This window comes from Heloderma suspectum, chromosome 6 (assembly GCF_057233095.1).
Source record: "Heloderma suspectum isolate Gila_16-S chromosome 6, 16-S_ref, whole genome shotgun sequence".
NCBI classification, from domain to species: domain Eukaryota; kingdom Metazoa; phylum Chordata; class Lepidosauria; order Squamata; family Helodermatidae; genus Heloderma; species Heloderma suspectum.
Window position 1 is genome coordinate 110346480 of NC_139463.1, and position 70854 is coordinate 110417333.

General features: G+C 45.4%; 5 protein-coding genes across 5 annotated transcripts in view; 1 reads left to right on the forward strand and 4 right to left on the reverse strand.

Moving 5' to 3' along the window:
* Positions 1-1394: 1394 nt before the first annotated feature.
* LOC146342489 (vomeronasal type-2 receptor 26-like) lies at positions 1395-10971 on the reverse strand. Its single transcript, XM_084807861.1, has 5 exons — positions 10828-10971; positions 8302-8345; positions 4491-4782; positions 1840-2694; positions 1395-1526 (listed from the first exon to the last, which is right to left on the reverse strand). Exons 1-5 carry the CDS (start codon positions 10969-10971, stop codon positions 1395-1397), a joined length of 1467 nt encoding a protein of 488 aa, XP_084663987.1.
* Positions 10972-11001: 30 nt separating this feature from the next.
* Positions 11002-28719, forward strand: LOC146342490 (uncharacterized). Its single transcript, XM_084807863.1, has 6 exons — positions 11002-11029; positions 12384-12485; positions 13869-13976; positions 16129-16312; positions 27123-27222; positions 28433-28719. Exons 1-6 carry the CDS (start codon positions 11002-11004, stop codon positions 28436-28438), a joined length of 528 nt encoding a protein of 175 aa, XP_084663989.1. The 3' UTR covers positions 28439-28719.
* A 122-nt stretch (positions 28720-28841) lies between these two features.
* LOC146342491 (vomeronasal type-2 receptor 26-like) lies at positions 28842-30290 on the reverse strand. The gene is made up of 2 exons (XM_084807864.1): positions 30245-30290; positions 28842-29743 (listed from the first exon to the last, which is right to left on the reverse strand). Exon 2 carries the CDS (start codon positions 29739-29741, stop codon positions 28842-28844), a length of 900 nt encoding a protein of 299 aa, XP_084663990.1. The 5' UTR covers positions 29742-29743; positions 30245-30290.
* Positions 30291-48430: 18140 nt separating this feature from the next.
* Positions 48431-62096, reverse strand: LOC146342492 (vomeronasal type-2 receptor 26-like). Its single transcript, XM_084808569.1, has 6 exons — positions 61819-62096; positions 59937-60114; positions 56989-57840; positions 50665-50892; positions 49849-49975; positions 48431-49332 (listed from the first exon to the last, which is right to left on the reverse strand). Exons 1-6 carry the CDS (start codon positions 62088-62090, stop codon positions 48431-48433), a joined length of 2559 nt encoding a protein of 852 aa, XP_084664695.1. The 5' UTR covers positions 62091-62096.
* A 6302-nt stretch (positions 62097-68398) lies between these two features.
* Positions 68399-70854, reverse strand: part of LOC146342493 (vomeronasal type-2 receptor 26-like) — a 13661-nt gene continuing 11205 nt past the window's right edge. Inside the window, exons 4-6 of the mRNA XM_084808570.1 lie at positions 70633-70854; positions 69817-69943; positions 68399-69300 (exon numbers count right to left, since the gene is read on the reverse strand). The exon at positions 70633-70854 is cut by the window's right edge and continues 6 nt beyond it. Of these exons, the coding sequence (XP_084664696.1) occupies positions 68399-69300; positions 69817-69943; positions 70633-70854 (1251 nt within the window). The remainder of the gene's footprint in view (positions 69301-69816; positions 69944-70632) is intronic.

The window sequence follows — 70854 nt, forward strand, 5'->3', positions numbered from 1 at the left end:
CCACCATCACCACCAACAACAATTTAAAAAAAACACATTAAAAACATTATATGCCATAACAATTAAAGAGGGTGATACCAAAGTCACTCACAGACCTGGGAAAGCCTATGTGAAAATGTGTATTTTTCAAGGGGCATTTCAAGGGGCATTGAAAAAAAATTCTGCCTTAGCCTTTTTGAACTACATGGGACATGTTTGACACACATGGGGGGGGGGCCCACCATGGGGAAGGCCATTTATGTATCTCTAGCTGGTGATATTCCATTTGTCATGGAATGCCCACCAAGGCATTCTCAGATTAAGCACATTCTATTATTACTGCCATGCCTCCACTGGAATCGTCCTCAGAGGAAGATCTTGAACCTTCAGAGCTTGAAGGTTCCAAGGAACAAATGATCTCAGAGGACCCTGGTGATGCTTTCAGATCTGCCTCCTCAGGAAGCAGAGAGAGCTTCTGAGGCAGAGGGGTATCCTAGCACTCAAATATGCCAGTGTCTGAAGATTCAGGATAAGATAGTGGCCAGGTGAAGGAGTGATTGCTTACTGAAGTAGGCCCCCAATGATGATAGGACTAGGTGTGAGTAGTGCCTTCCTTGTGAGAAGGACATCCCATATATGCTCGAACGTGATGCTGCTGAGCCCTGGCTGGAGCTCTGGTAGCTCTATCAGCTCTCAGTTGGAACATCAGAGTTGCTGGAAACAATGTTTTACTACCAGCCCCAGTGCCTTGAACCATTATTCCTCTGACCCTGGTCTGTTACTGAACCTTTGTTTTACTGACCTTTAGTCTGCTTCTTGTCAATCACTAGCTGCAAAGTGATTGACATGACACTGCCTCTGGGACCACATTCCAAAGTAGGAATTGAGCACTTCTGCCTTTTCTTGTCATCTCTTATAATTTTCCCCTCCTTATTTAAAAGTTGAAACACCATTTCTTTCTTCTGTCTTTTACTATGCACGTATCCGAAGAAAGCCTTTTTGTTGCTTTTAGCATCCCTCGCTAACCTCAGCTCGTTCTCAGCTTTGGCGGTCTGATGCCATCCCTGCAATTCTGTGCCAGCTGCCTGCACTCTTTCTTTGTAGCTTGGCCTTCCTTCCAGCTTGTTCACTCAGATGGTGAAAGTGGGGAGGACCAGGAACAGGAGGTGTACTTTGAGGAAGAATAACTGCTCCACAGTCTCAGCACCTATGTTCCTGAAGTGGGATGTTACACTGCCTCCCACCACGAGAAATCCCTTTCACCTGGGGCACTGGTTGGTGGGCAGGACAGCAGCTCTTGGACAACTGTAGCCAGATCCTGATGCAACTGAGTGCGTGCTGCTCAGTACTCTGGTGAGTCAAAGCTGTAATCCTGCGTTCATTTTGCTAGGTAATATGCAACAGCAGTTCGAGCATCATCCTGGTGAATGGGTTGGCCGCTGCCTCTTAATCACACCATGGACTCCAGAGCCCAGGCTGTCCCAGAAGCCCTCTGATCCTCCCGGGCTGCTCTCAGGGAAACTTATCGGAGGAGAGAGGAATGAGAACTGAGAGTGGCACAGGCAGCAGCAGGGGTCTGCAGCCCAACACTGATGAGAAAGTATCCCTGTGAAGTGGCTACAGTACCCACCACCATCTTAATTTACTCAAAATGCTTCTGAGCCTTCCATTGCAGTCTAGATGCATTCTGGGGACATTATGGTAGTGGCAACTGCTTTTCCTAGTATTTTTATTATCTGTGTGGGCCCCTAAAATCTAAACAAAAGAAACAAACTGCTAAAAATCCCCACATCAATCCATGCTGGGTATGGACATTGGACCTGACTGAGCTCTCCTCTCTTTGTCTGTTCAGGACATTACCTGCCATGGCTGTTGATTTGGAGACTGCCATCGTACTCCATCCACCATTGCTCTGTGTTTGGATGCCAATGAACGCATGGATTGTAAAGCATGTGCCACGGCATGGACAGCATTGTAGACACAGTAGCTCTGGCTGGTCATGCTCATTTCAAAAATAGATGTAGGAAGACCCTCCAGCTTCTCTTTTCCAGTGCAGAATTTCTCATTCTCCTCTTCTTCCTCATTGTTTTGGAACAAACAGTTAAATGCCTGTTGCCAGAAGTCCCTGATAAAGCCATCTTCTTTGTCTGAGATAGGGTTTCTCATCTGAAGAAAATTCTGGAATCCCAGCACATCCTTTGAGTGAATTGCAAGGGACAGAGCACCATGGATTATGTCTATGTCTGAACATCTTTGAAAGGGAACTGATGTGAATTCTATCTGGGCCATCATTATCCAGACTTTACCTTTTGTCTTAATTAGTATATCTTCAACTTCTGAAATCTGGGGAAACATTCTCAAAAATATAGTGATAACTTCACCATGTAAGATCACAACATTGGCTGTACTACTCATGGTAACCTGGTATGTTTTCACCCACTGTGCCACCGTTTCAGTAATATCACTGTTAAAATACACGGTTGGTAATCTTTCTATAAAGTCAAAGCAGATACCTTTCCTAGAAAACCTGGGAAGGACCGTCTCTGCAAACGTCTCTCCACTATAGTGTGCAAAAATTACACCAATCCAAGTCCACCGGAAAAGCAGCAGCAGCTGTAGAATCCCTGTGTACTGGTGGTCTTCTTGGGGGAATAATGATTGGAAGAAGCCTCCTTGGCTTTGATCATTCATCACTGGAGCAGAGCCATATCCAAGCTATACAGACAATAATGAATACAAGGGGATAAGAAATGGGAAGAGCTGAATCAAGAACAGCTAGATATATCCCTCTTTAATGACATTCCATAGCTGAAGAAAGGGTGCAGGGATTTATCTGTAGTTCCATATAAACCAAAAAGGAATATTGGGATTTTCTGGGATACGTTTCTTTCTGCAGTGGACGGAGGATATGCTTGGATGCGTTGCTCCTCCTACTCCGATATGGCTGAGGCTGAGATTTATCCACAGCTTTGAAACCAGAGTGCCAGGGACCAGTATAGCTACAGGATTTTCCTCTAGGGAAACCCTCAAGGCTTGGGGGAGAGAGGCAGTCCCCTAAACAGCTCAAACTGCTCCTCTTGTTACAGAGGCTTCAAAGAAAAAAAGAAGGTGTGAATGTTCCCAACTAGGAGGAAACTCACTTGTCTCGACCCTGACAGTGTAGTGTCCATTCCGGCATGGTTTACTTCTTATTGTATTGGGGTACGTCCCCTTCATGTTGTACCAAACATGAGGTATCTTGGACTAATTGTCAGAATTGGTTGTGGTGGTGGTCCTTACAACTCCACAATGTAGAGGGAACACTGGGAGACTTTTCTGAGGGGAGGGTGTATAAAAACTCTCCAGGAAAAAAAAAAGAGGCTATAGAATGTTTTAGTTTCCTTGCCAGGCAGCTCACCCACTGAGGAGGGCATCTATAGTCCCTCAGAAATAAAGTGCTGGGACTCTCTGGGTTCCTCACCAGAGAGTTCACAGTCCATTCTGTTTCTCTGGAGGGGGAGGTCTGGCATGATTAACGTCTTACTGTGTTGAGGAACATCCCCTTCATGTTGCACCAAACATGACTTATCTTTGACTAATTGACAGGATGGTGGGGGGGGGGTCCTTACAACTCCCCAATGGAGAGGGAACAGTGGGAGCTGATGTGTCAGAATGAGGAAAGTATGGGGTGGAGGAATAGATCTTCCATTTTTTCTCCCCATTAGACATGAATCTGGCCCTTCTTCCCTTGCTGCCGAGGGGAGGATGAGGCTTCACAACATTTCCTGGATTTGGCCTCAGGGATGCCTGGCACCTGTTCAAGCCTCTTCACCAGGTCCTTCTAATAATAATCCATGTCCGACGCTTTCCCGCTGATGATGGGAGGTGGAGAGGATCTCAGCCCTTCAGGCATGCCACACTTCTGTTTAATGCCTTCGCCTCCAGATAGACTAGATTGGCACCTGCATGTGATAATTGTTCTGTTACAGTAGGGCTCGGTCTCATATGGGCATGTCACCTGGGACTCGGCCAGCTCCCCTGGAAATGAGGAAGCAGTCACACCACTACCAGGTGAGCTTTTCTCCTTGCGTACTGGGCCCCTGAAGAAATGTGCCCATAGGCAATGATATAGTTTCTCTGCTGCAGCTGAGGGGTCCTTCCCTGAGACCTCTGGGGAGCCTACTCATTGTCTGGCTTGAAAAATTATCCTCAGAAATGTGGATAGAGATCTCAGGATCTTGTCTAAAAACATCTGCCTCAGAGCTATGTAGGAAAGAAATGGGAAGTAAGTCGCTCATCCACTAGAAAGTGCACTTCAAGCAAATTTCCATATCCCTGCTTATTAGTGTGAGTGGGAGGAGCAACCTATCTAAGGCTATGTGCCTCCACTGTGGGGAAAGACATCTGTGTCAGGATTTGTGCTTTAAGGAGCAGGCAAGGTGTGACATTATTGTGCCATTTTCTGTCTCATAAACCCTCATCAAAAAGGCCATTACTGGCTTGAAGTTCTATGATCCATGTGCACATCTTACCTGTGGAATCTTGTAGACACACAGAATGGTTGCCATGAACAGACTCACATCTGAGTTAGGTCCCCCGATGACAGCTACTACATTATCCTGGGCATCACACTTGTAGTTAGGGATGAATCTACCCCATGTGGAGAGAAGTTCCATTGAGGTAAGATAGATCCAGCTGGCAATGAAATGGCTGTCATAGATGTGGAAGCCCAGGGTGAGGTTGGGCAAGCTCTGGAGATTTCCATTGATCTCCTCTACAGCAAACACGAAGGCCAGAGTGTGCTGGTACATCTGAGTCACGAATCTGCAATGTGATTGACATGATACATCAGAGTACCTCTACGCCAAGATATCGAGCCTGCTACATTTTCATTCAATAGATGTTTAGGAAATAGATTGTCCAGAATAGATGATATGGCTCCAGTTCAGGATAGTGTGATGAAACGTTTCATGTTTCTGACCAATGCCACCACATCTTTAGGAGCCATGCATACATTCATGCATGTACAATGGTGAAAATGCACTTGAGATATTTAGTGTCTTATTACTATTGGCCTTCAGTTATCACTTTAGAACCTCTATTGTGTCTGTGCACTGCCCTTGTTGCTGCTGCGGTTGATATTATTAAATCTATGTGTTGCATCTCTCTGCTCAAAGCTATTTCAATGTGACTTACGCACACAAATGTAGATATTTCTGCTTGCAAAACATGCCCTGTTTGCAACCCAGGATGTGAGCGTGAGCAGAAGAATTTGTTCTCGAAAAGTGTTTGCAGATTCTTGAACATGTACTGGCATTTGATTTGATATGCAAGAGAAAAAAAGTTTGAAATGGCACATTTTTAAAACAAATTTGTGAAAAATAAAATGTGCAGTTTCACATTTTGTCTATGGGGACAAATTTGCCCAACTTAGGATTTTGTTATTTTGTTTGTGTATGCAATGTCCTGTTCAATCACAACTGTTTTGCACTAGTTTCCTGTTCATGCAAAATTAACAGCAATTACAAAAGTGAGTGCAAATTGAGGAGACATGACCATCGAGCCAGTGTGGTGTAGTGGCTAGAGTGTTGGACTGGGAGTCAGGAGATTCTAGTCCCCACTCAGCCATGGAAGTTAACTGGGTGACTTTGGGCCAGTCACAGACTCTCATCCCTACCCACCTCATTGGGCTGTTGGGGTGAGAATAAAATGCAGAAGAGGAGGATTACGTATGCCGACTTGGGTTCCTTGAGAGGAAAAAAGGTGGAATATAAATGTAATAAATACGTAGATGAATAAATACAACTCGAGGTGATACTTGGAGAATCTTGATGAACTCAAACATTGCTTGTTCACCCCTTCCTCATTACAGATGGAAGTCAAGAACACTAATTCTAATCCTTGGGTTATTTAGAAGGTAGAACAAAGATCAGACTCAAGATGGGGCTTATTCATTTATTGGCAAGAAGACAGAGGCTACACATGGTAGATGATGATCAACAAACAGAACATTTACTCAAGAGAACCAAAAGAAATAAACTGGCTAGAATTCCTAGCTATGCTAATTCTGGAGTATTACAGCTATATATGTGCATAACATAGACAAGCGTAGACCAAATCCCCCACCTTTTCTCTTTCTCAGGTTAACTGCCTACTCCTTCGCTGACAAGCTGGTGGAGGGGATGCTGTTGCACTCATGTCCTGCACTCATGTGGGTTTCCCACTGACAGCTGGTTGGCCACTGTGTGAATCGAGTGCTGGACTAGACCGACCCTTGGTCTGATCCAGCAGGGCTCTTATGTTCTGATGATCCAACTGGCAGTTGCAACTGGCAATGAGGCTGTGCTCTCTCCCTCTCACCCTGATTCAATCAGGGTGGAGGACCCTCACTCTTGACAGACAGCTCCTCTGGCCCAGGCACCAAACCTTCCAGTTCACTTTGTTACTGCCCTCATCAGAGAAAATTTTTGGAGTTACAATGGTATGTGAGTTGTGTGTCTAAGCTTGAGTACATGTGTGTATATGTTGCAGGCTAGCTGATGGTTCCTGGGGTCATCTGAACATTCCATTTGCTAGTCTGTTGTGACAGTTTGTATATGACCATTAAGCTGAGGTCTTGCTAGCTTGGGGTTAACATTTTCCCTCTCTGTTAGGGCATTGTTGTGTTCATTAGAAAAGCTTTTCTTGTGCGTATTTCAGCTGTGTATTCAATTTACTTGCCAACAGGTTATGAACCCAGCAGGGGCAGTATAGAAAAAGTAGAAGTTCGGATACTAGGTGTAGGAGGAAACAGAGATCATATAGACAATGAATGTGAGTACAGAGCTGTTTTCAAAAGCCTCTGATCTCATGGCTAGTACCTCAGATCTCAGATTTTCTGTAGCAAACCTGAATGGCTGGAACTATTACTGATGGAAATTCTAGCTATTGTCCAAGGATGATATGTGGGGGGCAATCATCACAGAAAGACCAACAAATGCGGCAGAAGTGTGGGAAATCAAACACTGACAGATGAAAGCTACAATGAACCTTCTAGAGGAGGAGGATCAATTAATTCACATTGGAAATGAGAGTACAGCAAAAGGAATGAGGTGTACACTTCAAAGCCTGCAGGAACATGCTAATCTATCTAAATAGCAAGTTGTTTTTTTTTTTTTTCTGAGAATGCTGAACCAAATGAAGCCAGAGAAAGGCTCTGAAAAAATCCTATGGCTCCTGCATCACTTTCCCAGGCACCATGGGATTGATCTGTTAGATTGTTATATGTTAAAACTGTGTTTGTTTTGCATGGTGAAATTGGTGAAGTCATTTATATGGAACAACTACCTGGTTTTGGAAAACCAGAGAATCCGGATCTTGTCTGAAACTTCAAAAACATTTCTATGGGTTAAAACAAGCTGCTGGGCCATGGAAAGAAAAAATAAATACCATACTAATAATGGAAAGATTCACGTGGAGTAACGCAGACCTGTGTTCATATTCCACAAAACAAGATGGATATATATTCTGATATATGTAGATGTTATAATAATTTGTTTTGAGAAAGAAGGGGATATTGAGAAAATAATATGTAAAATGGGTCAAATTTCTGAGGTAAAACAAAAAAATAGGTAACATTAGGCATTATTTTGGTATTCAAATAGAGAAAGGATGGCAGTTATCTTCTTAATCAGAAACATAACATTACTGAAATGTTAGAGCATTTTGGAGTGAACAATGCAGAGTAGGTAAAACACACTATGGATGTTAACTGCGTGAAGAATAGTAATGAGGAGAATTTCCTGGTAAATAATGATCAATACAGAAAAAGCAATTGCAAAAATTGTTATATATTGCTACTGAAAAAAGGACGGATTTTGCATCAGCAGTACGGATTTTGTGTAGGAAAATCGAGAAACCAAGTCAGAATTATTGTAATGCAGGAAAAAGGCTGATGTATTATTTAAAGGGAACAATTCACACACACACACACACCCGGTGATTTCTATTACTCTCAAATCCAAAGTGGGTTGGGTTGTGTGGATGCTGATTGTTCTATCAACAAGTGGGTATTTCTTTTAATATTGGAGAGGAAGTATATATTGGTCCAGTGGAAAACAAACTTCTGCAACACACTCATCTTTTGAAGCTTGCTGCACAAGCATTTCAAGAAGTTTTATAGATTCATGAAGTGTTACTGATCTCAGGCTGGATGTTCTGGAACCTACAACAATCTTTGAAGATAATCAAGGATGCATAAAACTGTCCCGCACTGAAGAGATTAATCTTCAAGTGAAATATATTGATGTAAAATCTCATTTGATAAAGGACATGCGAGAACAGGGAATGATTAATCTGCAGTACTGTTCTTCAGAGGAAATGATTGCAACCTCTACCTGGGGGCGATACTGCAATGTACAAACAAAAAGGAGTGGTGAAGATTCTGTGTCAGAAGGGTGTTGGATTGCAAGAGTATGTGAGTTTTATATACAAGCCTGAGTACATTTTTGTGTATATTGCAGACTAGCTGGTGGTCCCTGAGGTTATCTGAACATGCAACCTGCTGGTTTTGTTGTGATCATTCGTTTATGACAGTTAAGTCAGTGACTTTCTAACATGGGGTTTATCTTTTCCCTTCTCTGTTAAGACATTCTTGTGTTCATTAGAAAAGCTTTTCTTGTGCATATTTCAGCTGTGTGTACAAGTTACTTGCCAGCAAAAAGCAGGTCACTGTAAATGCAATAAATTGATGGTTTTATCACTGCAACAGCAGATGTCATAAATGCTACCAATTAGGATCAAAAACATGAACCAAAGGTCGAAGTGATATGAACTTGTAAAACTCCTAAATATCAAATATAGACCTGACTGAGTTCTTGTGAATGGCAAAGGTAATCTGTACTGTGAGACATACTCAAAGGGTACATAAGCACAGTGGAATTACTTCTGAGTTGAAATGTATAGCATTGCACTACACAAGAGTAAATCATAATTTACATGAGACCAGAAGTTGTTCAGGAGGACAAAATAAACTGGAACACCTGCTTTAATAGATGTTACCATATCCCTCACACATGACAGTATAAAAGCAGAGAATAAATGTCTATGGGTGTAATCCTATGGCAATGACCGGAAGCCTCGAAACTCGGAGGTTTATGGTCATCCTATGTAGGGCAGGAGGAGTGGCAGACGTGATCTTTACTGCCACTGGTTATCCCAACCTGTATTTTTGCTAGATGGGCTTTTTGCCAATCTGGCAAAAGTGTCTTGGTGCTGGTGGGAAGGAGGCTAGGGAAGACTCAGGACAGCTCATAATCTGGTCCCTCCCACAGAAATGCACCCTTCCTTCATCCTCGGAGGTTGAATTCCTGACCTCACAGAGCAGTCAGCATGGTTCTTTCTGCACTGGATGTGAGGGGGAGGGCGGGACTGAACTCCAATTCTCCGCTCCTATGTCAGAGCACTATCTCTGACCTCAGATCTGGGAATCTTTACTAACCTATGGCCCCTCCAATGCTGTCTAGGGGCCACAGGATCATTTCCTGAATAAATAAACCCCCAATCTACCAGGTGTGTCTTGAAAATCACAACAATTCATATGGTACTCATTTCAGTACTACCCCCATGATTTATTCCAAATAACGTAAAGCAAAACATAGAGAGAATACAGGTGCCGTTCCCCTCATCAATACAAGGCAATGCAAAGAGTTGTCATTCTGCATGTCTGACATATTATGGGAAATACATAAACAGTGAGTGGCAGTCACAAAGTGATGCTTGTGATGTAAGCACAGGGACAATGGATGAACAACAACAACAACAACAAGGCACAGGGAGGGTTAGGCTGCCTTTCTAAAATGAAAGAAAAAGAGTTGCAGTCCCAGTCATTCCCAAACCACTGAGATTAAAGCCAAATAGATCACCCTTTATGGCAATGTTATCTGGACAGATATATGATATGATTAAAACAATAAGGAGTCTAGAGTTGACTTGCTCAGACCCAAACTCTGATCTACAAAAGCTTTTCCCATAATAACTCTGCAAGTCTTTAATGTGCAAAAAAACCCCTCTTCATTGATTTGGTTGAACAGACCAGCATGTCTTACCCCTCTGGAAAGTGATATGGTTAAGAAACCTTACATGAGTTCATCAAGGAATTCATGAGAGGGATGTGATCGGAAGGTTACAGGGTTGGAAAATATGTAGATCTGAGAAATAATGCCAGCAACGTTGAAGTCTCCTGAATGATAATACTTGTGTTTTATTGGAAGAGGGTCACTGATACTACAGTTATCAAGCAGAACGTCCCATGCTCTCTGAGGCAGCAGCACTAATACCAAGACCGTGATCAACAGCATCTTGTATGAATATTTTCTTTCCAGACCCCAATTCACCTGTTCTTTCATTGTCATCCAAGTGTCCCTGAGTAGCTTGAATGACTACTCAGTCGATATATTCAGAGGTAGGATTGTACAGCATAATGGTTCAACAATCAGACTGACTGAGTCCTTTCTGTCTTAATCCCCTGCTCTGAATGACACAGGGTTTCTTAATAGCTTTGTTCTGTATCAGTTCATTGTTTTGTTATTGGCAGCTGGAACTCCCTTGAGACATAGAGAAGAACACGCAATCATTGTCAATGTGATAATTACAGAGGAGGTAATCACCTATTCAGAATTACTGGTTCTTTGCAACACTGCAGAAGAAAAAAGTTTATCACACTTCTCAGCAGAGGTTTCCTCTGGCCCTCTTCACTGAGAAGGCAACAGATTTGTAATGAGAAAATTAGGAGAAGGGCTGTAGGTCAGTGCATTTGTGCACATTTGCAGCCAGCCAATGCAAGCATGGCAGAACTGGTGTTATATGCTCAGACCTTCTGGTCTATCTTACCTGTGGAATCTTGTAGACATACAGAATGGTTGCCATGAACAGACTCACATCTGAGTCAGGTCCCCCGATGACAGCTACTACATTATCTTTGGCATCACACTTGTAGCTAGGGATGAATCTGCCCCATGTGGAGAGAAGTTCCATTGAGGCAAGATAGATCCAGCATGCAACAAAATGGCTGTTATGGATGTGGAAGCCGAGGGTGAGGTTGGGTAAGCTCTGGAGGTTTTCATTGATCTCCTCCACAGCAAACACGAAGGCCAGAGTGTGCTGATACATCTGAGTCACGAAGCTGCAAAGTGATTGACATGATGCATCAGAGTGCCTCTGCTTCAAAATATGGAGACTGCTACATTTTCATTGAAAAGATTTTTAGGAAATAGATTGTCCAGAATAGATGATATAGCTCCAGTTCAGGACATGGTGATGAAACGTTTCATGTTTCTGACCAATGCCACCACATCTTTAGGAGCTATGCATACACTCACACACGTATGATGTTCAAAATGAAGATGTTTCATGTCGTATCGCTATCGGCCTTCAGTTATCACTTTAGATCCTCTCTTGTTGCTGCTGCTGCTGTTGATATTATTAAATTTATGTGTTGCACCCCACTGCGACAGGCTGTTTCAAAGTGTCTTACACATACAAGTACAGAGATTTCTGCTTGCAGAAAATGCCCTGTTTGCAACCCAGAACGTGAGTGCGAGCAGGAGAACTTGTTCTCCAGAAACATTCACAACTTCTCTAACATGCGCTCGCATTTGATAAATATGCAGATTTTGCCAAGACAAAAGTTTGAAACTGCACTTTAAAAAAAAACAAACACAATTTTGCCTTTAACTCTATAGGGGCAAATTTGCCCGACTTTGGATTTGTGTTTGTTTGCATGTGTGTGTGTGTGCAATGTTCTTGTTCAATCACAATACTTTTGCACAATTTTCTTCTGCACACAAAATGTGCAGCAATTGCAAAACAGGACAGATGAGCATCTAGGTGATGTCTGGGAAATCTTGATGAACTCAAACATTGCTTGTTCACTCATCCCTAATTACAGATGGAAGACAACTACACTAATTCTAATCCTTGGGTTATTTAGAGGGTAGAACAAAGATCAGACTCAAGGTGGGGCTTATTCATTCATTGGCAAGCAGAGGGAGGCTACACATGGAAGATGATGATCAACAAACAGAACACTTAGTCAAGAGAACTAAAAGAAAATAACTGGTTACAGCTCCTACCAACGCCAATTCTAGAGTACTACGACTATATATGTGTGCGACAAGCATAGACCAAATCTCCCACCTTTTCTCTTTCTCAGGTTAACTGCCTACTCCTTCACTGACAAGTTGGGGGTGGTGGTGCTGCTGTTGCACTCATGTCCTGCACTCATGTGGGTTTCCCATTGACAGCTGAATGGCCACTGTGTGCATAGAATGCTGGACTAGATGGACCCTTGGTCTGATCCAGCAGGGCTCTTATGTTCTGATGATCCAACTGGCAGTTGCAACTGGCAATGAGGCTGTGCTCTCTCCCTCTCCCCCTGATTCAATCAGGGTGGAGGACCCTCACTCTTGACAGACAGCTCCTCCGGCCCAGGCACCAAACCACTTTGTTACTGACCTCATCTGAGAACATTTTTGGAGTTACAATGATATGTGAGTTGTGTGTCTAAACTTGAGTACATGTGTGTATATGTTGTAGGCTAGCTGGTGGTTCCTGGGATCATCTGAACATTTCATTTGCTAGTCTGTTGTGACAGTTTGTATATGACAGTTCAGGTGATGTCTTGCAAGCTTGGAGTGATCTTTTTCCCTCTCTGTTAAGACATTAGAAAAGGTTTTTCTGTGCATACTTCACCTGTGTATTCAATATACTTGCAAACAGGTTAAGGGCCCAGCAGGGGCAGTATAGAAAAAGAAGTTTGAACAGAACAGAAGTTTGGACAAAAGAAGTTCTGTTGGAGGAGGAAACAGAGTTCATATAGACAATGAATGTGAGTATAGGGCAGTTTTTAAAAAACTGATCTCATACCTAGTAGCTCAGATCTCAAATTTTCTGTAGCCAACTCGAAAGGTGGGAACTATGACCTACAGAAATTCTAGCTAGAAATAATATTGTCCAAGGATGATGGGGGGAGGGGGTCGATAATCACAGAAAGACCAACAAATGATGCAGAAGTGTGGGAAAACAAAAACTGACAGATGAGAGCTACAATGAACCTTCTAGAGGAGGTTCAATGAACCTTCTAGAGAAGGAGGATCAATTAATTCATATTGGAAATGGAAATACAGCAAAAGGACTGCATGAACATGATAACCTATCAAAACATTCCTTTGGTTTTCTGTGGTACTTTTAAACTTTTAAAAGTTTGATATTATGTCTTGTCAAGTTGTATTTTGTATTTTATGAACTGCCCAGAGAGCCTCAGCTATTGGGTGGTATAAAGATGTATTAAATAAAAATAGCAAGGTTTTTTTTCCTGAGAAAGCTGAACTGAATGAAGCTAGAAAAAGACACTAACAAAAATCCTATGGTCCCTGGATCACTCTCCCAGGGACCATTGGATTGATCTGTTAATATGTTAAACCTGTGTTTTTTTGTTTGTTGGTTTTGCATGGTGAAATTATTGAAGACTTTTACTATGGAACAACTACCTAATTTTGTGAAACCAGAGAAAACAGATCTCATCTGAAATTTCAGGAAAGTATGTATTGGTTAAGGCAACCTGCTAGAGCATGGAAAGAAAAAGTAAACACCATACCACCAAAAGAAGGATTTACATGCAATAAAGGAGATCTGTGTTTATATTCCACAAAACAAGATGGATATATATTCTGATATATGTAGACAATATAATAATTTGCTTTGAGGAAGAAATGCCCTACCCGACACCAGCTTGTCTGGCAGAAAGGGGGGGCCATTGCGGGCGGGTGGGGTGACAAGACGTAGGGGCCTCTGATTGGTGCATCCCAGTGGCACCACCATGCAAGGAGGGGCAGGCTGAGTTGCCTTACACTCAGCCCTCCTCCCAATCTCAGTTCTCTGGCTCAACGCAGCTAGAGAGAACTACAGGTTTGCTGAGAAACAACGAAGGACACCTGCCTGCTGGAGACCGGCTTCTTCGCCTTCCCAGCCACATGAACTCGGTGTGCAATCTGCGTGCCCAAAGCCTCGCTGACGTTGAGGCCTAACCAGTGCTGAGTAGAGGGGAACTAGTACTTCGTGGCGGGGCGCGCATGCTCCTGCGTGGCTTTACCATGGCCGGCGCCTCCCCTGCTGGCAGAGGCGCCGGCGTCGGTGACGGAGCACGTTCGGGCACTGTGCCTACGGGCCTCGTCGGTTCAGGCTGCAGCGCGCCTGCCCCTCCCTCCTTCCCGGCCGGCGCTCGCCGCCCCGGTCGGAGCGCCTGCGGCTGTGCCAGCACGTGTCTTGGAGCGGCGCCGTCGTTCCTCACTTCTGCAGGGGTGGAGGCTGAGCGCCCTCCCCTCCCTCTCCCCGGCCGCGGCGTGCCTGCGCCGCCGCGGCCCCAGGATTGCAGGCCCTCGCGGCAGGGCGCTTGTGTGTGTGCGCCGCCACCCCCCAACCGGCGCTTGCCGCCTGGGCTGGCACGCCGGCGGCTGTACAGGCGCGTGCCCAGGTGCCGCGCCGTCCTTCCCTCCCCTGCTGGGGCGTCGGCGCTTGCGGAGGCCGAGCGCCTGCCCCTCCCTTGCCGGCTGCAGCGTGCCTGCGCCGCCGCGGCCCCAAGATTGCTGGCCCTCATGGCGGAGCGCTTGTACGGGGGCGCCGGCCCCCGCAGCTGGCGCTTGCCGCCCTGGCGGGAGCGTGGGCAGCTGTGCCGGCGCGCGCTCGGGTGCGGCGCCGGTTGGCCTGTTCCCCCACGTGGCACCAGCGATTGCGGCGGCTGGGTGCCCCCCCTTACCACGGCCCCGGTCTCCAGCGCTCTCGGGGGGTGTGTGTCTCCGTGCGTTGGGCCGGTGTGAGCGCCACGCGGCACAAGCGTGCACGCGGTGCTGGTGGCTGCCAGCGCTTTCCGGCCTTGTGGGGGTGCCGGTGTTTTGAGCGGCGGCGTGCTTGCCCCGCTTCCTTTCTTGCGAGCACTCATCCGCCCCCCCCACCACCACCACCAAAAAAAAAAAAAACCATGGCCCCCCCCACATAATTAAAATAAAATAATAATATTTTTTAAAAAAAATGAAAAGGAAAGGAAAGAAAATAAAAGAAGAATAAATAAATAGTTATTAAAAATAATGATGATGATGATGATGATGATAATAATAATAATAATAAATAAAAATAATAGAATGATTAGAAAACTCACACAGACACCCCCAGCAGCTGCTGCTCCTCGTTGCATGCCCACCGTGACTTCTGGGTCGCAGGAGCTTTGGCATGGGGCGCCTGTGCCCAGGCGCGGCTTCCATGGCCATCGGCCCTGGCCGCGCCTCTTGGGCGCCGGGCTTGCAGCAGGCGGCAACCCTTTAAAGCCACTGTGGCCTAGTGGCTGCAGTGTTGAACCGGGGCTTGAGAGACCCTTGTTCTAGTCTCCTTTTCGGGGGTTTAGTTCATTGCTAGTCCCCTGCTGGACATGTAGAAGGTGCCAGGTCCTGTCCCTGGCATCTCCAGGTAGGGCAAAAAAAAAAAACCCTACCTGAACCCCTGGCAGAGTCATTGGGGGGGCCACAGATTCTTCACGCCTGCCCTATAAATGAATAAAAGTTAAGGGCTAGACACACGATGTCTTAAATGTTAACACACAGAGCCATACAGGAAGAGGATGAACGTTGTGCGCTCACCTATCTAACCGTTGCCGGACGCGGAGGGTCCCCCTCCTGTCTAGCGGTAATGGAGGCGCTGCTGCCTGTTGTCCTGGGTGACCTGCGAGTAGCCCCCTGGAACCTCCTGCTGGGTGCTCCGACCCCTGCCACTTTACTGTTAAGGGTGATGGTTTGAGGGTTGGACTGGGTCTAGGGAACCGGGCCCTTCCTTTTTTCTTGCCAATATCGTGCCAACCTTATCTCACTTTGTACTGCATGCCCCCCCCAAGAATGGCCAAGGTTGAAGGAACAGGAAGGGTAGGGCTCTTCCTCCCCTCCCCAATAGATTGCGGCCTAGGCCGGAGCCCGAGTCTGATGATGAAGCAGACCTGGTAGAGGCGTCAATTCTTCTCGTTTGGAAACTGCTGAGCATTCTCCAGGGATCCCTTCCCCCTCCCCCGGCCAGGCCTAAGAAACCCTCAGTGGTCCAGTTTAAGTGATCGCGACAGCCGACCCAACGCTCGCTACTTATTTCTATTTACAGCTCGTCTGGACCCTGTTGAAGCCTCCATCTCCTCTTCCTCGGCTTCCGAATGGCTCACCACCTCCGGTGGAGCTCCTCCATTCTTCGGCCTCCCCTTCCCCGAGTGCACAAGCAACATCCGTTTTCCAGTCGGGGTTCAGAGCACGGCCACAATGGATTCAGTCCCGCCTGCTCGGGCATCCGCGTAAGTGGCATATCAGATCCCTACGCTAATCGGGCGAGTTGCGAGGCCACTGGCACTACTCCTTCTTGTAATGGCTTTCACTTGAGGAGGTGTGCGGCTGGCATATGTCGAGGCCTTCCATAGGAGGGCCGCCATTGACCCTTCTCTGCGCAGGGACCTGATGGACCTGGACTTTTCGCTCCAATTTGACTCCTCCCCGGCCGTGTTTCGGCGACAGATCTGACAGTGGCCACATTCCCCAGGCTGTCTCCCACACTGGCCCTCGGCCTATAGCAGGTCCGCTGCTTCAGCACCGCTGTCTGTAATGGGAATACAGTCCCCGGGCACATACTCCCAGAACCTGTGCCCTTTTGTCATGAGTGCTGCCTTGTTGCAGTCAGCACTCGTGCACCTCTTGTCCAATGCCTGGGGACTGTAGGGTCCCCCTTGGAAAGGCCGAGGCAGTAGAAAGCCGGGGGGGCAGGCTACAGCTCCCTCCGGTGGGCCCAGGCCTGGTTAGGTTGGCCCCGCTACTCCGGCTTTAAGATGCTACCCCAACTAGGGGAACACGTTTAACTTGGAACACGATTTCATTCTAGGTTTTAGGACCCCTCCCCCTTTTTTCTAGGTCAATATAAGCCATCCTTACTTAGTACGCAACATTTCCCCTCGCCAGGTGTCGACATGTTTGTGAGAGGTTTTAAGGCAATACTGGCAGAAGGGTTATAGCCCCCCCCTTTTTTCCACACCCCAATATCTACGCTAGGGATTTCCCTTCTCCAAACGGTGCTCAGGAAATCCTCTAAGGGGTTTATCCTGATTTGTACCTTATCTTCCCTGAGGGCCAGTCTGTTAAGCACAAGATCCCGCATCATCTGTGTTCAGTGCGATACACCTCGTCGATGCGGCAGTTGTCTTGGTTTGGGATCCCGGCCACGGGTTCCTGTTGGCATATGCTACATGGAGTCCAAAGATGGTGGTCAATGTTCTGACCTAATGCAAACATTGCTTCCCCTTCCTTGTACCTCGGGGTCCCTTAACTCACAAAAGGTTGAGGGCCCATCTCCCACATCAACATTCAGTGAAGCCAATCTGATACCCTGAGGCATTATTCTCGCCTCCCTCAGGACAACATTCAGGTCTTTTGGGCACAGCTGCAAGCAGTTATACATCTTCCTAGGGTTTCCTGTGGTGGGCCATGAAAGATACAGTTGGGCATCTTCTTTTCACAGTTAGAGTGGCAGCCCCTGGCCGTGCCTTCTCGTGCCGGCTCAGTTTGGGCAGTGCTGGGACTGCGGCTGCCGCATCATTGACCCAGGGTCACTTCTGCTGTGCGCACGTATCCATGGGCAGGGATTCAACTTAATATGGCTTCAATGGCTACCTCCTTCCGGAGGCGTGAGCTGCCCCTCAAAGCCGGCCTGCGGATTCACAGGGTTCCACCACTACTCCGGTGGGGGGGGGGTTCAGACTCATGGGACAGGTCCGATCGTGCTGTGGGTATTGCCCTGTAGAGTGGAGGTGGCCGCCACCAAGCACATTCTGATTTGACCTCATAGCCAAATCAGTAACCCCCCCCCCTTTGGTATGACAACGTGATGACATTATTCATTCCCCGTCCTCCTGAAATCAGAGGGTCATGTCAGTCGTCAGTATGTTCGCGCTCCAGTGTCGGTGTTACAACATCTGGTTCTGGGTCCTCCATGTGCTGGGTTAGATAAACCCAATTGTCGATACTTTGTCACGAAATTAGGTCAACGACTTCTAGGCCTTAGCCCCACTGGTGCGTACATTCCCAGATCCCATACTACAGTACTATGGGAGACTGGGATACCGAAGCCAAGCATGCCATCCTGCATTCCATGGCTCTCAGTACATGAGCCGCCTGCGACAGAGCAGGTATGGCGTGCTGCGCAATAGGAAAAGCTTCGGCAACAGGAATCATGGCCCTTACCTATAGTTCATTGGCCGCAATTTCGCGCCTCCTTAAGGAACAACAGAATATCTGTTTGGGACCATAAGTCGCAAGATGGCCATTTAGCCTTCTGGCCCACAACGCTGGGAATTACTGTCTCCCATGTCAGATTTAGGGTTCGGAGTGCAATAGGGTTGGGCACAGTTGTCGCCTGTTTTAGTGAATTTAGCCACCCTATCTCCCCGGATACCTCCCTTTTGGGCTCCGGGGGTAATGGCCCTCCATTTGTCCTGTTCAGTAAGACGTTTCCCTGTTCCACACAGCAACCTTAATGGCTGTCTACAAGCCCCCCCCCCCCCCCCAGGAATTCAGGGTTGGACTGGGATCTCAAGTCCGATTTGTTCCGGAGGGCCTTGAGATACTTCACGATCTCAAGTCCGATTTGTTCCGGAGGGCCTTGAGATACTTCACAGTACAGGTCTGGCCCAATGTAACCCACTTACGTATTTGGTGATCAAACTGTTCGGCATGGCAAGGGCACGGCAGGGGCCCACGGCCAAGCAGAAGTCAATGGGTTATTCCACTGGAGGTTTCTCTCACAGGCACGTTATGGCAGTTTGAAAATGGGGCTTCACAGCGTTCTGGCCTGCGTTCGTGAGTTATCCGCTTCGTCCTGACACGATTCTCGCTTTGCTTGCCCTAATGTGTTTACTCCTTAGACTAGCAGACTTGTCGTACGCCGGAACGGGTGCTCTTACATGGGCACGTTATGATGTCTTGAGCTGCATGAAGGGCTTGTAGGTCGTCTTCGGACTTCAGCTTCTGTCACTCCGACACATTGGGATCCAGTGGCTTCTCAGACGAGGCATACGGTGGGAGTCCCGTCCTCACTGTGTTCCACCAAAGTTTGTTAAGTCTTCCTCCGCAGGTACAGGTGCTGCACATTGAGAGGAATGACTTCGGCTGTAAGCCAGGCAAGGACCTGATCGAACAGGCCTTGGTTGAGATGCAGGTGGTCTGGCATACCTGGCTGGAAGTAGCCTATTGCAGTCCTCACCGCTCCCATGGATCAATGGGAAGGCATGGAATGACGTTGCCAGTGGCAGGGCACGTTGGAAAGCGCATAGAGAAATGGCTTATGGCCTATGCGAATGTGGCGATGGACACACCATCTGCCAGGAAATTCTGTGGACATGGAGGGAGCATTACAGGTAGGACGGTGTCCGCCTGTCTCATGTAGTAAATAACATATTTCTGTCTGATCTGCAAAGGGGCCTGTGGGAAGTTCCTCTGCGCAGGTGGGGGGAGTTTCACAAGCTCTAGGCTTGTGACTCCTGTGGCGGCTAGGACTGGCAAAACAGGAAAGTAGGGATGGTGTGCATGCAGAGGCACCTTATGGTGACAGGTGACGCCTGAGGCCCCCCGAACGGGTTGTGCGGCTCGGCGGGGGCATAAGGGTTGCCTGGGAGACCAACCCTACTCACTCACCCAGGTGTTGTGCGGCACCGGGTTGGGGGTGACACTGGAAGGTCTACCTCCCCCAGAAGGGGCAGTCCGGAGGGATGGCGAGATCACCTCCACCCCTCAGGCTGGGTGTGTTTTCGCCCAAGAAGTGCCAGCTAGCTACAGTCACAGTTAGATGCCCGTCCTAGTTACCCCTTTGCAAGTATTTCAATAAAATGTGGCCCAGTTTTCAACCCAAGCTTGTTGTCTGCGTCTTCTTTAACCCATCTCCGCTCGCAAATGCCCTACCCGACACCAGCTTGTCTGGCAGAAAGGGGGGGCCATTGAGGGCGGGTGGGGTGACAAGACGTAGGGGCCTCTGATTGATGCATCCCAGTGGCACCACCATGCAAGGAGGGGCAGGCTGAGTTGCCTTAAACTCAGCCCTCCTCCCAATCTCAGTTCTCTGGCTCAACGCAGCTCCCTCCCACCCTCCCCTAAGCAGTGTGGGTTTCTTGCTGGCTGCCCTTTAGGAGCCACGTAGGAATTTTTTGGCTCACAGTTCAATTGGCCTATTACTGTGAGTCTTTTTTGCCTACGTCACACTGTTTTGTGCGGGTCGAGTGTGTCCTGTAAGGGAATACAGTCTATATCATCGGTCACATTCCAGTTGGCGGCTAGGACGGGCAAAACAGGAAAGTAGGGATGGTGTGCATGCAGAGGCACCTTATGGTGACAGGTGACGCCTGAGGCCCCCCAAAGGGGTTGTGCGGCTTGGCGGGGGGGGATAAGGGTTGCCTGGGAGACCAACCCTACTCACTCACCCAGGTGTTGTGCGGCACCAGGTTGGGGGTGACACCGGAAGGTCTACCTCCCCCAGAAGGGGCAGTCCGGAGGGATGGCGAGATCACCGCCACCCCTCAGGCTGGGTGTGTTTTCGCCCAAGAAGTGCCAGCTAGCTGCTGTCACAGTTAGATGCCCATCCTAGTTACCCCTTTGCAAGTATTTCAATAAAATGTGGCCCAATTTTCAACCCAAGCTTGTTGTCTGCGTCTTCTTTAACCCATCTCCGCTTGCAAAGCAATATTGAGAAAATAATATGTAAAATGGGTCAAATTTTTGAGGTAAAACATCTATGTAATATTAGTCATTATTTTGGCATTCAAAAAGGGAAAGAATGGCAGTTACTGTCTTAATCAGAAACATAAACTTACTGAAAAGTTACGTTTTCGTATGAAGAATGCACAGTAGGTAAAACCTGCTACAGATGTTAATTGTGTGAAGAATAGTTATGAGAATAGTCCTAGTAAATAATGATCAATTCAGAAAAAGCTATTGGAAAATCGTTATATACTGCTACTTTAAAAAGGCATCAGCAGTAGGGATTTTGTGTAGGAAAATTGAGAAACCAAATCAGAATTATTGGAATGCAGGAAAAAGGGGGATGTGTTATTTAAAGGGAACAATACACAAATCCAAAGTGGGTTGTGTGGATGCTGGTTGTGCTATCAACAAGTGGACATTTCTTTTAATATGGGAGAGGAAGTATATATTGGTCCAGTAGAAAACAAATATCTCTAACACTTTCACCTTCTGAAGTGGAATATATAGATGCTGCACAAGCATATCAAGAAGTTATATAGATTCATGAAGTGTTGTCAGATCTCAGATTGGATGTTGTGGAACCTACAACTATATCTGAAGACATTCAAGGATGCATAAAACTGGCCCACACTGAACAGATTAATCCTCAAGTGAAACATAATGATGTAAAATCTCATTTGTTAAAGGACATGCGAGAACAGGGAATGATTAATCTGCAGTACTGTCCTTCAGAGGAAATGATTGCAACCTCTACCCGGGGGCGATACTGCAATGTACAAACAAAAAGGAGTGGTGAAGATTAAGTCACATTCTGTGTAGGGAAGGTGTTGGATTGCAACAGCATGTGAGTTTTATATACAAGCTTGAGTACATTTTTGTGTTTATTACAAACTAGCTGGTGGTCCCTGAGGTTATCTGAATATGCAACCTGCTGGTCTTGTTGTGATCATTCATTTATGACAGTTAAGTCAGTGTCTTTCCAGCATGGGGTTTATCTTTTCCCTTCTCTGTTAAGACATTCTTGTGTTCATTAGAAAAGCTTTTCTTGTGCATACTTCAGCTGAGTGTACAAGTTACTTGCCAGCAAAAATCAGGTCACTGTAAATGCAATAAATTGATGGTTTTATCACTGCAACAGCAGATGTCATAAATGCTACCAATGAGGATCAAAAACATGAACCAAAGGTTGAAGTGATACGAACTTGTAAAAAAAATCAACCTTAATTAGAAATGATAGAGCATGCGTGGAAGCATTTCCTACCTCATTCATGTCTAACAGAAATAGATTGCAAAAATCATTGACTCCCAAAAGAATATGCAATGCCAACAATCAGTTCAGAAAGAACTCCTAAATGTCAAATACAGAGCTGACTGCATTCTTGTTAATGGCGAGGGTTGTCTTTACTGTGACACTTACTCAACGTGTACATAAATACAATTACTTCTGAGTAGAAATGTATAGGATTGCACTATGAATAATTAAATCATAATTTACAATAGACCAGAAATTCTTCAGGGTGACCAAAGAAAATAAAACATTTGCTGTAATAGATCTTACAATATCTCTCACACACGGCATTATAAAAGCAGAGAATAAATGGTGAAGGGCACAACCCTATGGTGATGACCAGAAGCCTCCAAAGTTGGAGGTTTATGGTTGTCCTGGGGAGGGCAGGAGAAGTGGCAGATCTTTGCCTCCATTGGTCGTCCCATCTTGCATTTTTTGCTAGAAGGGCTTTTTTTCCCATTCAATGAAAGTGTCTTGGAGGGGGAGGGAAGGAGTCTAGAGAGGACTCAGGGTAGCTCATATCCTGGCCTCTCCAGTCTCCTCCCCTCCCTACCCACAGAAATGCACCCTTCCTTCATCCCCGGAGGTTGAGTTCCCGACCTCGGAGAGCAGTCGACATGGTTCTTTCTGCACTGGCTGTGATGGGGAGGGAGGGGTCTGAGCACCAGTTCTCAGCTCCAGTGTCAGAGCACTGTCTCCGACCTCAGGTCTAGGAATCCAAGCTATCCTATGGCCCCTCCGATGCTGTCTAGGGGCCATAGGATGGTTCCCTTAATAAATATACTTCAGCATCTACCTATAAATATGAAGTGTGTCTGGAACTCACAACAATTCATATGTTACTCATTTCAATATTAACCCCATGATTTATTTCAAATCACTTAAAGCAAAACATAGAGAGAATACAGGTGCCATTCTCCCTCATCCATGCAAGACAATGCAAAAAGTTGTCATTCTGACATTATAGACGATAGTCATAAACAATGAGTGGCAGTCACAAAACAACACTTGGGATATAAGCTCTGGGTCAATGGAGGGTGAATAATAATAATAAGAATAAGAATAAGAAGAATAATGGCGGCACAGGGAGGGTTAGGCTGCCTTTCTAAAATGAAAGAATACGTCAGACAACCTCTGACTTAGCATGGAAAACATGCAATCATCACCTCCGTTAAACTCTGTTTCCTGTTCAGTATGGGAAGGAACCTCAAAGTTGCTTCATAGATGGTACCTTATTCAGGTGAAATTGGGTTTTATGAACCCTTCTTTATACCCTAATTGTTGTAGTGGATGCACAGAAGGTGGGTCCTTCTTTCACATGGCGTGACTTTGCCCACAGGTATCAGATTTTTGGGATCACGTTTTTAATCAGATTTCTATTATTACTAAACAATTAGTTCTCAAGACCCCAGTACTTGCACCCCTTTTCCAATTTATAGGTACAAAACTATTACATAAGGAACACACGCACACACACACACACACACACACACACATCTTTTAACAGCAGCTTGTCTTAAAATAGCAGGGGAGTGGAAAACTTCAGACTTTATTTTAGAGGTTTGGTATAGTCGTGTATGGGATCTTGCCTTGATGGAAAACAACTTATGCATGTCAAAGAGGTATTCTAATTCTGAGGCATATGATACTACTTGGCTTTCTTTTGTCACCCATGTATCTGAAATCTCTTAAAAAAGAAAAAGAAAAGAAAAAAGAGGTACAATCCCAATCATTCCCAAACCACTGAAATTAAAGCCAAATAGATCACCCTTTATGGCAATGTTATCTGGACAGATATATGATATGATTAAAACAATAAGGAGTCTAGAGTTGACTTGCTCAGACCCGAACTCTGATCTACAAAAGCTTTTCCCATAATAACTCTGCAAGTCTTTAATGTGCAAAACCCCCTCTTCATTGATTTGGTTGAACAGACCAGCATGTCTTACCCCTCTGGAAAGTGATATGGTTAAGAAACCTTACATGAGGTCATCAAGGAATTCATTAGAGGGATTTGATTGGAAGCTTACAGGGTTGGAAAATGTGTAGATCTGAGAAATAATGCCAGCAATGTTGAAGTCTCCTGAATGATACTTGTGTTTTATTAGAAGAGGGTCAATGATACTACAGTTACGAAGCAGAACATTCCACGCTCTCTGAGGCAGCAGCGCTAATTAGGGTTGGCGGAGAATTTCTCCCCGAAACTTCGGGGGACCGAGCACCAACGTATTCGGCCCCCCAAACAAGTTTCGGGGAGAAATTCTCCACACACCCCCACCGCCTGCACCCCCCCCAGGACGGGACTTACCTTTGCCGAATGTCCCTCCCGGCGGCGGGTCCTGGCGGCGGTTCGTCGGGTCTTCGTCAGGGGCAGGGGCGGCAGCCGATCTTTCGACCGGCTGCCACCGCCGCCATTCCAATAAAACTAAAAAAAAAAAAATGCCCCCGTGATAGGCTATGTGACGATTAACGTAGCCTATCACGGCTAGTTCTGCAAAGTCAGCCGTGATAGGCTACGTAAATCGTCACGTAGCCTATCACGGGTGACTTTAAAAAAAAAAAAGCGCGTACAGATAATGGTGGCCCCCATAAGGGAACCGCCATTCCCGTTCCTTATTTGGTCGCTGTAGTCTACGTAAAGATTACGTAGACTACGGCGAAAATAAGGGCAACGCTATTTGCATTGCCCTTATTTTCACCAAAGTCTACGTAAAGATTTACGTAGACTACAGCGACCAAATAAGGAACGCGAATGGCAGCTCCCTATGGGGGCCGCCATTTGCGTACACACTTTTTTTTTTTTTTAAGTCACCTGTGATAGGCTACGTGACAATTTACGTAGCCTATCATGGCTGACTTTGCAGAACTAGCCGTGATAGGCTACGTTAATCGTCACATAGCCTATCATGGGGGCGTTTGTTTTTTTTTTACTTTTAATTTCGCGGCCGGGCGAGGCGAGGCGCCTCCTCCCCGGCCTGAATTTCGGCCGGGCAAGGCGGGAAGCCTCCCCCCCGGCCTGAACTTCGGGGGGAGAGCAGCGAAGCGCCTCCCCCCCACCGCGAAAAGCTGCGAGACCAGGTAAGTGGGTTTCGTGCACCCCTAGCGCTAATACCAAGACCATGATCAACAGCACCTTGTGTGAATATTTTCCTTCCAGACCCCGATTCACCTGTTCCTTCATTGTCATCCAAGTGTCCCTGAGTAGCTTGAATGACTACTCAGTCGATGTATTCAGAGGTAGGATTGTACAGCATAATGGTGAGTTAGGATATCACACAACAATCACACTGATGGAGCCGTTTCTGCTTCAGTCCCCTGTTCTGAATGGCACAGGGTTTATTAAAAGGTTTGTTCTGTATCATTATATATATATATATATATATATATATATATATATATATATATATATGTTATTGGCAACTGGAACTTCCTTGGGACATAGAGAAGAAGCAAAAGTCATTATTGTTAACGTCAAAATTACAGAGGACATAATCACCTATTCAGAATTGCAGGTTGTTTGCAACACAGCAGAAGAAAAAAAGTTTATCATGAGTCTCAGCAGAGGTTTCCTCTTCTCCTCTTCATCGGGAGAGCAGCAGCCTGGTAATAACAAGAGACTCAGGGGAAGGTCTGTAGCTTAGTGTACTTGTACAAGCTTGCAGATAATGCAAGCAGGACAGAATTGGTGTTATGTGCTTGGACCTTCTGATCCCTGTTATTAATCTGACTGCTGCATTTTGCACAAGCTGCAGCGTTTGACAGTCTTCAGGGGCAGCCCCACATAGAGCATATTACAGTAATCTAACATGGAGGTTACCAGAGCATAGACAATTGAAGCCAAGTTAGCCCTGTCCAGATGTAAGTGTAACTGTGCTAGCATCCGAAGCTGATGGAAGGCTCTCAGAGCCTCAAGTGACTTTGGGGAAACAAAAGTACTGAGAACCATCCCCACCCCAAGGATGAGACTGGTGGTCATGTGTCTGAAATCACACTTTATTCACAAACGTGTACACGGCTAATTCACAGTGGAACTACAAGTTGGGAACAGGTTACCCATGGCTTTTATCAGAAAACATAATATATATTAAAAAATACCAGGCAAGAGATCTTAGCCAATCAAAAGCTTGCATATGTTATCTATATCCAATACTTTAGGGATTATGCTGATTACACACACATTTATCACATGTACAGAATGCTTCTTTCTATCCATGAATATACCCTTAAGCACAGCTGGGGCTCAATGATTTGCAAATTCCTGCAAGACAGTACCTTATCTCATTAGGCAATGGGTTTCTGCCTGCCTATTGTCCTCATGAGATAGGAGTTGGAGTCTCTTTTATCGGTGTTCAGGAATGTTTATTCCACCCTCTTACCCAGTTATCAGTGTCTAGGGATGTACGAAAGTGACTTACCTTTCGCGGATTATGTTGATGGTGGGGGGGAGGCGTTCCGTCCCTCCCCCCGGAATCCTGGCTGGGGGGGGAGGTGCTCCGTTCCTCCCCCCGGAATCCTCGAACGGCCAGCTGTGCTCCGTAGCAGCTCCGCGGAGCAGCTGGCCAGGCCCGGCCAGGCCAGAGCTGTCTGCAGCTGGATTTCCAGCCGCGGAGGGCTCTGGGTAAAAAAACAACAACAACCCCGCATACGCAAATGGCGGCGGCTATGGCTGCCGCCATTTGCGTTCCTTCTTTTTGGCCATCTTAATCTACATAAATATTTAAGTAGAGTATGATGGCGAAAATCAAGGGGAACGCAAATAGCGTAGCGGGCACTATTTGCGTCCCTTTTTCATTCACCGTTTTAGCCTATGTAAATCTTTACGTAGGCTAAAATGGCGAATCAAAAGGGGACGCAAATAGTGCCCACTACGCTATTTGTGTTCCCCTTGATTTTCGCTGTCATAATCTATGTAAATATTTATGTAGATTAAGACGGTAAAAAGAAGGAACGCAAATGGCAGTGGCCGTGGCCGCCACCATTTGCATATGCGGGTTTTTGGTTTTTTTAAACCCACCCCCAACCATGATAGGCTACGTAAAGATTTACGTAGCCTATCACATCTTCTTCTTTTTTCCCACAAGCCTGGAAATGGCAGCAGCGGCAGCCAGTCAGAAGACCGCCCGCCGCCACCGAAGCCGCTGCCGCCGGAGCCACTGCCGCCGCCTGGAAGATCCGCCCCAGGTAAGTCTCATCCCGGGGGGGATCTGTGGGGGGGTGGGGGGCAGGCCGTTCCGCCACAGATTTTGGGGGGCCGAATGCACTGGCATTCAGCCTCACCGAGATCCATGGCGGAATTCTCTGACATCCCTATCAGTGTCTTATTTTCCTCAGTTACATTTTCTGTACTTTTCCATCCTGGGGAATTTGGTTCAGGCCTACACTTCGGTGTTTCTCCCACATGACAGGGATGGCTCTAGGAGAACCTCCAAGCTATGATCCTGCTCCTTCCAGGAGAGTGCAACCCCTCCAAGGAAGGATGAACACACTCCATCTGGTCAGAAGAACCACCCACTGACAGACAAGTGTCAGTGTTGTCTGGATTGAGCTTCAGTGTATTAGCCCCCATCCAGTCCATTGCTGAAGCCAAGCACTGAATTAGCATATCCATAGCCTCACCTAGAGAGGATGAAAATAAGTAGAGTTGTGTATAATCAGTATACTGATGACAGCACATTCTCAAACTCTGGATGACCCCAGTCAATGGTTTCATGTAGATGTTAAATAGTATGAGGGACAAAACCAACTCCTGAGGGACCCCGTCCTTGGAGAATACACGGGGCTGAAAAATATACCCTGAGCAACACCTTCTGAAGCCATCCATCCAAATAGGAGTAGAACCACTGTAACACAGTACCCCCACTCCCAGCTTAGACAGCCGCTGCCATGATTGATGGTATCAAATACTGCTGAAATATTAAAGAGAAACAACTGATTCACTCTCCCCTGTCTCTCTCCCAAGAAAAGTAATCATACAAGGTGACCAAGGCTGTTTCCATGACCAAGGCTGTTTGGGGCTCAGGCCAAAATCAGACCTGAACCCCAACAGAAAAATATCCAGTTAACTGGTTCATTGAAGAATATCTGGAACTGGTTGGCCATCACCCACTCCAGGAACTTGCCCAGGAAAGGAAAATTTGCCTTGTGCTAAAGCTGTTAAGATCTTATGGGTCCTTCTCCTTCATTTGGAGTTTAAAAAATATTTAGGTTTTATACTGTGATTTATTATGTTTATCTTTTATGGTTTTAAATTTTGTTATGTGAACCTCCTGAGGAGGTCCAGCGATTGGGCAGAATAGAAATGTAACTAATTAATGAATAACAAACACATATTTTGTTCACTAATTACAAAATGAACTGTGAATAAAAATGCATATTTTTTTTTTTAATTCAGAGCTGAGAGTTCACCTTGTAACTCCTACCTACTGAGAACCTCCTACCTACTCTGTGAGGGAATATCTCTGAATTCCAAGGAATATCACAACAATTATGAGATACACTAATTGAGTAGAAAGAATGGAAATAGCCTATGGATCCATGATTTTAATTTCTGGATCATCAGGAGGTGTGAGGAGAAAGGCATGTAAATGCACTACATTAATTTGCATTAACTTGAGTAGTGATTAAATCTACTGTTCCCACAAACTATCAACTCTAAAAACTGAATAAATTCCAAAGCAGAAAACAGTTCCAATCTGTCATGATACCAAATTCCAGAAACAGTGACTGGTTTAAATACCATAGCACATGATGAGACATAGTCATGCCTTTAACTAGATCAGGGCAATATAGTTTTTAGTGTATTAAGTCTTTCTTCTTATTAGCTGCTGCCTATTGTTTAACTCAGGTCTTATCACGATGATATAGCATTTGGGAGGGAAAATGCAACCTAGTAATCCAGCACTGGAAGCCAAGATGGAGAAGATTTCCACAGCCACCATGTATTTTCCTTTCGTGTTCTGGTAGGTTGGAACAAAGGTCAGCCAAACACTGCAGAAGACCAACATGCTGAGGGTGATAAATTTAGCTTCATTAAAGCTGTCAGGTAACTTCCTGCCTAGGAAAGCCACAATGAAGCTCACAATAGCCAGAAAGCCCATAAAGCCCAGGACACAGTAGAACATGATAGGGGAACCCTCATTACATTCCAGTATAATCACTTCAGTCATTGAATGCAAGTCAAGAGCTGGAAATGGAGGAGAGGTTGCCAGCCACACAGTACAAACACTGGCTTGAAAAAGGGAACTGGAAAGAACTATGGAATTAGCCAGTCCTTTCCCCACCCATCTCCTCATTCTGGACCCTGGCTTGGTGGCCATGAAAGCAAGAACCACAGTGATGGTTTTGGCCAACACACATGAAACTGCCACTGAGAAGATGATGCCAAAAGCTGTTTGTCGAAGGAGACAAGTCACCTTTTCAGGTCGGCCAATGAATAGCAAAGCACAAAGGAAGGAGAGCAGAAGGGAAATGAGGAGAGTGAAGGTGAGATTTCGGTTGTTGGCTTTGACTATGGGGGTGTCCTTGTGCTTAATGAAGATCCAAAGCACCCAAACTGTGATTGAAGAAAAGGAAAGAGCAACAGTAGCCAAATTAATCCCCAAAGGTTCTTCATAAGTCAGAAAGCTGGTATCTTTGGGAATGCATAAATCCTGGTCCTGGTTTGGATAATGATCTTCAGGACACTGATAACAGTTATCCATGTCTGAAAAAGACAAGTTTTTTTTTTCTTCAATACATGACAGTGTTGCAAACAGTGCAATACAGTAATCAGCACTACAAAGGTACAAGGACAGCTAGCTCCAAACCAGTAGGCACCATTCCCAAGTAATTAGTTTTGCAGGAATCTTGTACAAAGGAATTCTGCAGAAAAATGCACGCTTTATTGCCCTGTGACGAGGGGAAACTGATTCTCACCACTGAAGGTGTCTTCTCTCCCTGGTGTTCAGAAAACAGGACTTATCATAACCTCCATCTCTTGTCTGGATAGGCTGAAATAATTTAGTTTAGTTTAGTTTAGTTTAGTTTCTGTGAAGTTGGGTGCTGTGCAGAAGAGCCCAGATACATCATATGGGTACATTAAATTGCATCAGCAAACATTGTTTAATTGTGAATAATTTGTCATATACATGAGAGAAATGGATGCCTACAGATGATGCATTAATGGCAAAAAAACATTTTTAACTTGATGCATGACACTTCTTACCCTTCTGGCTTGAAATCTTCCCTTCTGGGCATGGAAGGCAAACGTAACAGCAAAATGGCTTCCCTTCAGTCTTTGTTCTACTGTAACCCAACTGGCAGACGTCATTACACAGAGAAAGTGGCTGAACCTGTGTGAAAGTGAAAGCGGTGGATATTTTAACATTTAGAAAATATATTCAAGGAACCTATATCTCAGTAGTTGCCCCCTGGTTAAATAATGGGTTTACACTTGCAAAATGGAAAGGTGCTAAATTAGCAGATTTAGAATATGGGTTCAGTCAATTATGTTCACCTTTCCATGCCTAAGTAGCATTTGGTTTGCCAAATCTCTGTGGAAACCCTGCCAACAGTTTCCTGGAAGCTTATGAAAATGCAAATATTTCTGCTCCTTACAAGTGTTGGCCAATGTCTGTCTCACTGGAATACTCTACAATGCCATTTGAAAAACATTTCTACCACTGGGTATAATTTCTTGGTGCTGTTTGATTATACTTTATTTACTTATGGTGCTATACGTAACTTTGGCAGAATTTATTCATGCTGCTCAGGTTTGCAATACCCACACATGTTTCCTTGAAATGAGACCTACTCCTAGGTATGTTTCAGCAGAATTACAACCTTAGAGGCCAAATATCATTAAAGTGATTCAGCTTCTGGATTTCGCCAGCTGAACATTTGGGATATAAAATCATGGATGGGATGTGTGCCTAGGCTAAATAGAAGGGAAAAAAAAAATGGGTAGAACTATTACAGTGCCTGAACATTGATTTACTTCCTGTATAATTGACAAATGATTGCATTCACCCTAAAGTGTGTATTGACCATACCTGATTAAAGATGCTGGGCCATTCAATAGCATCCACAGCGATGCTGAACATTTTGCCTTTAGGAGTGATGGGGTCAACCTTTCCTATGTTGACTCTTAGAAAGGTCTGGTTTGGGAATGTGACCCAGTTGATAATATCAAATCCAGCTACCAATTCCCCATTTTCATCAAAGGAAACCTTTTCTCCAGCACTGTTGTTAAATGAGACCCTTCTGAGAAAGTGGTGAAGCTAAATTGAAATAGAAAAGTCAAGTCATATCATTGGGGTCTAGATGTAGCCCTATACTGGGGTGGGGTGGGGATGTCAGATGAATCACATTCCACCTTTATATCCAGGTGTGCCCCAAGATTCAGTTTAGACCCCGATTCAGCTAGCATTTTGGATATAAAAGCCAAGGACAAGTGGTGACTATCTCTATTTTAATTAATTATATTCTTGTTTATTATTCTGATTGTGCTGACACTACATTGATTGGATTTTAGATCTCTTTAAGGCCACCAACAAAGATTACATGACAAAATGTGTTTTCTATATGTGTTACAGTTTTTAGATATTTTAAGATATGGTTGTGTTATTAGTGTTATTGTACTTGTTAATGCTAAATTTTGTATAAAATAACCATATCAGTTTTTCAGGGGGAGGTTTAACAACTTATATGAGTTGTTTGGTTAGGTGAACCAGGATCCACATAAAGGCAATGTACTTTGATGGTGGGCTATTTTACTTGAGCCAGAATCCAGGCATGGGCATCATGGAAAGCAGTGGTAGCATAAAGCAGTGATGATGAGAACAACAATAGAATGATTATCTCTCGCTAGGTGGCAGGCACTGGCAGAGGCAGGGTGTTGCTGGGAGTGGAAGGATCAAGCAGTCACATACTCAGAGGCATGCTGGGAGCTCTCCAGAGCTCAGACGCACCCTTGCAAAGTCGGCACGGTCTTCCTAATGGTGAGAAGGAGCCCCACACTTTGGTTGCAAAAGGCCAGCTGTAGGCTCATGGTCCCTGCACCAAGAGAGAAGCTAGTTGGGCAGAGAGTGGAGAGCGGCCAGTAATGGGAATGTTGGAAAAATCTGAAACAGACTAAAATGAGTTCATATTTCTAAGGATCTGACCTGTGGAATCTGCTGAAGACTGCCCCCCTCAGGCCATGTGGGATCTGTGGACTTCTGGATCCTTTTTTTTTTTTTTTACCTTCACAGAGAATAGTAAATATACATGGGAAAATGGAGAATGGAATAGAGACAATATGTGAAATGTACGTGCTAATGTAAATTACATACAGTGTTGTGAATCCTCTTATGGAATTGTTTGCATACTTTTCTGCATAACAAACCTGTCTGTGAACGGACACCAGAAGAAATGACACCACACAATCCATGAAACACATGCGGGACTGATTTCACAAAATCCAGACATCCCTTGTAGGAAGAAAGCAGCTAGCTGGACAGTAGAAGCCAGAGGAGGAAGGGTATCGGAGGCTGCTGGTGCTGGAGGCAGGCAAGCAAAGGGAGCTGGTGAAGAAGGCTGGCAGAGCGAGGAGGCCGGTGCTGGAACCTCTCAGGTGGGCCGAGTGAAGGGGGAACTGGGAGCGCCAGACACAAGTAAGCATTAAGCCCATGAGTTGACACCTCCAGTGTGACACTCTCCACGTCCTGCTACTTTGTCCTAACACTAAGTGGGTGCTGGGAGACACATTGGGAGAGAAGGGGGCAGGGAACAGTCTCCTAAATATAAGCAGCACCCTTGCCAGGCAGGCCTAGCAGCTGTAGGAACAGCAAAGGTTGTTTTGAGGTTCAGTGCTCAGCTGCTGTCATAAAGGAGAAGCAGCAGGAAGACAGATTCAATCAGGGTGGAGTTACTGCAGTGGCGAAGTGCAGAGGATAGTAGAAGGAGATGCACTTGGCAGCAGCAGAACAAGGATGACGGTTACTTACTCTGAGGTAGTCAAAGTGGTGGGAGCCCAGGAGGGAGCAGTTTTCTATGAGCAAGAGTAACCTATGCAGCTAACCAAACACAGCATCCAAGCAGTGCAATGTCTCCCACCATGGAAAACACCCTCTCACTTGGGCTGCTAACAGCATCTCTGGGGAAACAGTGGCTGAGTCCAGCTACAGCTGTGTGGATGCCCCCTCCAGTACTCCGGGGGTCACAGCTGTAATCCTCCAATGATTCCACCAGGTAACGTGCAGCAGTGGTTTGATCGTCATCCTGGTGGCTGGGTGTGTCACTGCCTCTTGGTTGCACCATGGACTCCAGAGCCTCGGCCCAAGAGCCCCCTGACCCCACTGTGCTGTACCCAGGAATATACCTGTTTGGTGATGGTGGGTGCAGCTTCCAATGCAATCTGCTTCTGTGAGAAGGAGTAAACAGCTCTTCCGACTCCAGTACCGCCACCTGCTTTTTTTCCCCCCTGCGTCTCCCTCTGTCAGGGTGGAAACTGTGCTGATAGAACCCCAGAGCAGTTCTGATTCTGAGGAGGGTCAGCAATCTGTGGGAGAAAAGCCAGCTCATCCCTCACAGGCACAGCAGCTGGCAGAGATTCCTCCTGCCAGCATTCCTGAGATAGATAGTGATCCTAGCAGTGAGAAAGTGTGGGAACAGGGCTTGCTAGATGCTCGACACAGACGCAGGGAGCAACGAGTGATGGAGGGCACGGAAAGGAGGCGTAGCGCCTATTTGGCGTGCAAGCAACGGCTGCCTCCCGTGGACCCAAGGGAAAGAGGGAGGATGTCTCCCTAGCCCATAAGTTCAGGGTCTTCAAGTGACTCTCCTTCAAATGGGATCAACTGCCTACTCGAAGCATAGGCCACTCTGCTGTTCCTTGCTTAGTCGCTGGTGATTAGCATCTGAAAGAGTCATTTAAAAGGATTAAAGCCTTGAAAAGAATCCTTTCATCTGTGTCTTGAGTCGGCTATTGGAGTGGACTGAAAGAGGCCGCCAGGGCACTCCTGACACCCTCACTGTCTCCACCAACAGAGCTTGCCCTCTCATGCTGCTGTTGAGGCTGCAGTAGGTGCCCTTCATCCCACTTTGTTCCCACACCCTGAGTCAGATGGTGCTGTGGGAGGCTCAGCTATGCCGAATTCTCCAGCAGAATCCCACTGCCCTTGATGCTGTGATGGAAGAAGGCTGCAAACTTCGGTCATGCATTGCCAGGCCTAGTGGTGGCTGTGGGCCCTATGGCTTTGAACCCAGAGCCTGATGCAGACTCTTGCTCTTGCTGCCTGACGGATTGGTGCTGCTTCTTCAAATATTGGAGGAGACTTGTGCTGATGCAGTGCGCTGGCTTGTTCCTTTACTCACGTCCTTTCTGCATTGGAGGCATGTAGCATTGCTGGGGTCGGCAGCAACCCTGAAATGGTCACACATGAGACTATGTTTCTTGGATGGTGACCCAGAAGTTCTGCTGCCTAAACTCTGGGTCACCTCCAACAACATGGGAGTAGTGTGGACACGAGAGGGCATCTCTGCTGGTCAATTGTGCCTCTGCTTCCTCCTCCTGTGCCTCTGCCTCCTTCATCTCCCCCACAGACGAGACAGGGCAATGATGCACATGTAAAATAAAAACCCTTATTTAATGAATGACACACAGTATGAGAAAGATTAACAAAAAATAAAGATTAATAACGCCTAATAAAAGAACAAAGGCAATGGAGACAGACAGTCACAAACAACACAGACTGAAAAACAGGAATGTGTATGCATAAGAAGCTAGAATTAAAGAAAACTGAAAATAGAAGGAGAAACGTAAAGGTCATTAGATGGAAAAAAATGAATGGAAATAGAATTGGAAGGGGGGGGAAGCCTACAGGATTGTGATGATGATCCAAAGTCAGTTTCTTTTCCCACCCTAAGGCTAAGGACAAAGGGGACAGGTATTTTGTTGTTGTTCAGTCGTTCAGTCGTTCAGTCGTGACCGACTCTTCGTGACCCCATGGACCATAGCACGCCAGGCCTTCCTGTCCTGCGCTCTCTCCCGGAGCGTGCTCAAGTCCATATTCATTGCATCCGTGATGCTATCTAGCCATCTCATCCTCTGCCGTCCCCTTCTCCTTTTGCCTTCAGTCTTTCCCAGCATCAGGGTCTTTTCCAGGGAGTTTTCTCTTCGCATTAGGTGGCCAAAATATTGGATCTTCAGCTTCAGTATCTGTCCTTCCAATGAGCACTCAGGGTTGATTTCCTTTAGGATTGACTGATCTGACCTCCTTGCAGTCCAGGGGACTCGTAAGAGTCTTCTCCAGCACCACAGTTCGAAAGCATCAATTCTTCGGCCCTAGTCCAGCTCTCACAGCCATACATTACTACTGGGAAAACCATAGCTTTGATTAGATGGACCTTTGTCGGCAAGGTGATGTCTCTGCTTCTTACTATGCTGTCTAGGTTTGCCATAGCTTTTCTCCCAAGGAGCAAGCATCTTTTAATGTCATGGCTACAGTCACTGTCTGTGGTGATCTTGGAGCCCAAGAAAATACAATCTGTCACTGCTTCCATTTCTTCCCCTTCTTTATGCCATGAAGTGATGGGGGGGTCAGGTATTAGAATATTCTGATAGGAAGGAAGAAATGGACACACAGAAAATACTAAGAAAAGAAATATTAGCAAGGACCAGAAAGATTGCAGTGGAGTAGATGAACTGGGTGAAGAAATGATTTGGGAAGGAATGAGAAAAATCAGAATCAGGAACTAAAAATCAGGAATTGAGGGGTTTGCAGTAGTAGAAATTCAAGTTCCATTACAAATTTATCATTCCATGTGGATGGTATTGATTGCCAGTCCTGCACCTGTAACATGGAAGGGTAGTTTCAGTTGCATAAGCTCCGGGTGTCTATTCCAGTGAACAAACAAATCTCAGACTTTGCTCCACCACTTTGCACTGAGAGCCATCCAGCACAAAGGTAGAGGTTAAGCTACAGCATAGGATACCATGCTATATCCATATTGCCTAAACAATGTGTCTGTTGAGGTCTGAGAGGACCCTGGGCAAGATGCCCTTTCAAGCCACCCTTAGCAGTACCCTAGTGACCCCCCCACCCTTGACAAGCGAATCAGGGGACCGAGGGATGAGCACTAGTGGTGGCATGGAGAGCAACACAAACAGGCAGGCGTGGGCAGCCCACAAGTCATAAGAAAACCAGCAGCCACCATCACCTTAATTTCCCCCAAAAGCCCCTGGGCCTTCCACTGCAGTTCAGAGGCATTCTGTGGAAGTTAAGAAGGGGGGAGCAGTTTCGCCTAGCACTTTTCTTAATAGCCCTGGGCCCTAAAATCTAAACAAAACAAAGAAAAAGAAATTTAAAATGTAATAATAATAGTAGTAGTAGTGATAACAACAACAACAACAACAACAACAACAATAATGACTAAAGATATACCACTATCAATCCTTGCTGGGTACTTACATTGGGCATGTATGAGCTCTCCTGTCTTTGTGAGCTCAGGACATTATTGTCTTATTTTTAGTTTTTAATAGATTTATATACTGCTTACTATATTTTAAAAATATATATCTCTAAGCAGTTTAGAAAAGAATTTAAATACATTAAAATATATGGTAATATACATTGTCATACATAATAATTGCTAGAAGATTTTTATAAACCATTGAATGAATGGTATATATAGCACTGCAACATCACAGTTAACAAACTGGGTAGCACCCACACTCAGGGAAAACCTAGATGTAGAGATGGGTCTTTAACTGGGACCTAAAGCATGCTACAGTTGGCACCTCCCAAAGGCCAAGAGGGAGGTCATTCCTTAAGGTGGATGCCACCACCGAGAAGGCTTGCATCTTCAGCTCTTGGTACAGCAAGCATGACCTTCTTCAATGATATTAACCATCTCACAAGACAATGATATTAACCGTCTCACAAGGTGATCTGTCATTACCTGCCATGGCTGTTGATTCAGAAGTTCCCGTCTTATTCTCTCCACCATCACTCTGTGTTTGGAGGCCAATGAATGCATGGTTTGCAAAGCATGTGCCACAGCATGGACAGCATTGTAGACACTGTAGCTCTGGCTGGTCATGCTCATTTCAAAAACAGATATAGGAAGACCCTCCAGCTTCTCTTTTCCAGTGCAGAATTTCTCATTCTCCCTGTCTTCCTCATTGTTTTGGAACAAACAGTTAAATGCCTGTTGCCAGAAGTCCCTGATAAAGCCATCATCTATGTCTGAGGTAGGGTTTCTCATCTGAAGAAAATTGTGGAATCCTGTCACATCCTTTGAGTGAATTGCAAGGGATAGAGCACCATGGATGATGTCAATGGCTGAAAATCTTTGAAAGGGAACTGATATGAATTCCATCTGGGCTGTCATTATCCAGACTTTTCCTTTTGTCTTCACTGCTATGTCAAAAGCTTCTGCAACCTGAGGAAACATGCTCAAAAATACCATAGTGTAAATTTCACCATGTACAATCACAACATTGGCTGTACTACTCATAATAACCTGGTATGTTTTGATCCACTCTGCAGCCATTTCAGCAATATCAGTGTTAAAATACACCGTCGGCAATGTTTCTATAAAGTCAAAGCAGATACCTCTCTTAGAAAACTTGGGAAGCACGTTCTGTACAAACTCCTCTCCACTGAAGTGTACAGAAATTACCCCAATCCAGGTCCACCTAAAAAGCAGCAGCAACTGGAGAATCCCCGAGTACTGGTGGTTTCGGTTAGGGAACATACCCTGGAAGAAAACTGCCTGGCTTTGGTCATTCATCACTGGAACAGAGCCATATCCGAGCTATAAGCAGGATAAAGAAAACAAAGAACTAAGAATTTTCCAGAACTCTGTTAGATATCTCCCTCTTTAATGAAATCCCATAGGCAAAGGAAAGGTGAAATGATGCTCTGCATTCATAACTCCAAACAAACTGAAACTCCAAATAAACCAAAAAGGAATTTTAGGACTTACCATGATAGGTTCATTTTCTGCAGAGGATGGAGTATACCTTCAATGGGGTGCTCCTCTCACATGCTCCAATTGGCAGAAATATGCAAATGAGGCTTGAAGTTCACTCCCTAGTGGAGAAGCAACCTACTTCCAGTTTCAGAAGGTGTCATGATAATAGAGACAAAACAAAGAGACAGATAACCCACCCACCCCCAAGCCCCAGAATACCTGGATTAAAAGTTACGACTGACAGAAATAGTAAGAGAGTAGTAACATGGACATCTTCTGCCAGGCATTTGGCAGCATATGATAAATTTTAATCGATCCTGGATTGTCTTATGGTTATAGTTCTTTGCTTAAGACTGCTTGCTTTAAGTTCTTTTAGTTCTTGTGTATCTTGTCTATTCATGTGTGTTATTTATTTATTTATTTATTTATTTATTATGTAAATGGTTTTTAATCTCAGTATACTGTATTTGTTAATGTTTTCTATCTTGGTAAACCACCCAGAGAGCTTTGGCTATTGGGCAGTATAGAAATAACAACAACAACAACAACAACAACAACAACAATGGAAGGCAGAACAGAGGGTTCCTTTTATCTGCAGTGGAAAAGGATAGCCTTACATAGGATGGGAAATAGAATAGTGGTACCCACAAAGAGCCCCTCGCTGCTGACATCCCTGAAATTTACACTAGTACCTGCCATCTGATTGAGGCTGATGCAAATGTATCCAATGTACTCTGTGGCACAACCAATGATGCTGATTTTCATGTGGTCGTTCTGCAGACTGATGGCTATAGGGAGATTGGCGCTGATGGTGGAAGAGGATGGCAGCACCCCTCATGGAATTAGAACAAACTCCCCAAAGCATAGCAGTTGCAAAGGCCTTACAACACACAGAGATGTGGGCTTTGTCCCATTCTGCCAGGGTCATCTCTGCTCCATGGTACAGGCTGAACAGAAAAAAATTATTAGAAACCCAAAAAAACCTGAGTGCACTTGCGTTAAATTTTGAAGGCATGCTTGACATCCATTTTGTCTGTCCTGGGAAACACAGAACTGACATTAGGAGGAAAAGTTCCTCAGGTCCAGATGCAACACTACCAAGTCTGGATGAAAAGTAAACATCTCCATGCCCAGTAACCCTTTAGTTCAATACCCTGTGTACCAAAGGGGTGGCTACCGGGAAAGAACTTTCCAGATAGGAAATTGAGAGAATTCTGAAGGAGGCTGAGGCTGAAGGAATGTATCCAATTTACTCTGGCTCACCCAATGATGCTGATTTTCATGTGGGGGCTCTGCAGATTGACAGCTGTAGGGAGATTGGTGCTGTCAGTGGATGAGATGGAATTAGAAGATACCCCCACAATGGAATTAGAAGATACCCCCACTCATGGAATTAGAAGATACCCCCACAAGCACAGCAGTAGCAAAGGCCTTATAACCCAGAGAGATGTAGGCTTTGACCCATTCTGCCAGGGTCATCTTGGAGACCCTCTGCCCCATGGTGTAGGGTGAAAAGAAATAAATTGTCAGAAATGCCTCAAAACCCTAGTGCACCTGAGGGACATTTGGAAGGCATGCTTGACATCCATTTTGTCTGTCCTGGGAAACACAGAACTGACGTTAGTTCAGATAGTTCAGATAGATAATTCTTCAGCTTCCTCATCAGACAGCTCACTCACTGAGGTGGGCTTCTAATAACTCTCCTCAAAAATGAAGTACTAGAACTCCCTGGGTTCCTCACCAGAAAGTGTGCCACCACTTCTGGGTCTGAGGGGAAGGAGGTCTGGAACAGTAGACTTTCCAGTCCTCTGAGTGGAGCAGCCTAATGGACGGAATGCTCTCAGGCTGAACCCCATCCAACATTGGGCATGCGAGAGAGAAACAACAATTCCAAGATCTTTCTCGCTTGTAGTATTTTTGATCCAAGTATAAATAAATAAACATCTTGAAGTCCTATACTCCACGTGTACATCTTACCTGTGGAAACTTGTAAATGAATAGGATGTTTGCCATGAAGAGACACACATCTGAGTCAGGTCCCCCGATGACAGCAACTGCATTATCCAGGAAATCACACTTGTAGTTAGGGATGAATCTGCCCCATGTGGAGAGAAGTTCCATTGAGGCAAGATAGATCCAGGTAGGAATGAAATGGCTGTTATAGATGTGGAAGCCCAGGGTGAGGTTGGGTAAGAGCTGGTGATTTTCATTGATCTCTTTCACAGCAAATACAAAGGCCAGGGTGTTCTGGTACATCTGAGTCACAAACCTACAATGTGATTGGCATGCTGTATCAGTGTCTCTACTTCAGAATATGGAGCCTGCTACATTTCCATTAGGGATGTCAGAGAATTCTGCCACGGATTCCAGTGAGGCCAGATTCTTTAGAATCCGCCCCCCCCCCCAGAATCTGTGGTGGAATGGCCTCCTGCCCCCCGCCACCCCACAGAATCCCCCCGGGATGGAACTTACCTGGGGTGGATGTGGCAGTGGCAGTGGCAGCAGCTGCTGCGGCAGCTTCGGCTAGTCTCCCGGCTGGCCGCAGCCGGGCTGCTGCGGCCACCATTTGTGTTCTTGCAGCCGTGATAGGCTACATAACTATTTACGTAGCCTATCACGGCAAAGAGCAAGGACGCAAATGGCAGCCGCTACGCCATTTGCGCCCCTGCTCTTTTCCGTGATAGGCTACGTAAGCATTTACATAGCCTATCACTGTAAAGGCAGCCACGCAAATGGCAGACGCTACTCCATTTGCATGGCTGCCTTTACCGTGATAGGCTACGTAAATACTTACATAGCCTATCATGGCTGCTTGCAAGGATGCAAATGGCGGCCGTGACGATGGCCGCCATTTGCAGCCACAGCAGCCCGGCTGTGGCCAGAACTCCGGCTGTGGCCAGCCCCGGCCGGCGGCTCCACGGAGCCACCATGGAGTGGACCCAGCTGGGGAAGATTCCGGGGGGAAGGATGAATCACCTTCCCCCCACCGCGGATGCCCCGGCATGGAGTCAGGTAAGGGATTCGTACATCCCTAATTTCCATTCAACTGGTGTTTAGAGAATATATTCTACAAAAAGAAATGGTATGGCTCCAGTCTAGGGCAGCGTGATGAAACACTGACACATTGACCTGGACTTTTCATGTTAGTGTCCAGTACCACACCATCTTTAGAAGTCTTGAATACATTCACACATGTACAGTGTTCAAAATCCACTTGAAGATGTTCAGTCTCTTACTGCTATCAGCCTTCATTTATCAGTTTATAACCTCTATGGGGCCTGTGCATTGCTGTTATTGATCTTATTATTAAATCTATGTGTTGCACCCCACTGTAAAAGCAACTCACACATGAAGATACAGATATTCATAATTAATAGAAAATAAAAAACCCAAAGTAATATACCTCATAATTAGTACAATAATAGCAAAAACAACAACAACAACAACAACAACAACAAACCAACCCTGAACACCATAAAAAAATGATCTAAAGACAATTCAATGATAAAAATCCTGCCAGTTTAAGACAAGAATTAAGGCTATCTCATATTGGATCAAGCCAGGAAATTGATGTGCACCAGTAACTGGCAGGTCAAATGGAACAGTGAGAGGGAGACCTCTCCTAGGACTGAGCCTGTTGAGATGACGATGATGTTGATGATAGAGGAGGAGGAGGAGGAAGTCGCACAGGGAGGGTTATGCTGCCTTTCTACAATGAATGAAAAAGACGTGCAGCCCTTCATTCCCACCCCCCTGAAATTAAAGGCAAATGGTCACCCTGCCTGAGAATAATATATAGATAGAAAAAAAACTGTGATTAAAATAGTTAGAATCTACTGATTTGGTTAAGAAATCTTACATGAGGTCATCACGGGGTTCATGAGAGGGGTGAGATCTGAAGCTAGCAGGGCTGGAAAATGTGAAGATCTGAGAAATAATGCCAGCAATGATGACGTCTCCTGACTGATAATACTTGTGGTCTATTGGAAGAGGGTCACTGATATTACACTTAGCAACTGGAACATCAGACACCATCTGAGGCTGTTGCACTAATATCCGGAGCATGAGTAATAGCATCCTGTATGAACTTTTTCTTTCCTGGTCCCAGTTCACCTGTTCCTTCATTGTCATCCAAGTGCTTCTATGTAGCCCAGCCTGGCTTGAATGACAACTCAAGCAGCTTATTCAGAGTTACGCTTGTGCAGTGTAATGGATCAGCAATCAGCCTGATGGAGCTCTTTCTGTCTTCATCCCCTGCTCTGAATGGAAAGAGTTCCTTCCGTATTTGTCTGTTGTTTCGCTTCTGGCAACCTTGGGACCGGAGAAAAAGGAGAAGTGATAATTGCCAATGAGGTAATTAAAGGGAAGATAATCACCTATTCAGAATTACAGGTTCTTTGCAGCATTGCTGAAGAAAGCAAGGTCATCACACATTTGAACCGAAGTTTCGTCTGGTCCTCCTCACTGAGGAGGGTCAGCAAGAGACCTGTAATATCTACAGACCTGGGGGAAGGGCTGTCGCTTGGTAAGGGCCCCACCTTTTATTAAGTTTTTACACAGAAATGCAAAATACTTCAGTCTTCAGTTCCCAACTTCACAACTGAAGTGTGCATCAGCATGTTGATTCAAACAAAAATTAAATACAGTTCCCACCACAAGTTCCACATACAAATGCTATGCCAAAATCTGTTCTCCAGTTTCCCAAATGTTTCATTCCTCCATTAAATAGGTTTCCATTTTGTTGCACCATTAGAATATATATTGGTGGTGTTTGGTGGCAGTATGGGCATCCTTTACAGCTGCTCACACTTCCAGATCTGAAAAAGTGCCGTGGGAGGGAGAAGAAACCACATGCCATCCTTCTCTGGGCTCACATTTGGATGTGGAGCAGTATACAAATACTGTAAATAATCTGAAGGGTGGGAACTGGAGACCATTTGTGTGATGACTATATAATGAAAGGCGGTTTACAATCTAGGAATTACTGTTATGGATTGCACAATCCTACGGGGTTTCCCCTATCCAATGCAGGGCAGGCAGAGCATGGAGCAGATCCTCTCTTCCATGCTCCAGCCACCCTGCGTTTGTGGCTAGATGGCTGATTTCAGCTATCTAGCTGGGGCACATTGGAGCTGGGCAGGTGGGTGAAGCCAGACAGTGTATAGGAAGCATCACAAAGGCACTTCTGCAGTCTCCTTCCCTCCTTGCCCCTAGGAATGCCCCCCCCCCTTTTGTTTGCTACGTGCTGTTCTTATGACCACAGAGCTGGGGGTGAAAAGCACTGCCTACGAGGAAGTGGGGAGGAGTGGGGAGTCTGGATTCTGGGAACTGAGCTCACAGCCCCGGCTCTAAGTTCAGTTCCCAGACCCCCCCCCCCCAATCCTGTGGCCATCTAGACACTGTCTAGCAGCCATAGGATTGCACCCTTCTTTATTTAAAATATGTATTGCCTCCCTTTCAGGGCAAAAGCCCTCCCAAGCTGGCATTTAGCAGTAAAACTCATAAAACTTGTATGATATTTATTTAAACACAATAAAATGAGTAGTAACACAATAAAAACAGCAGCAACACTAGCAATAAAAATAGCAATCCCATTAGCAGAAGGCCAGACTAAAATAATGTGTTTTGAAGGCCTTCTTAAAAGCCTGCAACGTTCGAGCATGGTGAAACTCATGAAGATATTTATATGGAACACCTACCTGGGGGGCATCTACATGGCACCGCTTTCACATCCACTCCATCGTCACAGAGCACCATTTCAGCTGTGAATTTTCAAATGGTTTGCAAATAGGGATGTCAGACAAATCCGCCATGGACCCCAATGAGGCCGGATTCAATCCGGCCTCCAGAGTAGGGGTGTACGAACCCCTGCTTACCTGGCTCCGCCGGGCTCCGCAGGTGGGGGGAGGCGCTCCATCCCTCCCCCTGGAATACTCGCTGGGGAGGGGGAGGCGCGCTGTGCCTCTCCTCCGGAATCCTGGCCGGCCGGCTCCGCTCCGTGGCCAAGCCGCGGAGCCGCCAGCCGGCTCTGGCCGGCCGCAGCCAGACATACGGCTGCTGGGCAGCCCTGGAGGGACCCAAATGGAGGCTGTCATAGCCGCCATCATTTGTATCCCTTCAGTGAGCCGTGATAGGCTACGTAAATATTTACGTAGCCTATCACGGCAGGGGGAAAACCCCAGCGTACGCAAATGGTGGTAGCTGCCACCATTTGCGTACGCTGGGTTCCCCCCCCCCTGCTGTGATAGGCTACATACATATTTACATAGCCTATCATGGCAGGGGGGAAAAAAAACCAGCGAATGCAAATGGCGGTAGCCGCTGCCATTTGCGTACGCTGGGGTTCCCCCCTCCCCGCCGTGATAGGCTACGTAAATACTTACGTAGCCTATCACGGCCTCCGCAGGGATGCAAATAGCGTCCCTGCATTAGGGATACTTACGTAGCCTATCACGGCTGAAGAGGAGCAAGCGAATGGCGGCTGCAGGACGGCCGCCATTCGCACAGCAGCGTGGACGGGAGCAGGTCAGTGCTCCGTTTTGCGCGCCTTTCATGGGGTGGGGGCAGCGGGCACTTGGTCCCACGTGCCTTTCATGGATTGGGGGGGTGGGGGCTTCGTTCTGCGATGGGTTTCGGGGAGCCAAATGCACTGGCATTCGGCCTCACTGAGATCCATCTCGGAATTCTCTGACATCCCTACTCCGGAGTACATGGCTGAAAGGATCCCTTACCTTCGCCTCCACACAGAATCCTCCCTGGCTGAATCCTCCCCACCGGCAGCTCCGGAGCACCAGCGATATGCCTTTGGTGTGCCGTTTCGCTGGCAGAGGCTGACTCCGGATGCAAATAGCGCCCACCAGGCCATTTGCAGCCGTAAAGATCTTAGATTAAGTGAAATGCAGCAGTAAATGGCTGCATTTAGCTTAATCTAAGAGCTTTATGGCCACAAATGGCATAGTGGACGCCATTTGCATCCGGAGTCAGCCTCAGCCAGCGATACAGCACACCAATGGCGACCATATCGCTGGTGCTCAGGAGCCAGCTGGTGGCTCCACGAAATTCCTTCAGAGCAGAGAGGGCTGGCAAGGATTCTGGGGGGAGGGACAGATCACTTACCCATGCAGGCAGATTCCCCCCCAGAGCAGCAGGTAGGGAATCTGCCCATCCCTAAACCTCAACAAAATGTTGATGCATCCCTACTTTGACCAGGAGCCATGCCAAAGGCAATGCACTACAAAGTGTTATAGAGTTTTACTACTTTACAGGAGCCAGGATTCAGACACAGCATTGTGGAAAGTGACGCTAGCAGAGAGCACTGAGGAGAACAACAGTGGAATGTGCAGCACTGCCTTGTGGGCCGGCAGGGACAGGAAGAGGCAAGCAGGTAGGCAGATGCTGGGACTGAATGAAACAGGCGGTCACAGATGGAGAGCCAGGCTGGCAGCTATCCAGAGTGGAGAGACGGCACTTCCGAGGTGGGCACAGTCCACCTAATGGCTAGTGGGACCCCCCATGTGGGTGGCAAATCAGAGCTCTCTGTAGAGGCTAGAAGGGTGTCGGCACCACGAGAGCAGTTAGGTGAGCAGACAGTGGCAGCTGTGCTGGAAGTAGGGATGTACGAAAGTCACTTACCTTTTTGACGGGGTGATTCGCGGTGCAGGGGAGGCACTCCGCACCTCCCCCCAAAATCCTAATCCGGCTGGCTCTGCTCCGCTGAGATTCCGCAGAGCTGCCGGCCGGGGCCGCCTGCAGCCGGACAGCCAGCCGTTGGGCAGCCTGCAGGAAAAAAAACAAAAAAGCTAACGCAAATGGGGGATGGCTACGGCAGTCGCCATTTGCGTTCCCTTTGTTTCCGCTGTTTTAGCCTATGTAAATATTTATGTAAGCTATTACAGAGTAAAAAAGGGGAACACAAATAGCGTAGTGGGCGCTATGCACTTAACAAACTGTGTAGAATGTGACTGTGGAAACTCACCATACTCTTCGCCACCTTCCAGTGTAACCCATTACACCTTGGTGGCATGGATCACTTTTTATCAGCTGAGGCTGTGAAAGACTTAAATGTATTAATGGTTAATCCCCAGTTCATGCCAGGGTTCTATTCCCTGTGCATTAAAATTTGACTGTGGGTTACAGGAGATCTGGTTGTATTGACACTGAGAAGCACTGAAATATACAGGCAACCACTTAAAATTTGACAGATTGTTTTTATTAAAGAAGAAACATACACATACTCCTGTGTATAGTAAATACAGAAAAAGAAATAAAAGTGTTAGACTCACAAGATTCTGCTGGCAGAGGCTCTGTCTCTGCTCCAAGACCCTCTTCAATAGAACAGGAAAGATGCTCTGATAATCTGAATACAAGAAGGCAGCACCCCACTCATAGTAAAAAGCCTCCTTTTATACTGTTACTCCTATTATGCCTATTGTCATAAATTGATATAGATGCTTGGGGGGGGGGGCTCCTTCACACCGGGCTTTTATCCTGAGGTTGAGATTGCACTGTCACTGAAATTTGCGGGCTCTTTACATGACGCCATGACCCTCCTGCACTAAATGCCCCTTGTTCCATTTTTAAATAGATCGCAGATAATGAGCTCTCAGTTGTGTTCTGCTTCAGTTTCCTCCATCAAAAGAGTTAAAGCAGCAAGAAGAGGAGCGAGATCAGTAACCGATAATGGAAAACTCAGATGTGGGGGAGGGGAAGGGAAAAAGGAAGCACATGGAAAGGGGTGATCCTGCATTTAGAATGGAAGCAGAGAGCCCTGTCTTAAATGCAGGATTTTAGGATGGTGTAGAAATGCTGTGTGTGTGTGTGTGTGTGTGTGTGTGTGTGTGTGTGTTTAGCTTGCTGCTTGGTTATCATAGGGTGGTCTAGCTTCCCCAAAGACCTTTTCTATAAATCCGGGTGCCACACCTCTTTTTTTGTTTTTTTACTGCATCTCTACTTCTGTGATTTGTTTACTTCAAAGTTCTTCAGAAAATCCCCAAATTTCAGAACTGGGTTCTTGTGGTTTGTCCTTTAAACAATTGTCCGAATGGAACATGAACCACAGACTTCTCTGCATAATATATCTCTGCTGGTTAAGGGCAAAATGACCCCACTAGCTAACAACAATTTTGCAAAAGACACTTTGGTTCAAATTAGGCCCAGAATCAGAATCACCTTTTCGTTCTTTTCAGTTATCACCCCCTTTCCTAGCTACCCAGCTCTTTTCTAAGCAAAACCCTTTTCTGTAGATTCTATGGCTGCTGACTTGACTAAGCTCTTTTACATCATATTTAACTTTCTTACAGGTGATAAATCAATTACAACCCTACCTGGGCAGAAATCACTTTACTACAATTGTTCACACTCTGGTAAAATCTTGTTCAGATTATTTTAATGTGTAATGTGCCAGACTGCCTTTCAAAAAGGTCCAGAAATATCAGCTGGTCCAAAACAAAACAGCAAGATTATTAACAAGGTCTGGCACATAATCATATTGCATGAGTGCTTTGTGTTTTCACACTGGCATCTAGTCCATCTATGGGCTGAAAACAAAGGGCTTCTCTACACCAGGCTTATTATCGCACAACTTTACTGGGGCTTCTGCTTCTTTGTGGGATTAAGATTGGTCCTTTACATGTGCTCCCCCCCCTTTTTTCCCCCCCGAGGATTCCTTTCTCTGAAAATTCTACATGTTTCCTTATAGAGCCACTACATGATGCAGTGGTATAGCTGCAGTTATAGCGCAATTTTGTAATTGCATGGATCAATTCAAACCACCATTTTAAAGTAGTGCATTTTTCCCATTACAAAATAAAGCTGCAGAAATTTAATTTTATGCAGTTTTTTTAAAATATTCAGGTTTTATAGGGTGATTTATTATGTGTGTTTTTTATGATTTCAAGTTTTGTTATGTGAACCTCTTGGGGGGTTCAGCTCTTGGGCACTATAAAACTGTGAATAATTAAGGAATGAAGAACTCATTGTTTGTTCACTATACATAAAACTAACTGTGAATAAAAATATAGAAAACTTTTTCATTTAGAGCTGAGAGCTCATATTGTAACTCCTTTCCTATTGAGAACAAATCCCTGTGAGGGAATGTCTCTGCATGCTAAGGAATACCACAACAAATATGAGGTACATTAATTGAGCAGACAGAATGGAAAAAGCCTATGGATCTGTCATTTAACTTTTCAGATCATTAGGAGGTGTGTGCAGAAAGGCATGTAAATGTACTACATTAATGTCCATTCACTAGAGCAGTGATTAAAGCTACTGTTTCCACACACATTCAGCTCTACGAATAGAATGAATACCAATGCAGAAAACAGTTCCAATCTGTCATGATGACCTTCCATTGCAATAAATTCTAGAAATTGTGACAGATTTAGATACTATAGCATACAGTGGGACACACTGATACCTATAACAAGATTAGGGCTATATAGTTTTAGAGGCATTAGTTGTTTTTTCTCATTAGCTGTTGCCTGTTGTTCAACTCAGGTCTTATCACAATGATATAGCATTTGGGGGGGAAAATACAGCTGAGTACTCCAGCACTGGAAGCCAAGATGGAGAAGATTTCCACAGCCACCATGTATTTTCCTTTTGTGCTCTGGTAGGTTGGAACAAACGTCAGCCAAACACTGCAGAAGACCAACATACTGAGGGTGATAAATTTGGCTTCATTAAAGCTATCAGGTAAGTTCCGGCCTAGGAAAGCCACAGTGAAGCTAATAATGGCCAGGAAGCCCATAAAGCCCAGGACACAGTAGAACATAATAGGGGAACCCTCATTACATTCCAGTATAATCACTTCAGTCATTGAATGCAAGTCAAGAGCTGGAAATGGAGGAGAGGTTGCCAGCCACACAGTACAAACACTGGCTTGAAAAAGGGAACTGGAAAGAACTATGGAATTAGCCAGTCTTTTCCCCACCCATCTCCTCATTCTGGACCCTGGCTTGGTGGCCATGAAAGCAAGAACCACAGTGATGGTTTTGGCCAACACACATGAAACTGCCACTGAGAAGATGATGCCAAAAGCTGTTTGTCGAAGGAGACAATTCACCTTTTCAGGTCGGCCAATGAATAGTAAGGCACAAAGGAAGGAAAGCAGAAGGGAGATGAGGAGAGTGAAAGTGAGGTTTCGGTTGTTGGCTTTGACTATGGCAGTGTCCTTGTGCTTAATGAAGATCCAGAGCACCAAAGCTGTGATAGAAGAAAAGGAAAGAGCAACAATAGCCAAACTAATCCCCAAAGGTTCTTTATAAGTCAGAAAGCTGATATCTTTGGGAATGCATAAATCCTGGTCCCGGTTTGGATAATGATCTTCTGGACATTCATAACAATTATCCATGTCTGAAAAAGAAAATACATTCTTCTATGCATGGCAGTGTTACATACAGTGCAAGAAAATAATCAATATTACAAAGCCCAGAGGACAGCTAGCTCAAAACCAGTATGCATCATTCCCAAGTGACTAGCTTTTCAGGAACTGATACAAAGCAATTTTGCAGAAAAATGTAGACTTTAGTGTCCTCTAACCAGGGGAAGCTGTTTCCCATTACTGAAGGTGTCCCTCTCCCTGGTGTTCAGAAATCAGGACTTATCATAACCTCCAAAGCAATCTTGTCTGGAAAGGCTGAAATCCTTTTGTTTAGTTTTGTATTGTTTCTATGAATTTGTTGTACACACAAATCGAGATACCACATACAGGTTTATTAAACTGCATTAATGGAAACACCACTTAATTGTGCACTATTTTTCTTACACAATTATGGAAATGGGTGACAACAATCTATGTGTTCATGTAATTAATTATGTCGCCCCCCACAATAAAAAAATATTTAAACATGAAACGCAATGTCTCTTTACCCTTCTGGTTTGAAATCTTTCCTTCTGGGCATGGAAGGCAATTGTAGCAGCAAAACGGTTTCCCTTCCATCTTTGTCTTACTATAACCCAATTGGCAGAAATCATTACACAGAGAAATAGGCTGTACCTGTGTATAAATGAAAATGGTGAATGTTTTAACATATTTGTGGAATTTATATTTCAGTGATAGTCCTATGGTTAAATAATTGGTTGGCATTGGCAAAATGTGTGTAATTACCACATTTAGATAAAGGTTTCAATCAATTATGTCTACCCTGTCATGTCCAGATAGCACTTGGTATGTCATGTCATCAGGAGACCATGGCCAATAGAAATTACAGGAATCTTTTGAGAATATGAAAAAAGCAAGTATTTCCAGTCCCTACAGGTGTTTCCTAATGTCTGTCTTACTGCAACACTTTACAATGCCATTTGCAAAAATACATACATACATACATAAGTAGATTTTACTAGGTTACATTTTATTTCTTATGCTGCTTCAAATGAATAAACAACTTAATTTAATAAAGCTGCAAAAATTTACCATTCCCACATGTTTACTTGGATGTACATTGTACAGTATTCAGTGGGAATTACTCCCAGTTGCCTTTGCATAAAATTACAGCCTTAGAGGCTACGAAGTAAAGTAAATTCAGCTCCTGAACTTTGTCAATGGAAAGTTGGGGAAATAAAATCATGGTTGGAATATGCATCAGCTAAATTGCAGAATACACTGCTAAAGCGATTTCTGTGCCTGAACACACTCCCAATTCTTGAAAAATGAAGTAACGATTAGATCCTGTTTATTGACTGTACCTGGTTGAAGTTCTTGGGCCATACAATGGCATCCACAGCAGTGCTGAACATTTTGTCTTTGGGAGAGATGGGGTCAATCTTTCCAATTTTGACTCTCAGAAAGGACTTGTTAGGGAATGTGACCCAGTTGATAATATCGAATCCAGCTACTAATTCCCCATTGTCATCAAAGGAGATCTTTTCCCCAGCAGTGTTGTTAAATGAGACACTTCTGAGAAAGTGATGAAGCTAAATTGAAACAGCAGAAAAGTCTGGGAATATTATTGTGCTCAAATTGTATGCCTATATTAAGGGTGTGTCAGATGAATCATATTCCACCATTATAACTAGATGAAATTAACCGTCTCCATGCCAGCTTGGATGCCATACTTGATCCTGGTCCAGTGAATGTAACTTTGCCTCCTGCTTGTCCTATTACTATGGATACTTTCAATTTGTACAGCCTGAGGATGTGGACAGGATCCTTGGAGAGGTGAGGCCTACCACTTGTGTGCTGGATCCTTGCCCTTCCTGGCTCATAAAAGCAGCAGAGCGCGGGCAGGGGGAATGGCTGAATGGGTAAGGGTAGTGGTGAATGCTGCTTTATGGAATGGTGAGATTACATCTTTCGTAAAGGAGGTGATAATACCATATATATATATATATATATATATATATATATATATATACACACACACACACACACACACACACACACACTCCTGAACCCCATTGTGTTGGATATTTTCTAACCAGTCCCCTGTGTTCCATTCTTGGGCAGGGTACTAAATTGCAGAATACAATGGGGTTAAGGAGGGCATGGAGGAAGTGGCCTCAGCTCCATCTCTGAATGAGATGGACTATCTAGATCCATTTCCACCTGGTTTCAGGCCAGGTTATGGGACAGAGACTGCTTTGGTCGCCTTGGTGGACCATGGTGGACTAGGAGGCCATTTTTTGCACTTGCTCTGGTCTGACTTGTAGGGGCAGTTTCGGAAGGTGGTGCTGGGGCATTCCTGCTGTATGCCATGGCTGTTGGCCTATGGTGTCCCTCAGGGTTCCATCTTATCCCCCATGCTATTTAACATATACATGAAGCCTCTGGGCAAGATTTTCTGGTGATGCTGATGACACCCGTCTATCTCTCCTTTCCATCTAGATCCAAGGAAGCTGTTGTTTCTAAATCAGTGCCTGATGTCAGTAGTGGACTGGACAGGGGCAAACAAATAAAAGCTGAATCCAGAGAAGACAGGGGTGCTTTTGTACAGCTGAAAGTCAGATCAGGAAAGAGGGATTCAACCTGTACTGGTGGCATGTCCTCAACTGGAGGAGTCCTCCTCAGAGGAGGAGCTAGAGGCCCCAGAAGCCCAGTGTACCCCAGACCAGAGACTGTCACCAGATCCACAGGAGCCTGAACCCTCGGGGGAAGTGGTTGCAGGGCCATCCCACTCAGGAGAAAGGGATTCTGCCTCTGCGTTTGACCTCTTGCTTGTTCCGTACATCAAAATGTGTTTTTCTAAATTTTATCTATGGTCATTTATCATTTGTGTGATATTTTAGAATGCTATTGACTATTCTGGGGAGATCAAGCCTGCAGCGTTTCAGATGAACAGGTGAAATGATTTTTCTGCAAGACATTCCTTTCGTTTTTTCGTATTGAAAAAAGGATGTACGTATTCCCTTATGTACATAGCGTTATAATAGCGTTGCCCTTATTTTCGCCATAGTCTATGTAAATATTTACGTAGACTACTGGTGCCAAAAAAAGGAACACAAATGGCGGCGCCCATGGGCGCCGCCATTTGCGCACGCACTTTTTTTTTTTTCTTCAAAGTCAGCCGTGATAGGCTACGTAAACATTTACATAGCCTATCACGGCTGACTGCAGGCCAGGGACGCAAACAGCGGCAGCTACGGCCGCCGCCATTTGCGTCCCGGCAGGAGAAGAGGGTTCGCGGCCGGGGAGACGGGGCGCTCCCTCCCGACCAGAACTTGGGCAGGGAGGGACGGGGTGCCTCCCCCCTGCCCAGAATTTCAGGGGGAGGGACGGGGCGCCTCCCCCCCACCGCAAAGCAAGCTTCAGGATCAGGTAAGTGACTTCCGTCCATCCCTATGTACATATCCCCCCCATTGTCCTTATAGACTATTGTTCTGAAAATTACACAGAGCATATAAATGACCTTGAGCTACAGGGTCTTAGAAGGGTAGGTACAATGGTTTACATGTAGACTAGACCTCAAATATTAGACTGGTGCTGAATAATTCACTTCCCCTGCCTTCTCACCATGTTTTTTGGAGGGATTTTGTATGAACAAGGCACATGCCATAGAGGTTTCCCCCAGGAAAGAAACCTGCAAAGTTTCGGATGGATACGTGGAAGGCGTAGGATGTTATGAAGCTTGAAACCAGTTTAAGGCTTTCTTCCCCATAGTGAAGCATGTTTATTCCTGCTTTATTTGAGCCAGGAGTCATGGAAACAGCAAGTACTTTCAAGATTTACTACTTTACCCAGGATCCAGGCATAAACATTGTGGAAAACAGTGGTAGCAGAGAGGCAGCAATGAGAACAACTATGACATGAGCAGCACTTTGTAGGTGGATCCCAAGGTGGCTGGAGAACCATATCAAAGAGAGTTCATCCATGATCCTTCATCAAGTGGGAGGGAGTTCTTGAGTGAAGTGTCACAAGACTCAGTTCTAGGCCCTGTACTTATCAATACTTTTATTAATGAGTTGGGGGAAGAGGTATAGGGGAATAAAGGTCCAGATGACAAAGTTGGGTGGGATGGGTAATACCTTAGGAAACAGAAACAAAAATCAAAATGATAGGTTAGAAAACTGGGCAGAAAACAGTGCGAAGTTCTTTATCTAGGAAAGAGAAATCAATCGAAGAGGTATAAGATGGGGGATACCTGGGTTGGCAATAGTATGTGTGATAAACATCTTGGAGATGTTGTCAATCACAAGCTGCATATGAGTCAGCAGTGTGTTGTGGCTGCAAAAAAGGCAAATGTAATTTGAGGTTGCATAAGTACAAGTATAGTTTCAAAACCACAGGAAGTAATAGTTCCACTCTACTCTACCTTGGTCAGACCTCACCTCACATACTGTGTCTGGATGTGGACACCACACTTAAAGAAAGAACCAGGTGAATTGGAAGGAGTTCAGAGAAGGGAAAAAAAGATGACCAGGGGACTAGAAACTAAGTCCTAAGGGGAAAGATGGAAGGAACTGGATATGTTTAGCCTTAACGGAAGAGAAAACTGAGGTCAGGGGGCAGAGGATAGCACTTTTCAAGCACCGAAAGGGTGGTCACACAGAAGAAGCTCTCAACCTGCTCTCTGTCACCAAAGACTGTAGGACATGAAATAAAAGGCTTAAGTTACAGGAAGACAGAATTTGGTTCAATATCAGCACAAACTGTCCAACTCGGACAATGGAACCACCTTCCTAGGGAGGTGGTGGGCTCTCCATCACTGGAAGTATTCAAGCAAAGACTGGACAGCATTCCGTCAGGGATGCTTTAAACTGGATTCCTGCACTGAGCGGGGGGGCCTCTAAATGGCCTCTCCCATCTCTATGATTCTATGATTCTAGGTGGCTGGCAAGCAGAGGCAGAGGCAGGCAGGTAAGCAGAGGCACCTGGTGGTGGAAGCTGGTGGAATGAGGGGGGAGTATCAGGTGCAAGGAAGCCTTAAACCCACGAGTCAACACCTCCAAGGTGAAAAGCCCTGGGCCATTCTACTTCATCCTGATACTGGATGGGAACTGGCAGGCATGGGGAGAGAGAGGCAGAGAAGCAGTCTGGCTCCTAGTTATAAACACCACCCTTGTTGAGTAGAATGCACCCATATGGGGTGCAGGGGTATCACATGTGAACCAAGGATCAGTGTTGAGCTGCTGCAGTAAAGGAGAAACAGCAGGAAAGAAATTGGTCAGAGTTAAGTGACTGTACTGGAGAAATGCGCAGGATTTCAGGGGGAGATGCAAGGACAGCCATCAGCAAGGACGATACCTGACCCTGCTGTGCTGCTCTCTGGGACAGACGTGGGTTGCTGCTGATAGGTGGGGTGGCTGCTCTGCTCCTGGTCTGGTGAGAAGGAGCAGAGCCCTCTTCCTTCTCCAGCACTGCCCTTTGTCCTAAGTCTCCCTTACTGTCTCCAGTCTCCACCAACACAGCCTGCCATCACATGCTGCTGTTGAGGCTGAAGAAGAAGGTGCCCTTCAACCCCAGGTTGCACGTGGAGCACAACATCCACATCCTCTCCTAGTACAAAGGTTCCAAACAGTCCATCGTGTCACTTCTCACTTGCTGGACCATATCATGCACCTCTGGTTTGGACCATTGGCTGCCTGTCCTGGGATCCCCCTCGATGCTTGGCCATGTGGATGCCTTGACTGAGGAGGTTCAGGAGGGCAGTTCCAGGGCTGCATGTTTCAATGGCATCCAGAAAGGCTTCAGAGGGTGTGTGTGGATTCATTGGCCTAAATGGCCTCTCCCATCTCTATGATTCTATGGTTCTAGGTGGCTGACAAGCAGAGGCAGAGGCAGGCAGGTAAGCAGAGGCACCTGGTGGTGGAAGCTGGTGGAGTGAGGAGGGAGTATCAGGTGAAAGTAAGCCTTAAAGCCTCTCCCCCACCATCTCCAGCAGCACAGCCTGCCATCTCATCCTGGTGTGGGTGATACAGAAGGCGCATCCCCTTTTACCTGTAGAAGGTAGATCACACCACACACCTCTGGCTTGAAACATGGGCTGCCTGCTCTAGGATCCCCAGCACTGCTGGACCAGTCCATTTGTTGTTCTGGATGCTCTCCACATGTATCAAATAACTGAGGAGGATGTTGGTGGAACTGGGCATTTCAGTGGCATCCAGGAAGGGCTTCTGGAGCACCACCAGCTATGAGATGACATTGCACGGATGCTTCAGAAACTGCGCTTGCACACTGAGATCCCCCAGCCTTGCAAACTCATGCACTTTCCCCTGCTCTTCCATGGGCTCCAGCTTCTGGAATGCGGTGTTCCACCTTCTTCCCACATCCCGAATTACATGGTGCTGAGGGGGCCACAACTAAGCCTGATCGCCCATTGGTGTCCCAGCGCCCTTGATGCTGTGATGGAAGTGGACTGCAATCTTCCATAACACATCCATGTGGGTGTTATGGATCTCCTGCAACAACACAGGAGTAGTGGGGGCACCAGAGGGGTGGGCTTGCTGGTGGTGGCAATTGTGGCTCTGCAGACAAGGCAGGACACTGATGTGTATGTTAAAAAAATGATATGAAAAAGATAAACTGAAGAAATGGAGTCCAAGGAATTGTAGAATGGGGCAAAGATTCAGCTGCCTTATAGAAACACCTACACAGGATGAAGACAATGGGGACAGACAGCTATGAAGCAGACCAACAAACAGGGGTTGTGTATGTACAAGAAATGAAAATTAAATACAATTTATCAATCATTCACTCTTTATTACGGTCGAATGACCAAAACAGAGTGAAATTTAAAGAAACTGGAATTGAAAAAGGAGTGAAGATAGAATTGGTGGGGTGGAGGGGACTACAGGATGAGGATGATCCAAAAGTCAGTTTCTTTTCCCTAAGAAACTAGAGGCTATGGAGAAAGGGGACAGGTATTACACAATTCTGATATTAAAGAAGAAACAGACACACAGAAAAGACTAGGAAAATAAATAGTAACAATCATCAGAGTACAAACCAGACAGATTGCACTGGAGGAGATGGACGGGGAGAAGGAATGGTTTGGGGAGGAAGAAGAGAAAATCCGAATCAGGAAGAAAAATAAAAATACCACCAGGGAGGGGAGCCTATCCACAGTGTTGCAGCAGAAGAATGTCAAGTTCTTCCAACTGGTTCTTTTTGGAACCACCCTCAACGCTAGTCTGGTGATCACACACATGCACGCACGCATGCACACACCACCACCAGCATGCTTTTCAGGGGACAGAGGGATGATAACAGGCAGGAACATTGGACAGCAGCAGGAATAGGCAGGGGTGGGCAGCCCCAAGCTTATGAGAAAAGCATTGGATGAAGTGTTTGAATCCCCGTTCAGCCACAATCATCTCAATTTCCCCAGAATTTATCTCTCCCCCTTGCCTCGTTTTTGTGCAGAGGGGTTCTGGCAAAGCAAAGAGAGTGGCAGCTGCTTTTCTTTATGAATGATGGACCCTAAAATCTAAACAAAACAAAGAAAAAGCAAAAACGAAAGAAATTAAAACTGTGAGTAAAAAACAAACACCAAGAGAATGCCGGTGTCAATCCGTACTGGATACTGACGTTGGGCCTGTATGAGCGCTCCTGCATTTGTGTGCTCTGGACATTACCTGCCACGGCTCTTGATTTGGAAGCTCCCGTCTTACTCCATCCACCCTTGTGCTGTGTTTCGATGTCGATAAGCGCATTGATTGCAAAGCATGTGCCACAGCATGGACAGCATTGTAGACACTGTAGCTCTGGCTGGTCATGCTGATTTCAAACACAGAGGCAGGAAGACTCTCCAGCTTCTCCTCCCCAGTGCAGATGTTCTCTTTCTCCTCCTTGTTGTTTTGGAACAAACAGTTAAATGCCTGTTGCCAGAAGTCCCTGATAAAGCCGTCTTCTTTGTCTGAAGAAGGGTTTCTCATCTGAAGAAAATTCTGGAATCCCATCACATCCTTTGAGTGAATTGCAAAGGACATAGAACCGTGGATGATATCTATGTCCCAAAATCTTTGTAAAGAGACTGATGAGAACTCCATCTGGGCTGTCATTATCCAGACTTTGCCTTTTGTCTTCACTGGTATGTCAAAAGATTCTGAAACTTCCGGAAATGTTATCAAAAATATCATGGTGTGAATTTCACCATGTACGATGACAACATTGGCAGTACTACTCATAATAACCTGGTATGTTTTCATCCACACAGTCACCATTTCTGTAATATCAGTGGTAAAATACACCATTGGCAATGTTTCTATAAAGTCAAAGCAGATACCCTTCTGAGAAAACTCAGGAAGCACAGTCTGTACAAACTTCTCTCCGCTATAGTGTACAAAAATTACGCCAATCCAAGTCCACCTAAAAAACAGCAGCAACTGCAGAATCCCAGTGTACTGGTGAGCTCCTTTAGGGAACATACCTTGGAAGAAAACATCTTGGCTTTGGTCATTCATCACTGGAGCAAAGCCATATCCAAGCTATAAAGAATAAGGAACACAGGGAGCTAGAAAATGGGAAGAGCTATTTCTAAATCTCTTTCTGATAACTTCCTTTTCAGTGAAATGCCATGGAGAAAGAAAGGGACTTTTTTCTCCCTCTCATATACTAGAACCTGTGGTCATCCCATGAAGCTGATCAGTGAGGGATTCAGGACAGATAGAAGGGAGTACTTTTTCATACAACACATAGTTAAACTATGGAACTCGCTACCACGGGATGTAGTGATGGCCACCAATTTGGAAGTCTTTAAAAGGGGTTAGACAAATTCCTGGAGGAAAAGGCTATCAATGGAGACTAGTCTTGATGGCGTTATGCTACCTCCAGGACCAGAGGCAGTATGCCCATGTACACCAGCTGCTTGGGAACACGGGCAGGAGGGTGCTCTTGCACTCGTATCCTGCTTGTGGTTTCTTGGTGGACAGTCAGTTGGCTACTGTGTGAATGGAATGCTGGAAAATATGGATCCTTGGTCTGATCCAGCAGGGCTCTTCTTCTGTTCTTCATTCATAACTCCGAACACACCAAAAAGGAATTTGGGGACTTATCAGGATGGGTTGGTTTTCTGAAGTTACTGGATGCTATCGATAGATAGGTTGCTCCTCCCACTCACTCTGATAGGCAAGCATATGCAAGTTAGGCTTGAAATTCATTTCCTACTGGAGGTGCAACCTACTTTATGATTCAGAAGGCACCACAACAAAAGAGACAAACAAGAAGAAAAATCACACACACACACCCTGAAAGCCCTAGAACCATGGGAATAAAAGTTATGACTTAGAAACAGTAACAGAGAAATAGGATGGAAGGCAGAACAAAAAGGTTTAGTGATATATCCTACCTGTCTATCGGAAACTCCTAAGATCTACCCAATAGCAAGAAGTATTCACTTGGGTAGGATATCCTCCATCCACTGCAGAAAATGAATTTATCATGTTAAGTCCTAGTGTTCCCTTTTCCTGCAGTGTAAGGGACAAGCAACACATTCTTCAAAGCAGACATAGCAGAGCTATGCATGACTGGATAATTATCTCAGATTCAGATCAGGGCACTAGTGCTGCTGAGGGCGAATTTAAAGTTTCCCCCTCCTGTTTTTATGTTGAAATTCCACACACACACACCCATGCAGATGTATGTGTATCCTTTGTACCCCCTCCCCCAGGGGATGGCGGTGAATTTCAGAATGAAAACAGGAGGGGAAAGCTTAAATTCTCCCTCCCAGAACACCATGGTCCTGATCCAAATTGGGGCTGTGCATGCTTACACTGACATAATTCATCCAATCACTCACAGCTCTGCTAAGTATGACTTGAAGTCTAGCCATAGGACAATATCTTTGGGTATGATGGCAAATAGAATGGTGATATCAACACAGGACTGGTCCTTTGCCACTGATATCCCTGTCATGCACACCACTGCTGGAGTACCTGCCATCCAAAGGACAATTCAGCTGAGGTTATCCAGTTACGAGGTTTGCATGAAGGATGACATTGATTTTCATGCAGTGGCCCTGCATATGACAACTAGAGACGTGTTGGTGTGTTGCCACTTTTGCTTTGTATGAAGCAACTCTGCTGTAAGTCATACCAGACTTTGCCACATGCTTGACATCCAATCTATAACATTCCATGTCTAAGGTTTGCTGAAATGGGGCCAACTGTAGGCAGTATAAACACCTGCACCTTGTGAAACACAGGATTGACCTTAGAACAAAAGTTGGGTCTAAATGCAAAGCAAATGTTCTGTTTGAAAAATATATACACATCTCAATTCACACATTCCTGCTTATTGGGGTAAGTGAAAGGAGCAAGCAATCTCAGGATCTCCACATCCATGGCAGGAATTCAACTTTTTTTCCTGGCTCAGGATTTGTCCTTTAAACAGCAGGCAAGGTGGGACACCTGTGCAATTCTTGTTTAATCTGCGAAAGGAAACCCCTCATCAAAAAGGCAAATGAAGCAAAGTAAATAAATAAATAAATAAATAAATAAATAAATAAATAAATGACACAAAATAATGAATGAATGAATGAATGAATGAATGGCTTGAGGTTCTATATGCTATGTGTTCATCTTACCTGTGGTATTTTGTAGATGCACAGAATGTTTGCCATGAAGAGACACACATTTGAGTCAGGTCCCCCGATGACAGCAACTACATTATCCAGGAAATCACACTTGTAGTTAGGGATGAATCTGCCCCATGTGGAGAGAAGTTCCATTGAAGCAAGATAGATCCAGGTAGGAATGAAATGGCTGTTATAGATGTGGAAGCCCAGGGTGAGGTTGGGTAAGAGCTGGTGATTTTCATTGATCTCTTTCACAGCAAATACAAAGGCCAGGGTGTTCTGGTACATCTGAGTCACAAACCTACAATGTGATTGGCATGCTGTATCAGTGTCTCTACTTCAGAATATGGAGCCTGCTACATTTCCATTAGGGATGTCAGAGAATTCCGCCACGGATTCCAGTGAGGCCAGATTCTTTAGAATCCGCCCCCCCCCCCGGAATCTGTGGTGGAATGGCCTCCTGCCCCCCGCCACCCCACAGAATCCCCCCGGGATGGAACTTACCTGGGGTGGATGTGGCAGTGGCAGTGGCAGCAGCTGCTGCGGCAGCTTCGGCTAGTCTCCCGGCTGGCCGCAGCCGGGCTGCTGCGGCCACCATTTGTGTTCTTGCAGCCGTGATAGGCTACATAACTATTTACGTAGCCTATCACGGCAAAGAGCAAGGACGCAAATGGCAGCCGCTACGCCATTTGCGCCCCTGCTCTTTTCCGTGATAGGCTACGTAAGCATTTACATAGCCTATCACTGTAAAGGCAGCCACGCAAATGGCGGACGCTACTCCATTTGCATGGCTGCCTTTACCGTGATAGGCTACGTAAATACTTACATAGCCTATCATGGCTGCTTGCAAGGATGCAAATGGCGGCCGTGACGATGGCCGCCATTTGCAGCCACAGCAGCCCGGCTGTGGCCAGAACTCCAGCTGTGGCCAGCCCCGGCCGGCGGCTCCACGGAGCCACCATGGAGTGGACCCAGCTGGGGAAGATTCCGGGGGGAAGGATGAATCACCTTCCCCCCACCGCGGATGCCCCGGCATGGAGTCAGGTAAGGGATTCGTACATCCCTAATTTCCATTCAACTGGTGTTTAGAGAATATATTCTACAAAAAGAAATGGTATGGCTCCAGTCTAGGGCAGCGTGATGAAACACTGACACATTGACCTGGACTTTTCATGTTAGTGTCCAGTACCACACCATCTTTAGAAGTCTTGAATACATTCACACATGTACAGTGTTCAAAATCCACTTGAAGATGTTCAGTCTCTTACTGCTATCAGCCTTCATTTATCAGTTTATAACCTCTATGGGGCCTGTGCATTGCTGTTATTGATCTTATTATTAAATCTATGTGTTGCACCCCACTGTAAAAGCAACTCACACATGAAGATACAGATATTCATAATTAATAGAAAATAAAAAACCCAAAGTAATATACCTCATAATTAGTACAATAATAGCAAAAACAACAACAACAACAACAACAACAACAAACCAACCCTGAACACCATAAAAAAATGATCTAAAGACAATTCAATGATAAAAATCCTGCCAGTTTAAGACAAGAATTAAGGCTATCTCATATTGGATCAAGCCAGGAAATTGATGTGCACCAGTAACTGGCAGGTCAAATGGAACAGTGAGAGGGAGACCTCTCCTAGGACTGAGCCTGTTGAGATGACGATGATGTTGATGATAGAGGAGGAGGAGGAGGAAGTCGCACAGGGAGGGTTATGCTGCCTTTCTACAATGAATGAAAAAGACGTGCAGCCCTTCATTCCCACCCCCCTGAAATTAAAGGCAAATGGTCACCCTGCCTGAGAATAATATATAGATAGAAAAAAAACTGTGATTAAAATAGTTAGAATCTACTGATTTGGTTAAGAAATCTTACATGAGGTCATCACGGGGTTCATGAGAGGGGTGAGATCTGAAGCTAGCAGGGCTGGAAAATGTGAAGATCTGAGAAATAATGCCAGCAATGATGACGTCTCCTGACTGATAATACTTGTGGTCTATTGGAAGAGGGTCACTGATATTACACTTAGCAACTGGAACATCAGACACCATCTGAGGCTGTTGCACTAATATCCGGAGCATGAGTAATAGCATCCTGTATGAACTTTTTCTTTCCTGGTCCCAGTTCACCTGTTCCTTCATTGTCATCCAAGTGCTTCTATGTAGCCCAGCCTGGCTTGAATGACAACTCAAGCAGCTTATTCAGAGTTACGCTTGTGCAGTGTAATGGATCAGCAATCAGCCTGATGGAGCTCTTTCTGTCTTCATCCCCTGCTCTGAATGGAAAGAGTTCCTTCCGTATTTGTCTGTTGTTTCGCTTCTGGCAACCTTGGGACCGGAGAAAAAGGAGAAGTGATAATTGCCAATGAGGTAATTACAGGGAAGATAATCACCTATTCAGAATTACAGGTTCTTTGCAGCATTGCTGAAGAAAGCAAGGTCATCACACATTTGAACCGAAGTTTCGTCTGGTCCTCCTCACTGAGGAGGGTCAGCAAGAGACCTGTAATATCTACAGACCTGGGGGAAGGGCTGTCGCTTGGTAAGGGCCCCACCTTTTATTAAGTTTTTACACAGAAATGCAAAATACTTCAGTCTTCAGTTCCCAACTTCACAACTGAAGTGTGCATCAGCATGTTGATTCAAACAAAAATTAAATACAGTTCCCACCACAAGTTCCACATACAAATGCTATGCCAAAATCTGTTCTCCAGTTTCCCAAATGTTTCATTCCTCCATTAAATAGGTTTCCATTTTGTTGCACCATTAGAATATATATTGGTGGTGTTTGGTGGCAGTATGGGCATCCTTTACAGCTGCTCACACTTCCAGATCTGAAAAAGTGCCGTGGGAGGGAGAAGAAACCACATGCCATCCTTCTCTGGGCTCACATTTGGATGTGGAGCAGTATACAAATACTGTAAATAATCTGAAGGGTGGGAACTGGAGACCATTTGTGTGATGACTATATAATGAAAGGCGGTTTACAATCTAGGAATTACTGTTATGGATTGCACAATCCTACGGGGTTTCCCCTATCCAATGCAGGGCAGGCAGAGCATGGAGCAGATCCTCTCTTCCATGCTCCAGCCACCCTGCGTTTGTGGCTAGATGGCTGATTTCAGCTATCTAGCTGGGGCACATTGGAGCTGGGCAGGTGGGTGAAGCCAGACAGTGTATAGGAAGCATCACAAAGGCACTTCTGCAGTCTCCTTCCCTCCTTGCCCCTAGGAATGCCCCCCCCCTTTTGTTTGCTACGTGCTGTTCTTATGACCACAGAGCTGGGGGTGAAAAGCACTGCCTACGAGGAAGTGGGGAGGAGTGGGGAGTCTGGATTCTGGGAACTGAGCTCACAGCCCCGGCTCTAAGTTCAGTTCCCAGACCCCCCCCCCCCAATCCTGTGGCCATCTAGACACTGTCTAGCAGCCATAGGATTGCACCCTTCTTTATTTAAAATATGTATTGCCTCCCTTTCAGGGCAAAAGCCCTCCCAAGCTGGCATTTAGCAGTAAAACTCATAAAACTTGTATGATATTTATTTAAACACAATAAAATGAGTAGTAACACAATAAAAACAGCAGCAACACTAGCAATAAAAATAGCAATCCCATTAGCAGAAGGCCAGACTAAAATAATGTGTTTTGAAGGCCTTCTTAAAAGCCTGCAACGTTCGAGCATGGTGAAACTCATGAAGATATTTATATGGAACACCTACCTGGGGGGCATCTACATGGCACCGCTTTCACATCCACTCCATCGTCACAGAGCACCATTTCAGCTGTGAATTTTCAAATGGTTTGCAAATAGGGATGTCAGACAAATCCGCCATGGACCCCAATGAGGCCGGATTCAATCCGGCCTCCAGAGTAGGGGTGTACGAACCCCTGCTTACCTGGCTCCGCCGGGCTCCGCAGGTGGGGGGAGGCGCTCCATCCCTCCCCCTGGAATACTCGCTGGGGAGGGGGAGGCGCGCTGTGCCTCTCCTCCGGAATCCTGGCCGGCCGGCTCCGCTCCGTGGCCAAGCCGCGGAGCCGCCAGCCGGCTCTGGCCGGCCGCAGCCAGACATACGGCTGCTGGGCAGCCCTGGAGGGACCCAAATGGAGGCTGTCATAGCCGCCATCATTTGTATCCCTTCAGTGAGCCGTGATAGGCTACGTAAATATTTACGTAGCCTATCACGGCAGGGGGAAAACCCCAGCGTACGCAAATGGTGGTAGCTGCCACCATTTGCGTACGCTGGGTTCCCCCCCCCCTGCTGTGATAGGCTACATACATATTTACATAGCCTATCATGGCAGGGGGGAAAAAAAACCAGCGAATGCAAATGGCGGTAGCCGCTGCCATTTGCGTACGCTGGGGTTCCCCCCTCCCCGCCGTGATAGGCTACGTAAATACTTACGTAGCCTATCACGGCCTCCGCAGGGATGCAAATAGCGTCCCTGCATTAGGGATACTTACGTAGCCTATCACGGCTGAAGAGGAGCAAGCGAATGGCGGCTGCAGGACGGCCGCCATTCGCACAGCAGCGTGGACGGGAGCAGGTCAGTGCTCCGTTTTGCGCGCCTTTCATGGGGTGGGGGCAGCGGGCACTTGGTCCCACGTGCCTTTCATGGATTGGGGGGGTGGGGGCTTCGTTCTGCGATGGGTTTCGGGGAGCCAAATGCACTGGCATTCGGCCTCACTGAGATCCATCTCGGAATTCTCTGACATCCCTACTCCGGAGTACATGGCTGAAAGGATCCCTTACCTTCGCCTCCACACAGAATCCTCCCTGGCTGAATCCTCCCCACCGGCAGCTCCGGAGCACCAGCGATATGCCTTTGGTGTGCCGTTTCGCTGGCAGAGGCTGACTCCGGATGCAAATAGCGCCCACCAGGCCATTTGCAGCCGTAAAGATCTTAGATTAAGTGAAATGCAGCAGTAAATGGCTGCATTTAGCTTAATCTAAGAGCTTTATGGCCACAAATGGCATAGTGGACGCCATTTGCATCCGGAGTCAGCCTCAGCCAGCGATACAGCACACCAATGGCGACCATATCGCTGGTGCTCAGGAGCCAGCTGGTGGCTCCACGAAATTCCTTCAGAGCAGAGAGGGCTGGCAAGGATTCTGGGGGGAGGGACAGATCACTTACCCATGCAGGCAGATTCCCCCCCAGAGCAGCAGGTAGGGAATCTGCCCATCCCTAAACCTCAACAAAATGTTGATGCATCCCTACTTTGACCAGGAGCCATGCCAAAGGCAATGCACTACAAAGTGTTATAGAGTTTTACTACTTTACAGGAGCCAGGATTCAGACACAGCATTGTGGAAAGTGACGCTAGCAGAGAGCACTGAGGAGAACAACAGTGGAATGTGCAGCACTGCCTTGTGGGCCGGCAGGGACAGGAAGAGGCAAGCAGGTAGGCAGATGCTGGGACTGAATGAAACAGGCGGTCGCAGATGGAGAGCCAGGCTGGCAGCTATCCAGAGTGGAGAGACGGCACTTCCGAGGTGGGCACAGTCCACCTAATGGCTAGTGGGACCCCCCATGTGGGTGGCAAATCAGAGCTCTCTGCTGAGGCTAGAAGGGTGTCGGCACCACGAGAGCAGTTAGGTGAGCAGACAGTGGCAGCTGTGCTGGAAGTAGGGATGTACGAAAGTCACTTACCTTTTTGACGGGGTGATTCGCGGTGCAGGGGAGGCACTCCGCACCTCCCCCCAAAATCCTAATCCGGCTGGCTCTGCTCCGCTGAGATTCCGCAGAGCTGCCGGCCGGGGCCGCCTGCAGCCGGACAGCCAGCCGTTGGGCAACCTGCAGGAAAAAAAAAAAAAAAGCTAACGCAAATGGGGGATGGCTACGGCAGTCGCCATTTGCGTTCCCTTTGTTTCCGCTGTTTTAGCCTATGTAAATATTTATGTAAGCTATTACAGAGTAAAAAAGGGGAACACAAATAGCGTAGTGGGCGCTATGCACTTAACAAACTGTGTAGAATGTGACTGTGGAAACTCACCATACTCTTCGCCACCTTCCAGTGTAACCCATTACACCTTGGTGGCATGGATCACTTTTTATCAGCTGAGGCTGTGAAAGACTTAAATGTATTAATGGTTAATCCCCAGTTCATGCCAGGGTTCTATTCCCTGTGCATTAAAATTTGACTGTGGGTTACAGGAGATCTGGTTGTATTGACACTGAGAAGCACTGAAATATACAGGCAACCACTTAAAATTTGACAGATTGTTTTTATTAAAGAAGAAACATACACATACTCCTGTGTATAGTAAATACAGAAAAAGAAATAAAAGTGTTAGACTCACAAGATTCTGCTGGCAGAGGCTCTGTCTCTGCTCCAAGACCCTCTTCAATAGAACAGGAAAGATGCTCTGATAATCTGAATACAAGAAGGCAGCACCCCACTCATAGTGAAAAGCCTCCTTTTATACTGTTACTCCTATTATGCCTATTGTCATAAATTGATATAGATGCTTGGGGGGGGGGGCTCCTTCACACCGGGCTTTTATCCTGAGGTTGAGATTGCACTGTCACTGAAATTTGCGGGCTCTTTACATGACGCCATGACCCTCCTGCACTAAATGCCCCTTGTTCCATTTTTAAATAGATCGCAGATAATGAGCTCTCAGTTGTGTTCTGCTTCAGTTTCCTCCATCAAAAGAGTTAAAGCAGCAAGAAGAGGAGCGAGATCAGTAACAGATAATGGAAAACTCAGATGTGGGGGAGGGGAAGGGAAAAAGGAAGCACATGGAAAGGGGTGATCCTGCATTTAGAATGGAAGCAGAGAGCCCTGTCTTAAATGCAGGATTTTAGGATGGTGTAGAAATGCTGTGTGTGTGTGTGTGTGTGTGTGTTTAGCTTGCTGCTTGGTTATCATAGGGTGGTCTAGCTTCCCCAAAGACCTTTTCTATAAATCCGGGTGCCACACCTCTTTTTTTGTTTTTTTACTGCATCTCTACTTCTGTGATTTGTTTACTTCAAAGTTCTTCAGAAAATCCCCAAATTTCAGAACTGGGTTCTTGTGGTTTGTCCTTTAAACAATTGTCCGAATGGAACATGAACCACAGACTTCTCTGCATAATATATCTCTGCTGGTTAAGGGCAAAATGACCCCACTAGCTAACAACAATTTTGCAAAAGACACTTTGGTTCAAATTAGGCCCAGAATCAGAATCACCTTTTCGTTCTTTTCAGTTATCACCCCCTTTCCTAGCTACCCAGCTCTTTTCTAAGCAAAACCCTTTTCTGTAGATTCTATGGCTGCTGACTTGACTAAGCTCTTTTACATCATATTTAACTTTCTTACAGGTGATAAATCAATTACAACCCTACCTGGGCAGAAATCACTTTACTACAATTGTTCACACTCTGGTAAAATCTTGTTCAGATTATTTTAATGTGTAATGTGCCAGACTGCCTTTCAAAAAGGTCCAGAAATATCAGCTGGTCCAAAACAAAACAGCAAGATTATTAACAAGGTCTGGCACATAATCATATTGCATGAGTGCTTTGTGTTTTCACACTGGCATCTAGTCCATCTATGGGCTGAAAACAAAGGGCTTCTCTACACCAGGCTTATTATCGCACAACTTTACTGGGGCTTCTGCTTCTTTGTGGGATTAAGATTGGTCCTTTACATGTGCTCCCCCCCCTTTTTTCCCCCCCGAGGATTCCTTTCTCTGAAAATTCTACATGTTTCCTTATAGAGCCACTACATGATGCAGTGGTATAGCTGCAGTTATAGCGCAATTTTGTAATTGCATGGATCAATTCAAACCACCATTTTAAAGTAGTGCATTTTTCCCATTACAAAATAAAGCTGCAGAAATTTAATTTTATGCAGTTTTTTTTAAAATATTCAGGTTTTATAGGGTGATTTATTATGTGTGTTTTTTATGATTTCAAGTTTTGTTATGTGAACCTCTTGGGGGGTTCAGCTCTTGGGCACTATAAAACTGTGAATAATTAAGGAATGAAGAACTCATTGTTTGTTCACTATACATAAAACTAACTGTGAATAAAAATATAGAAAACTTTTTCATTTAGAGCTGAGAGCTCATATTGTAACTCCTTTCCTATTGAGAACAAATCCCTGTGAGGGAATGTCTCTGCATGCTAAGGAATACCACAACAAATATGAGGTACATTAATTGAGCAGACAGAATGGAAAAAGCCTATGGATCTGTCATTTAACTTTTCAGATCATTAGGAGGTGTGTGCAGAAAGGCATGTAAATGTACTACATTAATGTCCATTCACTAGAGCAGTGATTAAAGCTACTGTTTCCACACACATTCAGCTCTACGAATAGAATGAATACCAATGCAGAAAACAGTTCCAATCTGTCATGATGACCTTCCATTGCAATAAATTCTAGAAATTGTGACAGATTTAGATACTATAGCATACAGTGGGACACACTGATACCTATAACAAGATTAGGGCTATATAGTTTTAGAGGCATTAGTTGTTTTTTCTCATTAGCTGTTGCCTGTTGTTCAACTCAGGTCTTATCACAATGATATAGCATTTGGGGGGGAAAATACAGCTGAGTACTCCAGCACTGGAAGCCAAGATGGAGAAGATTTCCACAGCCACCATGTATTTTCCTTTTGTGCTCTGGTAGGTTGGAACAAACGTCAGCCAAACACTGCAGAAGACCAACATACTGAGGGTGATAAATTTGGCTTCATTAAAGCTATCAGGTAAGTTCCGGCCTAGGAAAGCCACAGTGAAGCTAATAATGGCCAGGAAGCCCATAAAGCCCAGGACACAGTAGAACATAATAGGGGAACCCTCATTACATTCCAGTATAATCACTTCAGTCATTGAATGCAAGTCAAGAGCTGGAAATGGAGGAGAGGTTGCCAGCCACACAGTACAAACACTGGCTTGAAAAAGGGAACTGGAAAGAACTATGGAATTAGCCAGTCTTTTCCCCACCCATCTCCTCATTCTGGACCCTGGCTTGGTGGCCATGAAAGCAAGAACCACAGTGATGGTTTTGGCCAACACACATGAAACTGCCACTGAGAAGATGATGCCAAAAGCTGTTTGTCGAAGGAGACAATTCACCTTTTCAGGTCGGCCAATGAATAGTAAGGCACAAAGGAAGGAAAGCAGAAGGGAGATGAGGAGAGTGAAAGTGAGGTTTCGGTTGTTGGCTTTGACTATGGCAGTGTCCTTGTGCTTAATGAAGATCCAGAGCACCAAAGCTGTGATAGAAGAAAAGGAAAGAGCAACAATAGCCAAACTAATCCCCAAAGGTTCTTTATAAGTCAGAAAGCTGATATCTTTGGGAATGCATAAATCCTGGTCCCGGTTTGGATAATGATCTTCTGGACATTCATAACAATTATCCATGTCTGAAAAAGAAAATACATTCTTCTATGCATGGCAGTGTTACATACAGTGCAAGAAAATAATCAATATTACAAAGCCCAGAGGACAGCTAGCTCAAAACCAGTATGCATCATTCCCAAGTGACTAGCTTTTCAGGAACTGATACAAAGCAATTTTGCAGAAAAATGTAGACTTTAGTGTCCTCTAACCAGGGGAAGCTGTTTCCCATTACTGAAGGTGTCCCTCTCCCTGGTGTTCAGAAATCAGGACTTATCATAACCTCCAAAGCAATCTTGTCTGGAAAGGCTGAAATCCTTTTGTTTAGTTTTGTATTGTTTCTATGAATTTGTTGTACACACAAATCGAGATACCACATACAGGTTTATTAAACTGCATTAATGGAAACACCACTTAATTGTGCACTATTTTTCTTACACAATTATGGAAATGGGTGACAACAATCTATGTGTTCATGTAATTAATTATGTCGCCCCCCACAATAAAAAAATATTTAAACATGAAACGCAATGTCTCTTTACCCTTCTGGTTTGAAATCTTTCCTTCTGGGCATGGAAGGCAATTGTAGCAGCAAAACGGTTTCCCTTCCATCTTTGTCTTACTATAACCCAATTGGCAGAAATCATTACACAGAGAAATAGGCTGTACCTGTGTATAAATGAAAATGGTGAATGTTTTAACATATTTGTGGAATTTATATTTCAGTGATAGTCCTATGGTTAAATAATTGGTTGGCATTGGCAAAATGTGTGTAATTACCACATTTAGATAAAGGTTTCAATCAATTATGTCTACCCTGTCATGTCCAGATAGCACTTGGTATGTCATGTCATCAGGAGACCATGGCCAATAGAAATTACAGGAATCTTTTGAGAATATGAAAAAAGCAAGTATTTCCAGTCCCTACAGGTGTTTCCTAATGTCTGTCTTACTGCAACACTTTACAATGCCATTTGCAAAAATACATACATACATACATAAGTAGATTTTACTAGGTTACATTTTATTTCTTATGCTGCTTCAAATGAATAAACAACTTAATTTAATAAAGCTGCAAAAATTTACCATTCCCACATGTTTACTTGGATGTACATTGTACAGTATTCAGTGGGAATTACTCCCAGTTGCCTTTGCATAAAATTACAGCCTTAGAGGCTACGAAGTAAAGTAAATTCAGCTCCTGAACTTTGTCAATGGAAAGTTGGGGAAATAAAATCATGGTTGGAATATGCATCAGCTAAATTGCAGAATACACTGCTAAAGCGATTTCTGTGCCTGAACACACTCCCAATTCTTGAAAAATGAAGTAACGATTAGATCCTGTTTATTGACTGTACCTGGTTGAAGTTCTTGGGCCATACAATGGCATCCACAGCAGTGCTGAACATTTTGTCTTTGGGAGAGATGGGGTCAATCTTTCCAATTTTGACTCTCAGAAAGGACTTGTTAGGGAATGTGACCCAGTTGATAATATCGAATCCAGCTACTAATTCCCCATTGTCATCAAAGGAGATCTTTTCCCCAGCAGTGTTGTTAAATGAGACACTTCTGAGAAAGTG

What these genes read in the sequence shown, in the direction of transcription:
- LOC146342489 (XM_084807861.1), bottom strand. Translation starts at nt 10,971, where the DNA reads ATGGAACTTCTCTCCACATGGGGCAGATTCATCCCTAGCTACAAGTGT. An exon ending in ATCATTTCCTCTGAAGAACA is followed by an intron (nt 4,783 to 8,301) that starts GTACTGCAGATT and finishes ATCACATTGCAG; the next exon opens with ATTCGTGACTCAGATGTACC. An exon ending in CAAATCAACAGCCATGGCAG is followed by an intron (nt 1,527 to 1,839) that starts GTAATGTCCTGA and finishes TGCCACTCTCAG; the next exon opens with TTCTCATTCCTCTCTCCTCC.
- LOC146342490 (XM_084807863.1), top strand. Translation starts at nt 11,002, where the DNA reads ATGGCTGTTATGGATGTGGAAGCCGAGG. An exon ending in TATGGATGTGGAAGCCGAGG is followed by an intron (nt 11,030 to 12,383) that starts GTGAGGTTGGGT and finishes TGATTCAATCAG; the next exon opens with GGTGGAGGACCCTCACTCTT. An exon ending in TTCCCAGCCACATGAACTCG is followed by an intron (nt 13,977 to 16,128) that starts GTGTGCAATCTG and finishes TTCTATTTACAG; the next exon opens with CTCGTCTGGACCCTGTTGAA.
- LOC146342491 (XM_084807864.1), bottom strand. Translation starts at nt 29,741, where the DNA reads ATGGATAACTGTTATCAGTGTCCTGAAGATCATTATCCAAACCAGGAC.
- LOC146342492 (XM_084808569.1), bottom strand. Translation starts at nt 62,090, where the DNA reads ATGACAATGAAGGAACAGGTGAACTGGGACCAGGAAAGAAAAAGTTCA. An exon ending in GGCCCAAGAACTTCAACCAG is followed by an intron (nt 49,976 to 50,664) that starts GTACAGTCAATA and finishes ATTTATACACAG; the next exon opens with GTACAGCCTATTTCTCTGTG. An exon ending in AAAGATTTCAAACCAGAAGG is followed by an intron (nt 49,333 to 49,848) that starts GTAAAGAGACAT and finishes TTTCTTTTTCAG; the next exon opens with ACATGGATAATTGTTATGAA.